This window comes from Eurypyga helias, unplaced genomic scaffold (genome assembly GCF_000690775.1).
Source record: "Eurypyga helias isolate BGI_N326 unplaced genomic scaffold, ASM69077v1 scaffold4719, whole genome shotgun sequence".
In the NCBI taxonomy this organism is placed as follows: domain Eukaryota; kingdom Metazoa; phylum Chordata; class Aves; order Eurypygiformes; family Eurypygidae; genus Eurypyga; species Eurypyga helias.
Genome location: NW_010271284.1, coordinates 1 through 72,089, shown reverse-complemented (window position 1 = coordinate 72,089; position 72,089 = coordinate 1). Strand labels below are relative to the sequence as shown.

Genomic DNA, 72,089 nt, shown 5'->3' with positions numbered 1-72,089 from the left:
GCAGTGGGTGACATGCCCTGTCATCCTGACTCCCTGCACTACTGCATGCATCCCTCGTGTACTCCCCAAGCAGCATAAATACAATCTGCTGAGGAAGATCTGCTCCTTCCCCGCTCCCGCCCAGGCTTCTTGAGCTCAGCAGTGCCCAACACAGCAGGCTCAAGCTGCATGGGGGCTGCAGGACATCCAGACTGGCTGTGGCTGGTCATGACAGGCAGCTAAAGAAGGTGCTGCCCTACATCACTCTCCAAAGACGCTTTCTTATGCTGGGAGCAAATGTTCTGGAGATGGCAGCCTCCACAGCACTCATCGCTGAGCAACCACAAGCACTGCCTGCGAAGCTGGAGGCACATAAGTGCAATTCCCCCTCTCAGGCACCCGGCGCTTGCTGGTTTCATAAGTCAGAAGCAGGAGCCAGTGATACATCTCTTTCTCAGAGTGCTCAGAGAGGAAGAGCCCTGAGCACCTGAAAGGATATGGATTGCCCTGCCTGCTGCCTGCCAGACTGCAGAGCCACCCATCACACACGTTTAGGAGGTTCCAGAGTGGACAGCACAGATTTCTCTTTCTATAGGGCTGAAAAGGTTCGGGACATAGGAACAGCTGGCATGAAGAAAGCCAGGGCAATACGGGGAGAAGTGACAAGACTGTTATCTCCAGGCAGGATCTCTCTCCCCTGCACTTTGCAAAACATACATGTGGGTTTATTTGCCTTGCTTCATCAATATTTTCCAGAAAACGGGTTTGTTTGAGAACACTCTTGAAACAGTGCTGAAGGAGTGACCTCCAAAAAGTACATTTCCTAAGGCATTTCCCTGCATATGTATTTTCAGACACACACATTCGCTTGTACAATCCTTCCTGAGAAAAAAGCAGCAAAAGCTGAGAAAGGCTGCTAGAAAAGCCAGGGACTCTGTTTCAAAACTCAATGAGCTGACAAAAACAACTCCTGCCAGTGCTGGTGAGCTCTTGCTCGCTTGCAGCAAGGGTCTGGGGGCTCCTGGGTGGCCGTGCTGGGGGCACTGCCTCAGGCTCAGCAGTGCACACGCAGCTCACCTCCCCAACCAACTTACTGCTCTGCCGCTGCAGCACTGCCACCGACCACAAACGGGATTTCTTCCCTGTCCGTCTTCCCCAGAACGAGATGGTGCTTCTCCATGTTTATGACACACTGTAGAGAATAAATGTCTTCAGGTGAGAAGGAAAACTGCAGTTCACAGTGATCCCAGCTCCCCCCGCATGGTTGAAAGCCCTGATGGAAAACGCCTACCTTCAGAGATTTCAGTGTCTGCAGCCCAAAGGAGAAGGGCTTCTCACTGTCTTCTGAAAAACAGGACATTCAGATTTATACCTTCAAAATGTTCCCTCATGCTTTTTGTCAGTGACTCCACCCTTCCTTCATGGCTGCTTTCCTAAATAAAACCCTGTTTCTGAAGGGCCTGAGTTGCTCCGGAGGGGAATGTGATCACAGGAGGGCAGGCGGATGTGCCTGCAGGGAGACACAGCGGTCGCTCCATCAGCACAGCGGAGTGCGAGCCTGGGCAGCACAGCTTGAACACATACTCCCTCCCTCCATCACAAGGGCCAAATGGGATTTCAGCTGCAGAAAAGCAGTATTTCTATTTTAAGTTTAATGTGTTTCTGAAGCTTCATTTTTCCCCCTGGGGTAAGAGAGAGCTGAGCCCCAGCCCACACCCGGAAGGCCAGAGGAGCACAGACACACTCACCCACGATGAAGGCAGTGCATTCCACGGGGATCGCTCCCACCGTGAGGGCAAGACACTCGATCTGGCCGATTGCCCTCGCCTTGTACGGCAATGAAACCATCTCATCTTCACCAGGGAGTGCTTTGAGATGCTCCTTTAACCTGCACATTGAAAACACTTCTGACATCAAACAGCAATGGTTCGGCTGCTCTGGCAAGGAGCAAATGGCATTTGGAGGGTACTTACACCTGAAGGGCTCTTAGCTTGCTTGTATTACCACACCGTTATTGGAAAACTGCTTTCTTGGTAGGTTCCTGTGATGCTCTGTGCAAAGCCAGCAGCCTACACTCACATCAGACCACTGCCCACCCCACAGCGCAGCCCTGGGGCCATGTCAGCCCTTGCCCCAAGCAAAGCTCCCTCCTGGATTTTGCTTTTCACCTGAGGAATCTTTTTTCCTATGTTTCCTTAAGATCTGGGGAAGCTGCTGATCTAAAATTGCTTGTAATTCAGTGTGGGTGCGAGGAAGGGGTACTCCACTCCAGCTTCCACCAGTGGAGCCGCCAACACCGTGTCCCCATGCTTTGCCACCGGGACAGTGCACCCGATCCACGCTCGCTAGCAGGTGCTGCTGTTGGGCTTAGTCAGAGGAAATGGGGACAGATCAATCACATTCAGCCCCAGAAAAGGAAAAAAGGGTGCCAGGGATATTTCAGGTTCAGTGATTTCTTCTATCTATGCCCCATAAACTAGTCTGACAACACTGATTAATTATTTAGCCTCACTTTCTCTGTTACACTGAACGAGAATCTAATGGAAAGGCAGTTTGAGGCAGTGCTCTCCCTGAGATATAAGCCATATGGCTTTTTGGCTGTTTGAGGTACCTTTGTGCTGAGCTGCAGAAGTGCCTGTGTGTCTGTTTGTCCATCCCTCCTAGGGGGGACCAGCCCCCCTCAGAGGCAGAGGCCCTGGGCCTGAGGTGGGGATTGCCCACACCATTTAGCACCAGTAAAAAGACCAGGAGGGTAGCAGAGAGAAGGAGCTGGTTCCACTCTGACGCTTCCTTTAGGGACTGGCCTTGAAAAGCAGTGGGAACATATCAAGAAGTTTAGGAGTTGCTTGGCCCTGAGCTGGCTTTACTCTGGGCCAAGACAGGTTGGAGTGGCTTTTCTGGGTGCAGTCAGCTCCAGTGGCTTCTCTATGCACTCAAGGGAAGACATGTGGTCTTTGGCTGTGGTCTGTTTTTCCCCCACTTGTCCCTACTGCAGGGCACAGGCTGCGGTGCTGGAGCCCGGACCTGAACAGAGCCGAGATACATCTGGAGAAAGCTCCTCACTCTGGCACCTGCTGACCCAGACAATTTTGCTAGGCATGACCAAGGGCTGCAGAGAGGCTGAAGGAAGGATACAGGGCACAACCACCTTCAAGGAAGAGCTTCATCACAGCTGAGACTGACCCAAGGACGGACCGATAGCCCGTGGGCAATGCACGGCTGAAAGCCGGGCAGGAAACCAGACAGAGGTGAAGAGAACCACTGAGGCAGTGACACATCTCACAGTAGGGTTTGAAAGTGGAAAGTCCCCAGCAGTGTGCAGCACCAGAGCTGCTCACTAACAGCTGCACCTACACCTCTGCAGGGCAATTCTTACACCGCGGCACCTGCGAGCAAACCCCACCACTTTCCTCAGAGGTGAGGGGGAGAGACTCTCATCAGATCTGTTGTCATCTCAACCCTTTGTGCCCTATGCTGGGTGCCAAAAAAGGACTGTCGTGGTTTAACCCCAGCCAGCAACCAAGCACCACGCAGCCACTCACTCACCTCCGCCCTGCCCCCAGAGGAATGGGGGAGGGAATGGAGGAAAAGGTAAGAAAATTCATGGGTTGAGATGAGAACAATTTAATAATTGAAAATAAATGAAATAAAATAATGATACTAGTAATACTAACAACACCAGAAATGCTAATATTACTACTAATAATATGTAACGGAAATAATACTAATGCTACTGCTACTAATAACATATAATTAAAATAATGGAAAAGAAAACAAATTGTACAACTGCTCACCACCAGCTGATGCTCAGCCAGTCCCTGAGCAGGAGAGCCAAAGCCAGAGAGACCAAGAGCCAGGGTGAGAGTGTGAGAGACCCGCAGCCCACTCCCCTCAACTTATATACCAAGCATGACATTTTGTGGTGTTAAATATCCCTTTGGTCAGCTGTCCTGGCTGTGTCCCCTCCCAATTTCTTGTAGAGAGGAAGCTGGGAACACGCGTGCAGTATGAGACATGGAAAAAGTCCTTGGCTTGATATAAACATTACTGAGCACCAACTGGAAACATCAGTATGTTATCAGTATTCTTCCCAGCACAACCAACACATAGCCTCATACTAGTTACGTGAGGAAAATGAACTCCATCCCAACTAACACCAGCACAGATGCAAAAAGATTTTTCCAAAAGAAGGGAGGCACACACATGCTGCTTTTAGGTGCTGAACCCCCAGGGACCTCAGCAGCAGGGCCTGTCCCCAGAGCCGCTGAGCCTCAGCCGCAGGCAGCAGCACCCCACCAAACACACTGCAGGGTCCCTCCTGCCCTGGCAGGAACAGCAGCACAATTGCCTAGCACACCTCTTCCCTGCTGCTTTCCAGGGCTGGATTTAAACAACACTCGTGTTTTATCATTGCCACACGTGCTGGGCTGCTTTGAAGTAAAACATGCTGGAGCAGTGCCTGTTGTCACCCAGGACCCACAACAGTGACAGCAGGGCGAGCGAGGCGTCAAAGCCCTGGTATTCTTAACCTGCTTGAGAGCAGGAACTGGCTCTACCCTATTTCTTATACGCTCTTTGAAGGGTGGGAGCGCTGAAGCAGAGTGGTGATGTAGAAACTACACAGGACACACGAGTAACGCAGGGAGCAGATGAACAGTCACAGTGCATCACTGTGCAACTCGGACGTGCTGAGCAGCCAAGTACAGCATCTTGCAAGATGAGACCCCTCCGACTGCAGTTACCATCCCTAAGCTAGGCTGAGCAGCGTCACAGTTGGTGACAAGTCTGTAGTAAGTGCAGCCACCTTCCAGCCACTGAACACTGTTGTAAAGAGAAGTAATTACTGTCTGGACAGAAAACAGGTACCATTCATTCACGGCCATGCCATTGTGCCAGGGGGCAACTGCAGGGTTTTTTTTTTGTGTGTAATCACTGCAAGTCAGCAATAAAAAGTAACGTCTCCATGGGAATAAAGTGCCAAAATCTCCTTGATATTGTGATGTATCAAAAAGGGGGCCTACAAGGAAGCTGGGAGGGGACGTTTTGCAAGGGCCTGTAGTGACAGGACAAGGGGTAATGGGTTTAAATTGAAAGTGGGGAGGTTTAGATTAGATATCAGGAAGAAATTCTTCACGGAGAGGGTGGTGAGGCACTGGCAGAGGTTGCCCAGAGAAGCTGTGGATGCCCCATCCCTGGAAGTGTTCAAGGCCAGGCTGGATGAGGCGTGGAGCAACCTGGTCTAGTGGAAGGTGTCCCTGCCCATGTCAGGGGGGTTGGAACTGGATCGTCTTTAAGGTCCCTTCCAACCCCAACCATTCTGTGATTCTGTGATCCTCGGAGATCAGCAGGAGTTTTGCTGCAAATGGCTGGCAGACAGCTCTCTAACACTATGTAAATACATTTCCTTCCCCTTCAACCAGGAGAAATTTGTTAATGGGAGTAGCATCAGACACCAAATTTTGAGCACATGCATGTACACAACTGCTTTACGCCCGGTGCTGGGGCCAGGCGGGAGCATGCCCAGCAGCCAGGTCTCTGCCTCGCAGTGGGGACCTGCAGGGCTGGGACAGGCTGACCCAGCCCCACGCCTGCCCTGGGACACAGAAGGCCAGGGAGGGTTTCAGCTATTTCACGAGGCACTGAATGACAGGCAGGCAGGCAGCAAAAAACACAAATGCCTCCAACCCTCTGAAGGGATTTACCTGGGGGTGAAAAGGTTGGTACAAGTGGCTTTCTGTTTGAGCTCCCTGCAAGGACATTTAAGAATAAGCCAGAATTTGGCTGTAAAACGAGGCTCAGGGCCTTGCCCAGGCACAGCACAAATCACTCACAGAATGGCCATCGCTGGTGCGAGCGAAGCCCCAGCCCCTGGAGCACTGCCTGTGCTGCCAGATGCCACGAGTTCCCACAAAACAAAAATCCAGCTGGATATTTACCCTAGCCTCTCCAGGCAGGCGGACGACATGAGGTTGTGCTGTGAGCCGGTGTCCACCACGGCCTTCAGCTCCTTCCCGGCACACTGCAAGAGCAAGCAGAGGCAGGAGAGGATGAGTAGCATGCAGGATGTGCACAGGGCATCTGAGGTCTCTGCTCTTCACACAACGGTCCCTGCCGAAATGCCAACATCTCACACCAGCCCATCCCCACTCCGCCACATGCCCACAGGGTACCACCACGTCTACCACAGGCACCTGGGAGCTGGCTCTTGAGATGGTTTTGAATAAGGTGGTGCTACTAAACCACATCGTGTTGGGTCCTGAGCCCTTCCTGGCAGCGTTCACCCCTGCAGAGAGCAGAAGGGCACCCCCAGGTAGGAAGGGGTACTGTGGACAGTGGGAAATACAAGAGCATGGGGGTAAGGAGGAGAACCATGGAATTATTCTCAGGGAAAGAAAAGAGGGATGGCACTTGAGGAAAACAAATAGGGTTGAGCACAGGGATTCACCACAGATAATTACTCCTTAGCATTTCAGCATGCTGCCCCCAGCCTGGCCAGCCCCCCGCCCTGGGAAGAGATCCACATCAGACCAGTTTTCTCTGTGACACCCAGGTGGGCATCTGTGCCACAATCCTGAGCTGCAGAGGGAGAGCATCCCCACCCCTGTGACAGCTGGGTGCTACCCTAATTGGGAAACGTGGAGAACAAGAGCACAGCTTGAGGCTGTCAGAAATAAAACGTGGGGGAAAAACCCCCAGAAGGCTGGGGAGGGACTATTACCTGGCAGCTCACCACTATGAGCTCCTCATCCTCTGTTTTCCCCAAGCTGCTCTGTTTGGTTTGATTCAGCTTGTTGGTCTGTGCTGAGATATCACTCTTTGGAGGCCAGCTGCCTCGGCTGCTTCGTAATCTTGATAAATTTGTCTCCATCAGGCGCTTCTGTAGGATATTATGTGGTTGCTTTAAGAAAAAACACACACAGAAGAGCAGGGTGAAGTCAGAAAAAAGCCACAGTGACCTGCATGGCCAGCCCACTCGTGGTGCCCACAAGCCAGCGCTGCTGTCACAGGAAGGATGCCCTGAAGTCTCACTCTCCCTGATGCCCAGACTACACATGCTCTTCCTAGCATACATCTACTTGCCCTCCTGCCAGCTCTGGATTACCTGGCCTTGACTAAAGATAACTACTTTGTATTGGCAAGGGAATAATCCTTTCAAAATATTAACCAGAATCTGGAGAGATGCCTTTCTGTGTCTGAACTCAAGTTCAAGATTTGATTTCATACAGGAAACAAGTCAGGCTTTTTCAAGCTGGAGTTTCAGCTGTAATTGCCTTCATCTGTGGATAAAGCTATCAGGAATTCCGCATTGATGTGAAAATTTAAGAGGTAACAAATTACCTTTCCAATTACACACACCACCTAAGTATGAAAAAGGCGTATGGGCTTACTGAATGAGCACAGATGCTTTCATTGAACTGTGGCACTGCTGGCATAGGAAATACTTGTGTCCAGCTTCTACCTGTGGCAATGGTCTCTGCACGAACGGACCCACAATTTAAGAAGCTGATTTGGGTGTCTGTGTGCTAGCTCTTACAGGTGCGAGTGAAGGCAAAACTGCAAGAGAGCTACAGATGGTGCCTGTTGTCAGACCTGGCCTGGCCTTTAGGTCAGAATTTGGTCTAAAATTGCTGTGCGTCTCTCTTCCCTCCACATTTGTATTTAGCTGCTAAGGGTGAGTAAACAGGACCGACCCTGGGTACCACGCTGCAGGAAGGAAAGGAGAGGAGGGGAGGAGGTAAGACCATCTGAGGTAGGTAGGGTGGCAGGTGGGCATTCTTCCTGCACTTTGTACGGAGGCTTCTTGCTTTCTCTGTCATTTCCAGTTGCTCTGCGAGAAGCATGTTGCCTCTCAAAATCCCCTCCAACTGCTTTCCCAAAAGCCTTTTTATGTTTAATGTTCATCACGGATGAATGCACATACTCTGCTGGAGGTGAAATGACTCTGCTTGATTATCTGCTCATTTCTCTGCCCGGCTAATCTCTCCCCCCATTACTGCCCTTTCCTTCTGATTTTAATTTGTCCACAGTGAGACCTTCTTACTGGCTTATTCCTGAATTTTTACATTCGTATTAAATGTGCTTGTGTGTCTGCAGAGACATCTAAACCAAACCTCTTCATCCCAAGGGAATTTCAGTGGGATCAGGATAGCATTGAAAACCTTGGGCCGCGGTTCCCCGAGCTGCCCAGCGCGCACCCTCACGCGCAGCGCCTCGTCTTTGAAATAATCTGTGCGGCATGTTAAATAACAGCACTTACAACAGGCTAATGCAACTTGGCATCATCCTAAAGTAACTGCAACCACGTTAGTGCTTCAGATCCTGCTGTAGGCGTACACGGGCGGTTAAACTGGACCTGACTGATGAGATCGAGGAGACGCAGCCGATGCCAGTGTTCGCTGGGACACATAATCACCTTTTCCCCCACTGTCCACTGCTACAACCACTGCAGGTTGCAGGTGCTGTGTCTGACCAGCACGCTAGAGAGCATGTCCTGTGTAAAAGCCGTAACGCAGACACCCTCCCAGCCACGAGAAGAGATCAGATCCAGCATTGTGCTGTCTCCTTCGCGCACAAAAACTGAGGAAGCTCCAGCAGTGCTCTGGTGACCACTGGCTTCCCAGTGAGACTGAACAGCAGAAACCGGTATCACTTAACTAGATTCAAGTCAGGAAGACTGGCTCCACTAGTAATGAACCCTGTGCTGATGGATGAGCAAATCAGTGTGGAAGCAGCAGCTGTGGGTGCAGAGTCAGCACTGTGATCACCTCCAAGGCTCCACATCTGAGGAAAACTGCAAGCCAGGGTTTGCTGACAGTGGATGGCATGTCTTTCTTACCCTTTATGTTTTCCAGCAACTCAAGCACACATCTGAAAAACTACTTATTCACATCATCTAAAAAAGCCAGATGAGGGGATAGGGGGCTGGAGAAGGTGATGGGTGAAGTTCCCAGCTGGCCAGAAGACAGCGTGTCGCACAGTGGTCACCTCCTCACACCCAGCCCCACCCAGCCAGGACAGAGAGAAATTTCTGAATGGCATCATCCTGGGCAGTTTGGGTGCTCTTCTGATCTGCTGGTCTCATACCTCTGAAAGAACAGGCTGGAGAAGAACAAGTCAGCAGCACACTCATTGCTATTTTAACTGTCATCTACTCTTGACTTAAACCTACATTTTTTTGACTACAAGTTCTCCTATGGATCATTAACCAGTTACGTATGTGGGTTTTCTGCGGCCCTGGTTTTATGAATCCTGTATGGGATCCATCACCAAAAGGAAAAAATCCAGCACTCGGCAAACACAAATTACCACCACAAAGAGGACTGTCTTTTGTTGACACTTGCTTTTCTGAAAGCTGCAGCAAATCCTGCCTTCAGGGGGACAAATGTTGCTTACGTTGTGCTCCAACACAGAAATAATCTAGCAAGAGGGGGCTGAAAAGGTTCCCTGCAGCACCCTCCTGTCTCAGGCTATTAATTAGTTTGCTTTAACTTGTATTTCCCCTGACTCTTGTGTGCAACAGAGTGAAGGACGTTAGTCACGGAGATGACTCAAGTGATGGATACATACTTGGTAAATAGATAATGTGCCAGGGGACATTTGCAAATGCACATTTTGCTGAAAAACTGCAAACAGGCCATGTCTGGGAGGGAGGAGAGAAGAGGAAATCGTCCCCGTGACAGCGATGGGGAAGGCAGCCGTGTTCTCCCTCCAGCATGGGCTACCCACACAGCCAGGGTGAGTGTATGAAGTAACCCAGATTATCTGGTACTGTTTTTCTATGCAACACACAAAACTGTTGAAAGTTTTATAAAATAATAAAATGTAACATACATATGTGAAAGTGCAAAAAAATAAGTTATTTGCTAGTATTGTTCAGCACAATATAAATACAAACCAGGATTGTTTTCATGATATCTCCCTTTCCACCCCTGAGACTTTGCAAAAGCCTATAATCCCCTAAAAAAGTCACAGTAGAAACCTAAAAGAAGTGAGTGGAGACACCAGCTATTGCTGAACCTATTTACTGCTGTTTGTCAAAACCACAAATAATTCTCTCCAGTTTCGTTCCTCTCTAATTTATAAGCAAGTGCATTGCTGCAGCTTGCAGCATCCATCTCCTTGGCAGGTTTCCCACTATTTTGGCTTCTAGATTTGGGGGTAACAAGATTCATCAACAACAGTTTCACTCAGGTGAAGATGAAAGTCAGGGAAGACGCCAGCTCCTCCCCTCCCCAAACCCGTCTCGGGAGGTTTGCCCTCTCTTCTGTACCTAGACATATTACAAAGGAGTTTTAACATGCCAACAGAGATCATCCCAGGAAATAACCAATTTCTCTCTTCTTCCCATCCTCCATCCAACTTCCCCTCTTCTACCCGCAGCCTGTGCTCGTGTGCCGTCAGCCCCTCTCGCGGGGATGAGGTGAGACAAGAGGTGCCCCCGTTCTCCCGCACCCCAGGTGCCGAGGCAGCGACCAGGTCTTTGACCAACACAGTGCACATAACATCGAAGTATTTTACATTTTGACTGAGACACAACCAACTTAGGGGAGTGCGCAGTGGGAAAGCGGGGAAAACCGAGTGCTCTGCAATTAACTGCAATGTTGCACCCGCTACAGGAACAGGGGATGGGGCCACGGGGCACTCAGAGCTGCACTGAGGACCCGGGCATCCAGGGGAGGCTTGGAGGGCTTTTTAGGAGGGAAAAGTGCTTTATTTTGTTGATTGTTACTATTTATAAGTTTGTTTCCCAGCTTGTAAGGTGATGTAGGACTGTTGCAGGCAGAACTCCTCCAAACCAGCACGGCGAGGGCGAAGTGTCAGGGCATGAGGAGGAGCTGCCAGCACACCCTGCCCGGGTCAGGCGGGAGGCCAGGGTTACGGTGTCGGGAAGCTCAAATCCCAGCTAGCAACCATCTCATGCCACTTTTCTGGGCTTTGGGGAGGAGGCCAATAGCAAGGCATCAAAACAAAACCATTTCTGCCCTGTATATCCAGCCCCATGTTGGTCAAACCCAATGTATTCTGTGCTAAGGTTTGGTATATACTATATATAGATTGCTATATACTGGGCAAACAAAGTAGAATACGTCAAGGGATCGAGGAGGTAGAATACTTCAATCCGACCCAGAATATTACACTGAAAAATATTGGGGGCTTACTATAGATAATTACAACAAGTATTTATCAAACCTGCCTATACGGGCATCACCAGGAGAGATGCTTCCAGAGCTGAGTAATGGCACACAAGCCAGGGTTATGCCAGCACACCGCCCTGGTGAGCTGCTGCACTGCGGCCAAAAGAAGGGGATTTCTCCCCAGAATCACAGTGCTCACTGCCAGCTGTCACCCTGACAGACAGGGTCTGTCCTCACGCCCTGTCCCCAGCTCTAGGGAGCTGTCAGCTCCTCTCTTCTGATGAGGCCGCTGGAAAACCCCCACGGAAACCCCTGCGTTAATAATGCCAGTCACGGCAAAAGCCCTTCCACCACGTCACCACAGCTGTCACGGAACGTGCTGCTTTGCTAGGAGGTGCACAGCTATTCACAAGAAAGACATGCAAATGCCCTGGGCAAAGATGCCCTGGGCTGCCTGACCACGCAGCTCAACCCCTCTGGACTTGGACCTCTTGGTTTGAGACTATGCCAAGGTGGGGGTCCCACATTTGAGAGGCTCTTGGTGCTTCTCCAGTCTCAGAGACACACGGTCTCCTGCTCCTTCTGGGGACAGCCCTTGTGACACCCAGGCAGCCACGGCACCGGGGAGACACGGTGGGTCCTTTTGCAGCGATGCTCGCTGCCGTCCCGGCCGTGTGAACGTGGGGGTGCTGCCAGCCTTCTTACTGCCACACAGCCCACTGCCACAGCTCTGAAATTCAAGGCATCTCCTCTGGATCTGCGGGAACGGGCCTGAGCATATGGCAGTGCTGTCACTTTGGGGACTCCCTATACGTCCCATGGGGCAGGAGGCTGTGGCCAAGGCGAGCCCTGGCCACATGTGTCCACTGTCCCATCACCACTCGCTGGGGCATGGGGACAAGTTGGTTTTGCAGTGGGGTTGCCCACACCAGCTCAGCTCTCACCCCATCCCTGGCCAGAGACCCACCGCAGCCAGGGTAGCTGGGGTGGGAAACATGCATCTACCACACTGCCCCACCTTTTTGTCCTTGGAGGGGATCAAGAGCTGTGGACCTCCCCAGGTCTTTGGCATACCCCTGAGAGACCCCCTCCACCATGCAGACCCCTCTCCCAGGGGCTGCGGGTGCAGCAGGGGCTGAGGGAGTGTGGGTGCAGCAGGGGTGATGCTGCAGCCACAGCTCAGCCGGCGCAGGTATAGGAGCAGGGAGGAAACCTCGGGTGATGTTCCTGTGACCAGTTCCATGACAAAGAGCTGCATGCTCTGCCCCTGGCACCGGGGCCAAACAGGGTCCTCGCTGCTGCGGGGACAAGGACTCGAGTGCTTGGTGCCCCTGGCTCCTGCTATCTGTTGCTTCTTTCATCTGGGCAGAGCAGAAACCCCTGTCATCAGGGTCACAGCCCTGCACACTGTGGGTCACTGAGCCATGATGTGTTATTGAGACTCTGCCGATAATAGTAACAGCAACACCATCACGCTCTGACAGGCACTTTGTAGCTCCCTGATGGAGAAGTGCTGTTCAATAGTGACCAGGAAAGCTCCTTCCGAGCCTTTTCCTGGGCAGGGGCTTCACTCCTTACAACTGCAAAGCACTTGGCAGCAATTATTTTGACATCCCATGTACACTGCAGAGAACAGCCAACTCATTCCACTTATGTCAGCCAGGCAGAGCCAAGCCTAACCCAGCTGAGCAGGAAGGCTGTGACAGAACAAAACTACCCCACTAAAAAGAAAAAGATTCATTTCTTTCAGTCAACCTGTATCAAGCATTAAAAAAAGCAAATACTGCATGTTACAGGGTGCAAAAATATTGCAACAATTGGGGAAAAAAAGTAAAGGAGCCTTTCCTTTGTAGGATGTATTTTCTAGATTTTGCTCCTTACATTAGAACTTCTGATATTCCATTTAAGTATAATTTCCTATTAGAGAAAGCTCAAACATTTGTGCACATTAATATTTAGAAAGGCTCTCCAGCCCCTGGACATGATAAAGAATATTGTATGTCAGCTACAGGATCACATGGATCATTGCATATGTACATATTTGAAATCTAGAATTATAGATCCTCATTTAAAAAAAACACATATATGCATAAGGCTTTATCAAAGTGGAGCCTTGGCAGTTTTATATTTTGAAGTACTAGTGACTGCACTTTACCTAATCTTTTATGATCATACGTTGTGCGTATATATGCATCACAGACAAACATGTATGTATATATGTCTGTATTATGAAGCCATTTTGATTTACTCTGCTTCAGAGAGGATTTTTGTACTGAAAGCAGCATCCCATTTTCATGTAAATGTAAAAAAAAAAAAAAGAGCTTTTAGATCTGAGTGCCAGGCATCTGAAAGCAGCTACTAGCAAAAAAGCAATCCTGCTGATAACTAGCATCATACTTCTACTCCCTTCCTTTTACATACAAAAGTCTCCTTTTTTTAAATAAATTTCCACAAGCGACCAACTTCTCCTAAGAGAAAATGGCATGAGGAAAAAAAATAGACACTGCCCTACCAGGTTCTTGTCTCCTTCCAGTTAACACAATAAAGCCTTACAGTATCTTTTGAAGTCCCCAGCTTCTTCAGCCCATCTAGAGGGAGGAGATCTGCAGAATCCTTGTGAATAAACTGAACCGCCTGCTTCATCCTCCTCTGCTGACGGAGAGATGCCGCTTCCCTTATCTCCACTTCTTTTCTACTCGGCTCCGTCAAGATACCCGAATAAAACATCTTCCCACCCGCGTACGGCTTGCTTCTCGAAGATGCGCTTCTCAGAGGGCTGGAGCTGGGGAGATGCTCTATCGCCCTCGCTTTATAAACCGGAGCTTGGTGACGTTTGGAGACCGGCAGGTACTCCAGCCAGCATCGCCGAGTAAAGGAGGGGTTGGGCACATCGTAATACATTGCACAAACAACAGCGGGTGAGCTCAGGCTCGGTCTAAGGGAATAAATCAGCACTGTTCCTCCTCACTGCCTCTCCTGAAAGCAAGATTAGCCGCAGGCATCCGGCTGCTCTCAAGGACCCCCAGCAGCCTCACTGGCAGAAAGAAGAGTGCCAGAGCATCAAAGGTGCCACAAAGAGCCCTGGATCCAGTGTACCTCCCAGCCAACCTCTGCAGGTACAGCTTTTTTTGGCCTAGGTAGGGTATCTCAAGTGTCACGGTGGGTGACGGCTGCACAGCACCTGTGCAGTCCCAGATGCTGCTGCCCCACAGGGCTGGGGTGATGCAGCCCCACATCAACTGTGTAACTGGCCATGTTGAGGTTTTCTACCTTATGCCCCGGGCCTGTGGGGTTAGGGCAGTTTTGGGGTACTACTAGCCTCACCAAAGCATTGAAGGCACCCATCAGCATCATCACTGTCTACTCAAGCCCCCAGGAAGGGTAAGGACTGCTATGAAAATTGTCCCAACCAAACTGGGGTAACCTGAATGTGGTTTTACACAGGGTTCCTGTACCCATCAAACACTCAGGAACAGCATGATTTGACTAGTCACTAGCATCCACATTACTGATTACTAATCTAAGTAAAACTGTGCAAAGCAACTATATTTTTGCAGCATTCTTGCTGGTTGTCTACTGACCCAGATGTCCCTGGAGTCAGTCTTGCTATAGTTACTTATCGCTGATGACAGATGATGCTGGAAGGGTTTCAAAGACACGTCAGAGGGGCTGAGATGTTGGTGTTATCTTGGTTGTCATGGGATATCCTTTATCCTTCATGGGCAGCCCTAGGCTTCCAAGAAGAAAAGTCCTTATTTCTGTGGCTGAGCTGTCCTTTAGTTTGTTTTACTTAAGCATGAAAAATACCAAAAGTCCACAGTAAAATTCCACCACCTCATTACATGACCTAATAACATGTGTATAAGATGACCTAATACACATTAGCGAAGCTAATACACTTTTTTACTACAAAGACTGATTGATATAACAGAGAAAGGGGTTTTCTTAACAGGACTCACAGCCTACATGGGTTTCTTTCACTACAACAGTGAGGTTTTAAGTCATACATCAATCTCTCACTAGAAATAAACCCTTCCTCCTCTGCCTCCCCATCCCCAGAAAGGCCCACACACTTTCAGCAGTGCAGCTCGGGCAGCAGGCACTCACCCGAATCTTCCACTTCCCACGTAATTTGCTGCAAGATTAGGTGAGAAAATGCAGCTCTGCTTCAGGAGAGAGAGTACAGATCCAGAAACACACACACCCCCATGGGTTTGGTTCTTGTTAAACAGACATCTTTGATGCGCTGGCTAAAGCAGAAGAAAAGCAGAGCTTAGCCCAGGATTTATGCAAAGCATGGCTTCCAGGGCACTCCTAACCTTAGGGAAGAGCTGGGCTGCTGACCCCACTTTGGCATCCCCCACCAACACAGCCTGGACACACTCTCTGCTCACCAAGATGCCCTCAGCCTTTGGCCATCTTCAGGAAAACACTCCTGTTTCTGTCAGGAAAGGGACACAGAAAGCCAAGGAGAAATACTTTGGAAGGAGACCCACAGTAATGTGGTGTTGAGAGGAAAAAGAGGACTTGCACTGAAAGCAGCCAGGGAAGGACATTCCCCTTGCAGCAACTGAGATGTATTAAAAACACCCCAACGAGAGCAATGAAAACGCCAAGCAGGCAGAGTTGCTTTGTCCCGCAGCACCACATTTTCTCTCTCCACCTGAACAGCATCTCCCTCCCCTGTGGTTACTGCAAAGCCCCGAGTGGGGAAGGGGCCAGGCAGGATCTGGCCCCCAGCAGCCGTGAGTTGCAGCTAGCCCTGCCCTCTCACCTCGACCCTCGCAACGGGGCCAGCCCCAGCAGCACAGAACCAACCATCTATTTCTTCATCTTGGTACGTTTCGAACATAAAGCTCAGCTGACACAAGGGCGCTGAAGGCCGGCAGCAGCCCCCCTGCAGCAGTGCCTGCGTCCCCAGCACCCCGCAGCCCCCACTCCTCACGTGGGGAGCGGTGCTGACGCCGAGCAGGGCTGATGCCAGCTGCTGAGGTGATGCCAAAGCGCCAACGCTCTGTGGGTAAACTTCTACACCTCAGCTCTGCAGCCACAGCCAGACTGTACCTGTTCAGCCCCTCCTCACATGACTTGGGAGAAAGGGAAAAAAAGTCAGATGAGAGTGCAGAATACAGTAAGACACAGATCCATTACATCAGAGCCTCACATAAAGGCCACTGCGTGTGTGCCAGCCTGAGCGTGGTGATCATGTCGCTGTGCAGAAGGATAACAGGGCTGACAGTCTGAAAGGGGATATAATTTTTTCTCCACGCGCTGACTCAGCTCATTACATGACAAGACCATTGTTCCACAACAGGGAAACGTGCCCAGGAGGATAAAAGTACCTTATTTTTCACCTTGGGAGCTATTTGGCACTTGTCCAGGTGATTAAATAAAGACATATGACTACCTCCACACTCTCCCAACAAGGAGTCGCCGAAGAAAGCAGAAGGACTGCCGCTGAAACCAGGATACAATTTTTAACAGAAAAGCTCCACAGAGGAGCAGCACTCTGCCTGGCATACGAGCAAATGCCCAGTCAGCTGCAGGCTCACGGCAAGGAGAGTAAAGCTGCAAGAGCAGGTGGATCACGAGAAGCCGCCCTCACACTACAGCTCCAAGGCTGCAGTCTGCATTTTAATTCAGCAAACCAGCATTTTGTCTGAGCCCTGCAATTGCACTTCTGCTGTATGTTATAAATTCACCTTGTGCCAACACATCAGAAGAAAATCTGCCCAGTGCTCGAGAGTAATACATGAAATAAAGGCCCTAATTCGCCTCTCAACTTCTAATCCTGGAAAGAGGGAAGTGGGAGGAGCAGTAAATCATTTGCTCAAATTCCTCAGGATCTGCACTGAAATAAGGGCTCAGTTTGGATACTTTGAACGCAGCTGTTAACCTCTGAGCTGGTCAGTTTGTTTGCAAGAGTACCCAGCAGTATCTCTCCCCCGGCCCCATGCGGGGTGTCTAAATAGATGCACGTTTCAGGAAAATTCCCAGAAAAACTCTCCACCTCACTGGAGACAGGTCTGTACGTGACCATGGCCCCTCACTCGAGAAAAGCCCTGAGGGACAAACCTACCATTCATTTTTGAGCAGCACACACATTTCTCCACACAGTGTAACGTCAAGGTCCGTGTCAAAAAGAGGCTTCTCAGGGCTGTGACTGAGGAAACCCCTCCAGGACAGGCTGGCTCTGCCCGAGAGAGCTGGGAGGCCAGTTGCTGCCGGCGGCAAACCCAGCAACGTTGGAAGCAGGCTCTGCCCTGCGCCCAGGGCATCTGTTGGGCCAGCAAAGCCAAGGACAGGGGTGCTTTGTCCGCAGTTTCCAAACCCACTGCTAAGAGAAAACAGAGGGAAATACTGCTCTGCCCGGCCTTCCCAACATGCCCTCTGCTTGTGATGGGGGAAGGCAGCGCCAAACAGCAGCACAAGCACCCTTGGAGGGAGGACATGCCACGCTCCGGAGCTAATCTGCCATCCCTCATGGAAGATGAAGCGACACAGGTCCTGCCCACAAACACAATTTGCTTTACATGTGATGTAAACTGACTAAGCTAAAGCCCAGCAATTTTATACCCCCATTTACAGCTGATTTATACTGTCTTAGTACCCGGTCATGCTTGCAGCTTAAGCAGTGTAAGGACAGAGCTGCAGAGTTTCGTTCACACCCCCATTTCATCTCCTCTCCCAATGAAAAGGAAAGAAGCAGCAGACAAAGAAGGAAGTGGGTCGGTCCTTCTTATTTCTTGCTTTTCTTTGATTTCTCATCTTTCCTTAAAAAGAAATGATTTGTTAGGGGTTGACATACCCTGAAGAGATGGAGAGATGCCCCAGAAAACTCAGAATAAAGGACAGAGTGGTATAATTTAACAGAAACAGAAGCAGCAGCAGACAAGAGTCCCAGAAAGAATAATTTACCCCACCGCAAAGAGAAAACTTCAGGGAAAGGCTTTTCCAGAGCAAGATTGTGAAGAACTCAAGAACATGAAACCACAATAATTGATATAGAAAAATAAGTTATTCTGTCCATCAGTGCAGGATATGTAAGGGTCAGCTTAGCATACACAGGCAAACCACTGGAATAATTCAGAGACTAGAAAACAGTCTTTTTCTGAAAAGGTTGGATAAAAAAAATCCAGAAGGGTTTAGTAAGCTTCTTAATCATCATTTGTAGCAGAACAACGACTACAGATAGAGCTGGAGAAACCCCTTAGTATGCAAAGGTAGAATCACGTTGAGATTCCCAAGATGCAGCCCATTTTGCATGGTAACTCCACACTCACCGTCTGTGTTTCTAGTGCTCACCAAAGAGAAGGGACCTCCACAGCTGGAGTACAGATCCCATCACGAGCATGAGCACTTCAAGGAGACAACTAATCCCAGGGCAGTTCTCCCTGCTTACCCAGGCTGCAGCCCCAACCTCCTTTCCCCCCGTGCGTTTGGTGCGGTGCATGAGCTGGTGGCAGCGGGCACAGAGCGGAGGCACTGATGAGGCTGGGAGAGGAAGCTGACACGGTGCAGTGTCTCGTAGGAAACTGAACTGAATTTATCTGTCTAGTTCACTTCACATGCAGAGACAACAGATGGATGATAGTTTCAGGAACAAAAAAACCTGCACATGTCAAACTGACATTAAAATGGCAAGTCTTGCAAGAGCTCCCTTGCTTTTAGTTTAAAGAGGCTGAAACACTTCTAAAATCACATAAAAGCACAGGAAGAGTTGGTCAGGGAAACAAATGGTACAATTCCTAGCATTTTCTACCCACGTACCCCAGTGCAGGCCAACTCCTGGACAGGAGCTATTTGTGGCTGATGGAGCACAAGAACAAGTTCTGCCTCTGGAGCTTGCAAAGCCGTGCTGGTAACTGCGCTGGGAAAACGAGCCGAGCCCCTTCCAGGTCCCACATGAGGCAGGGAAGAGGCTGGAGGTTCCATCTGCCGGCAAAGGGGCAAGCAGGGGGTTTGGGCCAGGGTGCCACGGGGAAAGGGAGAAGCTGGCTGGTGACTTGTCAAGCACTGGGGAAGGGATAAGAGGGCAGTACATACGCGGGCTGGTATGGGGGACAGAAAGCCTGACCCCCACATCACAGAACTGGCAGGAACAACCCCAGCCCTTAACAGAGGTAATGGTGGCTGCTGTGCATGGAACTGCATGCCTCCTGCTCGCAGCTGGGGAAAAGGGGGCTTACCATGCCCCCAGCACTGCTCGCTGGCTGGCTTCCTCTGAGAAAAGAGCCCAGCACAACCAAGAAGGAGTTGCTGCTACCCAATCTGCCGCACACACAAGCACAGACATGGCCACTGGGTCTTCCAGAGCTTTCCACGGAGCTGAAGACACCAGGTAACTTTCTTCTCAAGCAAAAAGACAAACTCTTATCTCTTTGTCTCCCAAAATGGCCCTTGCGTAGCTTTCTTCAGGAACTCCACCTGGGCAGGTGGGCAGGAAGCCGTATACACAGAGGGCAGGTGACGTTTCTCCTGGCAGGTATCACACCAGGCTCTGTTTATTTTGTGCAATAAGATGATTATTCCAGTATAAAACTTTCAAAATGATTAATTTTAAGAAACATTAATACATGCTAGTTCTCACCCTCCCACATGTATGCAAGCGTTGAACTGCAAATATTTATTTTGAAGTAAGCTACACATATATTTAAAGTGCCAACCATAACGACATCATTCAGACTTCCCAAACCTCGGGGGATTTCACCTCCCCTCCTGTCCTGCAAAAGGCAGCCTGTGTGCCGCTCCCTCTGCTCCTGGGGCATTCCACACCATAAATTTTACACTGAGGTCATTAAAGATATAGGAGGGGTCTTGTTGAGGCTAAAACCAGGCACGGCCGTGATTTTCTCACTCCCTTCCCGCTTCCCAGCAGCCTGGCAGGCAGAGGCGCAGGGGGAAGAGAGCTGCTCTTCTTTGCATCCCTCCTCTGGATCGTGCAGGGACTCCCGGCACCTAACAGGGAGCTCCCGAAGGGCACGGGGCTGGCGGGATGCTGGCTCTGGGGGGTAGGAGAGGGCAGGAGCAGAAGGCTCACAGCTGGCTTCTGCCATGAAAAAGGCTGTATTTGCAACCAAGCAACGTGGTTGGGATGCCCTGGCTCACCCCGGAGTTCTTGTGCAATGGCCAGATTCAGATCCTCTCCTCAGACCAGCTCACCAGGACCACACAGAGCTTGACGGCAACCTGTGAAAACCAGAGCGGCCGATGGTACCAAAGGGGCAAACCAGGCCAAAGAGCACCCTCCCTGCAAGGCTGCTGCTTCTGTTGGCTTCTGGGAACAGGTCACAACGAAGGGGTAATGGACTCCCCACCTCAAGGGAGCTGAGAGAGGCTTTCACTGTCAGAGAGCCATTAGCCATTGGACTAACGACCTCAAAGCAGAGCATCTAAGACACCAATAAACAGCCATCGCAAGAGCAAGAACAGCACCGAGATTGTTCCAAGCAAGATGTGCCATTGCTTTCTCCCCTCACACATTTTCCTTGCCCCATCAGCAATTTTCTCACTTTCTTCAGCCTAAGGGACAAAGGCTCTGCACAGCACCCATTACAAAGCCCCACTTACGCCAGCAGTTTTGTGTGGACACAAAGGAGTCCATTCTTGGTCTAAATACTCCAACAAAACAATCCATTCCTATCCACCAACGCACTTAAGTACCTGCTTAAATGCTTTGCTGAATGGGGATTACAAGCAGAGGGCTCTCTGGGCAAAACTCCTCCTTCCCAGCACGGTGAAAGGTCACTCCTTAGTACACAAAATAGCGGTATGCACACAAAATTGCATGGGATATTTGTTAGAGCAAAGGGACTGAAGCAAAGCTTTTTCAAGTGCTTAATGTATACATTGCTCTGGGAAACCTAGGAGTTCTGTGTTTGCTTTTAGATCTGTGCGGCTAATTAATCATAAGGCAGCTGGTCAAATTTTTCCTTGAGTCAACACCTCGAACATTAGTGGAGATGCAGTGGGGATACATGATGCCCAGAATGACATCCATGCCCAGCCACACTCATAGAAGTAGTTTACTAACCTGATCCTAACTTGGCAGAAAGAAGTTTTAAATATTTACCCATTGATTGCTGCAAACATGGAACAACAAAAGGTTGTCATTTTCTCCCTTGTACTTCCTTTTCAAACTCACAAATTACTCTCATAAACAACTGGCACCATGGGCAAGTGCCCGCAATGGGTCAGGAGAAGACCACATCGCATTCATTCTCCATCGGGCTCTAAAAAGTACCTTGCTTCCAGTCAGCCAAGGTGCTTACACCCAGGGTTATCTTCCCCTTAAACCCATGTCTTCATCAGAGTGAAACGCACGCTGGCTCCAGGATAAAGGGTGGTGTGCTGTGGAAGTGTGTGAGGCCAGTGGCTTTGCGTGACAAGATGAGAGCTGGCACTGAAGTGTCGAGGCACGGTGAAGCAAAGGTATTTGAAAGCTCCCTGCCACAGGGGGGAACTCTTAGTCCTGAAAGGAGTTATACAAACCCTTTAAAAGCTCTCTCTGCTTTTTCTCACTTTCTAGAGAACTTCCCTCTGCCCAAGTATAAATCTGCCGCAAAGGCATTTCTTATTCCAGACACTTCGGAGTGGTACGATTCCTGAATAGCAGTACTTTGGGAGAGGGAGGGGGAACTCCTCAGGCAAGCTCTGTGAAATTTCCCTCCCAAAGAACACAAATCTCAGAACATAACTTAAAACCAAGCAAAAAACAAACAAAAAAAGTTATCACTTTGCTTCTGGAACAGGACTGGTACAGGTCAGCCCTGAAACAGTAATGCCTTTTGCAAGGATCCTGTATGGCATACCCAGCTTACCAGGCGATGGTGACCACAATGACAGAGTATCTCCAGTGATGAAGTAATGAAGTGAGTTGAACAGAATCGGAATTTCCCAGCTCTTCTGCAAAAGCCCTGAGAACAGGTGCTTACTTCAACTCGTGCCAATGTGGGATTCATCGAGGAACAACATTCTTACTATACTTTTTAAAAGACTGATTGTGAACCCCTTCTGCCTCTACAAGTTAAAGGAGCATTCATAGAGGAATTTCATTTGACAAATATTTCCACCGTCTTATGGAGCTCTGATCTAAGACAGCTTTGCACTCCTCCTCAAGGAGAGGAAGAGGAGGCAGATTGTTTTGTGTAAGTTCTTTATCAATTGCTCTAGTTTCCCAACAGACCAATATTCAATTAACTCAGGAATTGAATGCTTTAAGTTAAAAAAAACAAAACCCCCAAATATTTTGGAACTTAAAGCATTCAAAACCCTGAGTTCATCAAATGTATCTAAATATCTTTATTTTAGAACTTTAAGATAAATAAAAATTTGAGTCTAAGATGTTTTACAGTATCCATTTAAGATAAAAATATGACTTACATCAACATTAGAGAGGAGGTCACCACAGTGTTAGTCAAACACAGGATCTCTCACCTCTGTGGCGCTCTTATGTTTATTTTATAAAGCCAAGACTCCCAACACTCTCAAGTGCTGCGCGTATAAGTGAGCTACCATTGTATCCCCCTCCCCACGGCGCACGCAAAACTGCAGCAACTCATAAACGGGTAAGATTTAGTGAGATGTTACTGGATACTCCGTGCTAATATTTGCTAATGCACAGAATCGTCAACAGTACTTCAATGTAACTCTCCTAACACAGAGGTTGTGTTTGCCATGTTGTGGTTTGGTTAAATATCTCCACCTTCAAGTCCAGGCAACTGAGAGATACTTCAGCTCGCGCTATGGCTGAAAAGGAAGCCAGCAGCCCCAGGAGAGCGGGAGCATGTGCGTTGTGGGTATGAGCGATGAGACACACGGTGCTATTGACTACCTGTGCTTTGAGGTGTTTCTGCCCTGCCTTGGGTATAACTTACCACAAGATCATCCATCCAACCGCTGGCACAAGTCAAGCTGTGATCAAGCTGAGCAACCTCCCCTGCAGTGATGGGGGAAATCAGTACTTGATTACACACACTTTTATTTCCAAAGACAAATGTTCAGAGTCCATTATTGGCATCCATAAGAACTGAGTCACGAGAGGGATGGGGTCAGGCAGAATGCCAGAATCACTCACTGTTCTCAGAAGTAAATAACAGCAACTGAATTTACGCATTCACAGCCCATTCCCTCCAGCTTCCCTTGAGGTTTATTCTGTCTGGAAATCAACAACTTGCAACTTGCCCCTTTCCTCACTAGCAATTTGGAAAGAAAACAATGGTTGGGTTTCAGTCCAGAAGAGGGTCTCCTCCCACTGCCATCTGAAAAGGCAGCAATATCTGGCCCAGCGACATGTTCTAGGCCTCATATTAGGATTTTGTAAAAACAAAATAATGCGAAAGATAAGGTCATTTACAAAATCACACCCTCTTCTTCAAAAAGATTGATCAGTGGCAGTGGTTGGGAACAAGCGCCGCTAAACAAAGAAAATTTGAATTGTGTATTTTGGCTGACAGTGCCAATGCCCTCAGACAGGCTGCCTGGAGTTCCTGTTAGAGCTACCCATAAGAGCATTTCACTCCTTGGCCCATGTGTCTCGCATTGACAGGGAAATACTCCTGTAGATTCCATCAAAGCAGCTGAAGCCAGCCCAAGACAGCAAGATGCTTCCCCTTGGCACACTCACACATCTGTGCAGGAAGACAGAAGCACACCATGAGCTGTTGTGCTAACGAAGCCCCCAGATTTCAGCAGACTGACTGTTTTAGGTGTCCTCCTACAGAATACCTAACCTAAACCTCATCACTGTTTGTCAGCGTGAGTTTTAACAGCATTTTTTTCTTTCTTAGAGCCACACGCTGCCCTCTCGTGGGGTGTTACCCCACTGCCTTGGCACGGACAGCACACACAGGGCAGGTAACGGGGCTGCCATCTGCCAACACTCTCGGGAAGAGCAGCGTCATGTAGGCCATCACAACCTCATTGTAACAGCTCCCACATCCTCAAAAATCCCCTTATTAGAGTCCCTCACCAGAACACCAGGCAAGAATGGACCTTGAGAGGTGTTTGAGGGAGGCACAGGGCTCTTACATGAAGGTGTGCCAGAGCATGTGCCCACAGCATCCCTAAGCAGATTCTCCATTACTGCATGTGGAAATACATCCTGCTAGGACAGAGCTATGGGCCTTTGCTTTCCACACCAAGAGCAAGTGGTCATCGGACATGTGTCCTCTACAGAGCTGGGACAGGTATCCGTCGGGGATGGGCACACCACTGCGTCCATCCCACACCACAGGCACCGGCTGCTGTGGGCCTTTCTGGGCTAGTGGAGGAAGACAGCAATGTTTGCAGGGTTGAGCGTTCCGTTCCTAGAGCTGAGCTTCCTTATTCCACTGAATGAAGGTGCTGTTCTCAGCATGGATGAGCCTTTTCAGGGTTTTATTTTTGTAAGTTTGCTGAGAGAATTAGCACCTACGGGAGCTGGGGCGCAATAGTTATGCTGTGTAATCCAGACAGGCCCCCTGAGCACCTTTCTGCCAGTCCTGTTTTTCATAACTTGTACGTCTCAGCTTTTCCACACAACCCCTCACACCAGCACTCCATCAGTAACAGCAAACTGGGGGCCACCCAAATTCATGAGCAGGGCTGTGTCACAGACAGGCTTCTCTGCTGGACACAGAGATGCTGAATTCCCAGTTTTCTGAAGTGCTTTCTTAATAACCACATTAAATCCCCCCAAAATCATGAACCCTTCTCTTACCCATATCTGCTATCCATTTTCTGGCTGGGTTTTACTCCAGGCAGCACCTCCAGAAGCCAGCTGAGCTGGCATTTTGCACCAGGTCTTCCAACTGGTGACAGGACACGTGCAGCGCCAGAGCCTGGGCAGAGAGTGGGTGTGTGGCAGATGCCAGTCTTAACACCAGGACAAGCAACTCCTAACCACCGGCTCTAAATCCAGGGCAAACTCTGTGGCTCCCTGCTGCACCACACCAGCAGCACATAGTGCTCAGCTAAAGGACTTTTGGTAGCTCCCAATGCAAATGTGAGGTGTGTTTGAAGCCTCGCGCTCTTTCACTTAACACTAACTCCTTCCTGCTGTTTTTGGGGCATGTGGATGAACACAGAAAACTGCACCTAACAAATGTCCAGCCCCACAGGTCCTACAGCAGCACCCATGAGCTGCCAGCACACCAACGCTCCTCAGCTTAATACTGACCAGCACCGAGTGCCCCATGCTGTCCTTGCTCTGCGCTGCCTGCTCCCTGCCCTACGCGCCGATTCACGCATCTCTCAGGCTCGGAGACGTCCTGTTCCTGTATTTGCCCAGGCACACATTTGTCTATGCCCGCAGCTGGCATACACACCCCACAGCATGCACAGGGCCCCTGGGGAGCCCTTCCAGACCAACCAGCCCTGCCCACGCTCACACCGGGCCCCCTGGGTCACCCCAAGGATCCCAGGGCATCAGGAACCTGGAAGGGCTGTGGGAAGCAAAGCCTCTCATTGTGGCACTACCCTAAAGGGGTGAGGGGAGGCCTGGATGGTCACATGAGGAACAAGAGGCAGCGCCTACAGCGAGCGCTGCACCCACCAGGTACCAGCACTCACCCTGCCCCGCATCCCAATCGTCCCAGGTGTGTATCCTGGGACAGCCATTGCATGCAGAGCTATCTTCTCCTCCAATACATACATACACAGACCTACACCCACGTGTGTTTAACATACCTCTGTATTCCCCCATCTCCTGAACTTCTTTCCAGGTAGAGACTCTGGCCAACTCACATCAAGGCTCCTGTCCATACCTAGTTAGTTTGTTCCATTTCTCCTAGCACAGCAAGCAGGAAAGACTGAACAAAACACACGTTCAGGCTACCACTGCTCGATTACATTCAGACACCAAAGATGAAGCTTTCTCTAAACCTCATCAAGCATCCACTTGCTCTGTACCAATTTTTTTCATGGATGTTTGTAGTGTTCTTGGTGTAACATGAAACACTTGAACTAAGAACTATTAAACAACAAATTGCATCTCAAGTGACCACTCCAGAATACTTCAGCTTCCAATTCAACTACTTCTCTCCTTAAACCTATGAACCCCTAATTTCCTGATCCCCAGAACCATCACAGATGGGAAATTTCATGGCACATGATTAATATCCACGTTTGTAAATCTACATTGCCTACCGAATAAACTTCCCAGTGAAAAAAGCAGGCTTTGGTTGCATTAGATCAAGGTTAGCAGCTAGACAGTGAGGGAGTTTCCTGAATGAATTCTGTATTTATAGACACATTCAAGAAGGAAAAATATTTCAAGGTCACCTTTTCTGATCTATTTTTTCCATTGTGTACTAAAATGATTTTACTTCAAAATATTCTATTACTGTTCAAAATTTGTTTAATCAGAGCAACAGCTGCACTAACATATATTTAAAGTTTTTTTTTTTAATGCTTAAAGTGGTTTAATAAAGTAGTTTAAAAGAGCAACACATAGAAAGTCATACATAATTTGCACTGACTTGTAGAGAAACTAGACAAACTTCCTTCTGAGAGTGGAATCTGTGCATTGAATACTCAAACTCCTTTGTTACCCCCACCAGTGCTGTATTTGCATCACTGCTCACAGGTGTATATGTTGTGGAAAGCACAGCTCCACAACAGAGTGGAAATCTGCCTATAAGCAAAAGAATTGTTCAAACTAAATGGGCAGTTGCAAGATGTGTGATAGAACAGGTTGGTTCCAGGGATGCCTAGGAACAAAATCATACCAGCCCTGAATTTGGCTCAAGTTCTTTAAGAAGTACTTGTGTGTCTCCTCTAGCAGCAGCCTTGCACAGCAAAGTTTGAATGGAACAGGATTTAAAGGAAGACAGGAACTTTATGTATATTTTAGTTGTGACAGGTTTTACATTCAGCATTTATTGTATTTACAGGATGTCATCTCCATGCATGATAGAAAAAGCATTTGCATTTAATTTTATTTAATTCAAAAATATTTGCAGACTGCTATCCTTGTATTCTGTTCCCAAAGTTTATCTTAATACCATTCCTTCCTTCTTACCTGCATCAGACCTCTTCCAATTCCTTGGATTTAAATAAGCTTCAAGTCTTGCTCTCTATATTCTGCTATTACTTATTTCTGTTATGTAAACACTCAAAGGTCCCAGTCAGAATTTCAACTCCCATCGTGCTGTGAGTTCACAAAATAGTTCACATCGACATTCCCTATCCTGGAGGGTATCTGAGCACTCACGTGTCCATCACTGCGATCTAGTAGTGGTAGCATTCAGAGCCAGGAGGAATATTTGAATAACACAGTCTTCTGCTGTGGTTAGCCTGTCATCATCATACTTTTCCATGACCTCTATATTCCTGTATATCATTTACTTTGCTGTCTTTTCCATATAAACCAATGTCAGCTTCCTACAGCTGAGTTACACAGTTTATCTTCCACAACTGCACCAAATGGACCTGGAGGGCTACATTCAGTTTAATATGAACCAGTCCTTTTCACTGTGATCAAAGGAAACTGAGTGTCAAACAAACAACTGAATTAAGGAGAAGAAATCGGTATTACTGTCATAGAAGTTTGATAGACTGACTACAACTAATAATCTCAATGTAGTATCACAGAAACAAATGCCAAAAGACAGTATTCAAAGTGATTACAGATCAACTCACTTATAATTTCCTACAACCCCATTGTATTTCTTAATTCTAAGAAATTAAGTCAATGGATTTAATTAAAAGCTCTGAAGAAACTGTGGTAGTAATTTTAAAAATATTGTGGGAACTTGTCTTAACACAGGGTTTCACCTTGCTGGTTTGTTTTGGTTTATTAATTCTTTTTAAATTTAAAACCAAAGGGGCTTGGGGGTTCTTTACTTATATTTTTAGAAAAAAAATCATATTGATCTAAAATGCAATAAATACTTCGGAGTTACTTTAAGTAGTTTATTGTGTCTTCATACAGCTAATTACAATAGGCCAATTGACTCCAGCTCATCATATAGGAGACATTTTTAGCATAATTATTAGAATTAATACCATGATAGTTCTGGCATTACACTAGCCAGAAATATGTGCACCCCTAAATATATAAAGAATTTTACCTTGGTGTGTATAGATGCAGGCTAATAATATGTTACCTGAAACAGAATGCTATGGTAAGCAGATGTTCGTAGGCTAAAGTCTAGCTGATGTGCAATACCTAGCTACATAACCCCTAATTTTGTCACACAACTACTCTTTAGCACAGCAAAGACAACTGAAAATACTACCCAAGGTTTTCATGCAACTAAAAGTTCACTGGTTTATTTCTCTTATTAAGAGTAACAGTCTGAAACGTTTCACATTCATTTACAATCATGAAAAAGAATCTTCTGCTTATCTCATGTAGGTGACATTAAGTCATCCAGTTAATGCTAATTATTATTTCAAAAGTTAAATCCTGCTTTATAAGGTTAAACGTCATTTTGAGTCATTTGTTGCCAAAAAATAACATCAGTCTACAACCACACAGAAAGTAGAAATTGAAATTTCTACAGAGCCATTACCATTGCTATGAAGATACAATGCCAAGTGTTACAAGATGCTGCAAGTTATCACTTCTCCCAATATTTAAGATGGCAAAAATTCTCTCTTCACTTTTTACTGCATACACAGGATCTACAGTAAAAGGGGAGATTTTGATTCATAACATCAGATCAAGAATAACAGAAGTGCTTCTGAATTTATTTTTTTCTGTAGAAAACAGACAGGGCTGTGGAGCAAAAAGAATTTTTCTTCAAGGGCGGGCAGATTTTTCTCCCCAGCCTCAGACCATACACCACACTGACTCACTCCTCTTCCCACACACAGCAGTGAAAATGGCCTGTGCACACCAGCGCAACAGAAACAAAGCTGGGATCCACCGCACAGACTGAAGGCGATACGCTGGTCCCACAGCAGCCGTGCAGAGCTGGAACAGTGTGCCTACGAGATGAGGTGGAGTGCAACGAACCCAGAGCTCAAGTCAGTAACTCGCACACAGGGCAGAAAAGCCCAATTTCAACAATTAAAAATATCCGGATGTTTCACACCTTTTGTTTTCTTGACCCCTTGTTGAAACCAATCACTCTGACTTGTCTGTCACTCAGCAACACAGAGCAGAAATGCTCAGATCTGTAGCCTTCTTGGGAGCAGATACAGCAGAACTGGCTTGTTCCCGCTGGCAGAGAGCGCACAGACCACAGCAAAGCCACCCTGCCAGGCTGGCCCGGGAGCTGGCACACCACGGTCCCCTCCTGCCAGTGCCCCACAGCAGGCCTCTAACTCAGCCATGCACTCAGGGCAGAACTGCAGCACCTCACCCGTTTCAAAGGGCTCCACTGCCACACAGAGATGGTTGGTGGGTCACGGCGACCCTGTTCAGCATGGAGCACGCCAGCCCGGAACGCAGAATGGGATCCTGCCCCTCTGTTCTAAGTCACCCCCTGCCTCCCTCCCTCCCGCCAAGCCTGTTTGCTCCCTTTGCTGCAGGCCTGGCGGCCCCTTCCCGGAACGGACGCTCACCACCCTGCCACAGGAACCCACAAGCAGCTCTTGAGCTGGAGCGGGAGCCCCAGCACAGCCAGCAAGGGGACAGTCCTCCCTCTTGGCAGCCACACAAGCAATTTCCCTCCTCCACTCAGACCACGGCAAGAGGAACACAACACCACATCACCCCGTCCCAAGAGGCTCAGCTCCCCTGCTGCTGCCTCAGACCACTGCCCCCTCCCGTCACACCACGGCCACGCCGTGTCCTTAGCACGTGACAGGCTGCACTGCCTCACGTGCCACGGCAGCCCTGTTCTGCGGCACAAGTTCGACACGAGACTGCATTTGGTAGCACTCGTTTGCTCCTAGCAGTGCAGGGAAGAGGTTCAGACCCTGGCTCGTGATGAGAGTTTCACCTGTCGCACTATGGACGTGTTACGATTCGCATACAACAGTTAAATACCACATACCAATGCAGTGAAACCCAGGGAGATCAGACTCCACACCCTAGGAAAGGCAGCGTTCCCCCCTGGCTACACTGCAACGTGTCAGTACCTTTCCTACGGGGCACAGGGAAGTCTGGCACCCCCTGCACCCACCACTCAGCACTGCCAGCGACCAACAGGTCGAGTCCACCTCCAAATGAGCGGGACTGCAGCCAGTCCCTTCAAGGCAGAATGCCCAGAAGGGACACTGCACCAAGGGAATGGTTTGCATGCCCAGAGGAGAGTGCTGTGATGTAATGTAAGTGTGGACAGAAGAGCACCGAGACAATAAATACATTTTGATGGACATCATTGTTGCTACAGGCCCTTTCAGAACAGCCTTCTCTCACATAAGAAACACAACCCGAGGAAAAGGACACAGTTTGGGAATCTTGAACAGCATTTTACCATAGACCACTTTCACAGCCACAGTCTGGTTGAAGAATATCTTTGTAAATGTACTCTCCAGCAAGACAGGGAAAGCACCCCTTCTCTGCTCAGGGTCATCGCCAGGTGCTCAGACAAGGTAAGGAATATAAGGAGTGAGGCTCAGCTCATATAAGAACATTAAACAGGTTTAAACAGTGATGTACAAGAGTATGATCTATGCAAAACCTGCATTTAAAATGGGGCTTGTGTGTTCAGCTGCAAGTACTCAGAGAACAGGGTTTTATACTGATCAGAAGAGCCGATGCCTCATGCTGTCCCAGGCCTATGCACAGGGAGAGCGCACTGGGATTTAGCACAGAATCTGTGCTGTTGTAACATTCGCAGTCAGCCAAAATGGAAGCGTCCAATGGGTCAGGATCTGTTTTCCATTACTATGGTGCCCTAGTTTTATTGTAGTATCATTCCATTTAAACGAATACGTCATTAGCATGAACACAGCGTGCTCCAGAGGCAGAGCATTCAAGCTAACATTCAACCCTTTGCTTATTCCTCCATATGCATCTTACAACATATAGTTCAGAAGAAAATTACACCTTGTGCAATTCCTGGACTCACTGGTTTGGATTAAAACTATTTCAATCTTAGCTCCGAGTTTCCTGCGTAGCGAAAGTTAAAAGAGACATCAGTCTTGTTCTCACTTTCAGTGAGAACAAACATGAACCCAGCTTTGTTGAGGTAACATGCATTAAGGGCAGTCCAGAGTTCACCCCAAACCACACTACTTACAGCCTGTCTGTCCTCATTAGAGTTACTGATGAAGCAACAGGGCAGAGCTCCACAAACTTCTGCTTGACACCACTGAGTTACAGAAGTTATGGGCAGTCTCTGATTCAGAGACCATTGAAGTATCCTTGGTACCCAAAAGGTATTCTCTGGAAAGGAATCAAAATTCTGTTCACCAAAATATTTATATTAGCTAAGAAAGCCAAACTCTGCCAAGAACGGAGCTGGCAAGCTTCCCTGGAGTTTCTCTGCCAGTGTGTAAAACACAGAAATCAGCCCCACCTACCACAGCCCCTCTGTGCATGCCCAGGGCTGGTTGGTTTTTTAAGTACAGTGCCAGCTATTTGTAAGGCCTCAAAAATCTGGAAACTTTAGAGCGCAGCAGCCGAATGAAGGATCTTGGAAACATCTCTCTTGACTCCTGGGCTGTGTACTTGAAGTAGTTCTGTGGATGTGCCAACACATCAAACAATGCTTTTATCAGTTTCTTGTCCTAGAAAAAAGCAAGCAGATTTTACTGTCATTCCACAGAGGAGTTTGGGTCAGTATTACCAAAGCTTAATGACTAACTCATAAAATATTATGAGCATTTTACTTTTTAAGTACCAATGTTTCAGGGGCTCAGAAACTAATGGAGCAAGGCTGACATTCAGACCCCAGGGAACTCACTGGATTTTCACATTTATCATTAGTAGCACCAGGATTTCTCCCCTCCTTATACTTCCAAGAACAACAAAACCCACAAGAGAAACAAACACTGGATCTAATATCCAGCAAAAGACAGGTTTGCTTGGGATGACATCACAACTTGCCCATGCAACTGTCTCCTAACCAAGGTCAGAGAAGTGAAATCCTCAAAGAGATTTTTTTCACCCAGGGAAGAAAAGTCCTTGATAATCTACAGGCTGCAAACAGCAACACCAAGTGCTTCTCCAAGAGATTAAATCCCATGTCCCTTGGTTTGCTCCACTGGTTTCTTCCAGCACAATCTATGTGAAGCTCAAGGGTCTATCATCACCACAGACTCCCTTGTAGGTATGATCCCCCTGGACAAAGGGTCTCATATCCACTGCTCTGCACAACTGGGATGTGCTGATTCACCTCACTTCCCCGAAGCAGCATGTGTCCAGTGCACCAGGGAGCAGATCTGATGCAGAGCAGGAGGTAACCTTGCTGGCAAAAAACAGTGTCATTTTCAACCAAAACCAACATATTTAGTGGGAGGAATATACCTTAAGTATTTCTTGATGATTTTCAGATGCATAAAGTCTACCATCACGAACAATGTCTTCTATTAGTTCTTGATAATCCTCTGTGGGGAATGCAGAAGAGAGTCATTTGCAGGTTCACTTCACTTATGCACTCAACACCTCCCCTGGTTACACATGCAATGGTTACACATTCTACCCCCAAAACCAACAGTGGTACTTGGCCCTCATATTAGCAGTCAGAAAATATTCCAAATACTGTTCTGTAAAGAAACTACAAATACTGTTTACTCTGAAAACAGTGTACTCTGCTGAGCTGCTCAGCACCAATCTGTCAAAAGCAAAAGAAATCATAACGCATCTAGGACTGTAGCGCATACGGTAACCAAGTAGCCTGCTTCAAACCAACTGCACTGCAGAAACTTATCTGCAATTACCCACAACTTGTTCCTGACTTCTTTCTACAGTAAAGAAAAACAAGGTTTAAGAGGAAGTTTCCTCTTAAAAGGCAAACTTCCTGTTCAATCAAAACTTGAAATGCTCCAGAATGAGAGGACTCCCCCAAAAAAATTAATTATCCGCTGTTATGAAACTCTGCAGACCACAGCGAGGACAACTCCTTCACATTTAATCCAGTGTGAACAGAAACATGCCATATCATTTTCACATCACTTATGCTGAAGGGCAAAGCCTCAGTTCCAGTTTCACTCCTGGTGACTCTGACAAGGATAGAGGGAATCTCTTGCCCCTCAAGCTTCTTTTTAATACAGATATTTTGCTTTCTGGTACTAGATTACAGATGGTAGCAGCAACACAGTAAGTTAGACACACCTGGGTTCTGCCCAGTTACTAACTGGGGGCACTCTGCTGCCACGTGAAGCAACCCAGAACTGGGAAGGCAGAAAAACGCATAAAACAGATTGTGGCTCTGAGCTCTGTGTTTTGCAGGTCAGACCCCAGAATCCTAGCTCTGTGTTTAGGTCTGTAGAACACTGGAAGTATGGTGGCACTTAGGACAGCAGTGCAATGCAGAACTCCTTAAACCAGCTTTAAATGAAAACAGCTACTGGAAGTAGTCTCATAGTGACAATGTTGAGAGTCCGGGGTTACTCTGCTGCTTAACAGGGTCAAGGAGCCCACAAGGATTTCTGCACTGCTGCAGCTGTGCTAGTCCACATAAGCTCAGCTGCTCACATCCACTTACCATCATACGTTACATAAGGAACTTGGAATCCTTTGGCACTATTCCCTTCATTTGACTTGAACTGGATCCACAACTTCTTAGACCTAGAAGTGAAAGCTATAGGGCGTTCGTAGGTTTGACAGGTTTCATACGTGGTCACTGAGTTGGAAGAAGCTTTCAAAGAAAACACACAGTAGGCAGTTATCTGACAATGCCTCATACTGCTGAATAATTAGAAAATAGATTAAACTACCATGACAAGAAATGTTTGCTGGTGTTACAAAAACTCCTCAAAATGTGGCAGGCCACCAGTGGATGGTAGGCCATCAACAGGAAAATTCTTGGTCAACGAATATTTTCCTGTTTCCTAAAAAGCAGTCTCTCTTTTGAAGGATGTGCCTATACTAGAAATTGCAGCCATTTAGTCACACACAGGCACCTCAGGGACTAGCAAGCATCTCTTCTTTCCTAATCCAGGCTACAATTGCTTAGCATAATTCATGACTAGGTATCTCGAACTATCTACCCATAGCCTTGCACCCTTGTTTCATCTGAACCTATGGAGCAGCATTACCCAACAGGATTTCTCTATTTATCATTTAAAGAAATTTCTACTCTTAGAATCACAGAATGGTTTGGGTTGGAAGGGACCTTAAAGATCATCTAGTTCCAACCCCCCTGCCATGGGCAGGGACACCTTCCACTAGACCAGGTTGCTCAAAGCCTCATCCAGCCTGGCCTTGGACACTTCGAGGGATGGGGCATCCACAGCTTCTCTGGGCAACCTGTGCCAGTGCCTCACCACCCTCTCTGCGAAGAATTTCTTCCTGATATCTAATCTAAGCCTCCCCACTTTCAATTTACACCCATTACCCCTTGTCCTATCACTACAGGCTCTTGTAAAAAGTCCTCTTGAGGCCAGCCAGGCTACATTTAGTTTATGTAAACAACAATGCACGTGAGAGACTTGTGTTGGATACTGAGATAGACACCATATGCCTCAGCAGAGATTTCTGACTTACAGCTTTTTCGCATCACCAGGTAATCTCCACACTCATCTTCTATCGGTAGAAATATTTCTGGAACCACAATCAGAATACGGCGCTTGGGCGGTGGGTTAATATTCCAAGTACACTCAGTATTTGCAGGATAGTCCCCAGGATAGTTGGGTGATTCAATATATCCAGTGTAATCTCCCAGTTCACCTCCACACTGCCTATCTGAAAAAGCAACACAGTCTGCAGGAGTAGGCAAAATGCAGTCACCCTACAGCTCGTCGATGTCAGAAACAGTACGTGGGTGACAGACACACAAACTTTTCTGTTTGCATCTGATGCAGGTACAGTTGTCTTTGCCAGCCTCACTTCACACTGCTGCCTGCTTCTGCCTCTGTGTTTCAATCCATGTTGGAACATACCAATACACACTAGTCCCTGTTAACACAGCAGGCACGATCGGCAAAGCCACATCCCAGTCGCAGGGCAGTTGTAAGAGGACACAAAAATGGTGAAGCAAGGATGCTCCACTTGCTTGTACAGACAGACTGTTCCCATAGAAGTATCAGCTGAAGTCTAATGGGAGCCTGGAGTGCTCCACTCGGGCATCCTGCCTGCAGCAGCACAGACATGGCACGCCTTTCCTCTGCACAAATCAGCATGCTGGCAGTAAGACAGGGTGCCCCCAGTGCAGGAGTCCGTGCCCCCCAACTCTGTGTGGGCACAAGGGTCTGGACACCACAGCACTATAACAGGGATGTGTGGGTGTGACATGCCCAGGGAACGGATTCTTTAAGCGAGACACATGCAGCTCCCAGAAACATATTTCTATGTATGTATGCGCATCTGTGTGTATATGTCTCCAGAGGTTCTTTGGAGGAGTCACCTCAGTTGTCTATTTTAACTCTTTAATTTACCCCCAGCTTCCCACACTATGGCTACCATAATCTAGAACAGTCTCTCTTTGGAATAGCCTGTGTCAAAGGTTGTTATTAAGAAGAAATGGTTACTAGAGCTATTAAGTTTTGTGAGCCAACTTCCACTCCTTTTAATAGAGGGAAAGAAATCAGGGTGCCGAGAACACAAACTGTCTGCAGTGTTATGGGAGAAAAGATTTAACAGCAAGACCCGGAGTGACCCAGCACCAACTGGCAAGACAAAATGATCACTTACCTTCACCAGAACGATGGAACCAGCCTGCAGAAATGGTCTCTTATGGACCTCAGCCATGTGGGATGAACTGCAGGCAGGCAGCAAAAGAGGAGCAACACCTTCTCTCCAAGCTTCCTGAAGCAAAGCTACATGGTGCCCTTAGGGCCACTCTGAATATTAATGGACCAGTCTTTTCATTTGTAACAGATCATCAAAACCATCTTGCTGTACTTACTTTTGCACTGTGTTATATTTGTTGACCCATCAAAATCAGTAGTGGTATTTCCAGGGCATGAAATGCAGTAATTCTGTCCAAACTCAGGCTGATATGTCCCAACCATGCAGCGAATACACCGATGAGTTGTGGTATTATAAAAATGGCCAGGAGAACACTGAACTGGACAGTAATTATAGCATGGTTAAAAAAGTGGCACTAGCACATTAGAACATGAATTAGCACATAGAACTATGTATTTTCATAGGACTCGTTATCATTTCAAAAACTGAAATGTCATATTAGTAAACTATGAGGGTAAATAACTATAATCTGTTCAGCTACCTCTGCTTTATCAGGTCACTTTGTGCAAGTTCAAAAATCCCCATTGTAACACTATAGAGCAGTTCTGTGTGGAAGCAGTAATAAAAGGTATGGGGGAGTGAGTCTAACCACCATCATTTTGTAAGCAGGACACTGAGCAGAACAGTGTGTTACCAAGTGATCTAGCCACTGACATTTGACATGGAGGATGAACTGTATGTGGGAATAATAAGTAAACCTTTCTTTCTTGCCAGCTTATGCCAAACAGCATGTGCCCTGCTGCTGCAATCTAGTATACCCCTGTGATCACCTGACCACAAGCAGAGGTGAAAGACTGGCTCTCTACAAGAGGTACATTGCATCGATATTAGTGACTGGTATATTGTCACCACCTCTCAGGATCGCACACTGTCTTGAAACAACAGGCCAGGACCCAGGGTACAGCCACCTCCATCAGATTTGCTGCTGCTTTATCTCATCATGTCACACAAAACATCAGGTTAGCTAGACATATAAGGAATAGCCCTCACCAGGCATCACCAAAGACAGACCATCACTCTTTCACAAACAGAATAGATTTTATAAAAAATTTAGATACGAGATAGACATACAAAGGGGAAAAATCCTTTCTAGCACACATGCAACTTTTTTCCCTAGTTCCCTGCATGCAGACAGGAAGATTTTCTTCTCTCATTGAAATCTGAGAATATTGGACCCCAAACACCTCTGCTTACATCTCTAATATGCTTCTTTTAATTTGATTTTGCTCAGCTATTTTGTATCTGCACCTACGCCCATCACCATCTGTACTGAAACCTGGCAGAAAGCAGTCAAGAGGACCAGCCATATACTTTCTCTGCTCTTAACTCCATCATCACCTTGCTTCTTTTTGCTTACCCTTTTAACCTGTGGGACTAGAAGCAAATTAAAACCTATTCCTATTCCTTTTACCTAATCTGTCAAGTTTATCTCTCCCAGTTCAACAACAAAATAATTTACTACCTTGCCTTTCAAATGTAGTTTTCTGTGCTGCACAGTCCCTTTTTTCTATTCCTTTTAAGCTCTGCTTACTCCCAAGTGCTGAGCTTTGTAAGCTAGCTCAGTCTGGAGTCCTTCCTGCATACTCCACCCCCCAATCTAAATGTTTCAGACACAAGTTCCAAATAGTTCTTGCATCTGTGATTTCATGTCTCGTGTGGCCTCTTCCACATGCAAATTCCTGAGCTCTTCATTCCAGTTAATACAAAAAATTCCTTTAATCTCCACTCTAATTTGAGAGCTGAACCTCATTTATAGACCTGTTTTTGTTTATGTTAAAGAAAACTGAAATCCATTCCTCTTATCTTGATCCAAGGTTTTTAACATAGTTTTTTTACTGCCTTAACTTTGCAAAATTAAGTATGAAGCTACAGCATTTGTGGATTCATTGATTTCTTCACTGAAGAAATCTATTAGCTGTCACATTATTACCAGTAATATCAATTCTTCAACCATACTGCAAAATTCTTCTATTATGTTGCAATTCTCAGTAGTAAACATATCTTAACTGACACTAGAGAATCTCTTAATCCAAACAACTACCAAATGTTTGCATCAGGACCTTATTTCTATGCCTTATTTCTACTTTGCTGCAGTAGATTTTTCTGTTAACACTTCTCAGTCAAGTGATTTTGATACAAGTGATGTTCTTTTGTCCGTGCTTTTAAGACACTGAACAAACCATTATACTGATTAACAATTCATCTCTCTCCATGGACACATTTTTTCAGCATTTTCAAAGGCAACTTCATAGCTGTCTTTCAGCTTTCTGTATGTTAGATAACTAAGATGCTAACAAAATTCCTTAATTTTTAAAGATATGATCCCCACGTGATTTTCATTCCTGTGAGAAAAACCTTGGGAGCAGGTCAGCCCCACTGTGCCCAAGTTTAGAGGGTTGTCTGAGGTACTGCAGGGTCAAGCTGAATGCTAGTTTTTAAAGTATATCCCAAAGCATCCAAGCCAGTTTTTCATTATGAATATAAAATAAACTATTTTCTTACTTATCCTCCAGGACTTCAATTCTCTCCTTCACATTTTCATGTTGCTGCTGTGCTCAAACCCAATGTCACTAAAGGCATACTGGTCTTGATTTTTTTCTTGAGACTTTTTTCCTCCCTGCTGTTCCTTTATGACTTTTCACAGATCAGCGACCAACTTCCATTATCTCCCAACCCCTTCTCAAGTCTTGCATAAGAATCAGTTATAAAAAGAATTGAGGCTTTATTGAGTTTCCTTGTGGCCAGGCCAGCCACCTATGAGACCCCTTGAAAGGAGAATGACCCTTCTTTGAACGCACCACTTGTAGCACCAGCAGTTACTTTTGCCTCAGAGCAATGCAGTTCATAAAATAAATCTTGACCTTACCTTTGGTCTCACAGTCCTGAAACAAGGATGCACTGCTATGCCTTGTTGTCAGACCTCCTCCGCAGGGAAAGCAGGACACTCTCCCAGCTTCAGGCTGGTATGTTCCAAGGGGACATGGCAAACAGGGCTTGAAGCCATCAGGAGAATATTCACCTGGTGAGCACTGATCTAGAAGAGGAAGAACAAACTTGCTTCAACCTGCACGTTATAGGTGCAGGTATGTTAGTGAGCCTGCACAGGTCCTGAAACCCCACATGAAACTGCTCTCCTCTTTACTTGGGAGGCAGGAGCCAGGGTTTCTGAATGGAATGCTAGTGACAGGCAGAACTTAATACATCCAACGTACCCTGTAAAACTGAAAACAGATACTGGTAACCTCTGGTGCTGGTGAGCTCTTCTGTGAGTTGGAATGGATGTCACGCTTTGTTGCAAAGCTACACTGGACACTAGGCCTGTCCAGTACTCTCTGTTCATCTGTACAGTGCAATTACATAGTGATTATCTCCTCTTTCTAGATAAAGAACTCTTGGACTCCACCCAAAAGAAATAATTTAGTCCTGAACCTAAGATGCCAAAAATATAATTCCAATTTCTACAAGTATTTTAATCTTAATATTATTGAATATTCATATTTCATAACCATTGGTGTTACTGAATTGTGTGAAAACATTGAGCACAACAAGTATTTGTGCAAATTCACTAAACTAAACATTATGTGTGCCTCAAAGATTTTTAAAGCAGAAATACTCTTGTCATTCTTCTGATGCTGGATCTTAGATACTTATTATGTGTACACTGGAATGCTCTGTTCTGTAGGGTACCTAGATAGCACTACCTCAATATGACTCACTTTACTTAAACACACACCACAGTATTATCTAACAAGCCCAGCAATATTTGAAAAACACTGATTTTCAATTTTTTCACAAAAGTAGTGGCTTCAGTGCCAGTATTTAATAATCACACTGCTCTGGAAAGGCACAAAATACTGTTGCAGTTGTTCAGCTGTGTTGAAAAATTCTGTCCTTTTAAAGACCTGTTACGATAATAAACTGTTAGTTTTGGTTTATAGCTCAAATAAATCACTCTGTGAATAGCTGTTTTGTTAGGAAGTTAAATTGGCCTTGGCTTCATTTCAGGATATATGACAAACAACAAGCAGAGCATTAACTACCGGTCATGATCAATGATGAAAAATTTGTTTATGGATGATACACTGAGTGGAATAGTGAATGTTCCTCCTTAGCTTAAAAATAAAATACAGCGGTTTAAGCAATGCTCTGTAGCTTATCAATGAAAGCTAGTGAGGAAATCTTAGCTCTCGGTTCTAACTTTTTCCACCACACATCACTTCTGCTCTCATAAGGACACACATTCATCTGCTTCCACACTTTTCAAGCCTTTCTTCATTTTATAAACATTCCTACAGAACACTCATCTCTGTACTCTTGTGCAACTCAACAAACACGAATGAATTAAGGCTTTCATTGCAGCACTCCTAATAAGGTAAGGAAAAAGCACTATTTACAATTCCAAGACAAGGGAAGACAATCAAGGTTAGTAAAGGTAATTTTGAGAAGTGGCTACTGACTTCAGAAACCCAGAAAAAAAAAGTACAGACCAGAGAAAATCTCCTTCCCTCAAAAAACTCTATGGCTCTGAAAAATCAGTACTCTGAGTGGCCTCAATAGAGGCTATCTATCCTCTGCTATCTCCCCATAACATGTCTTTTCCCTTCATTTTAATCCTGTCAAGTTTGGAGTTACTTGGGGTTTTTTTGCATTGGGGCTGTGTATGTCTGTTTTGAACAGAATACTACTTTACACTGACACATGTAAAGCCATACAAATTCAACTTTAAAACTGTACTTCAAGGATCCTGAACTAGCTCAGAGTCCAGCACAACCGTAGGTCGGCTAACAGAGCTCAAAGGCAACCTGCCCCAGGCAAGAACCAAACCCACCGTTTCTGTGGAAATGTTACATTTGAGACGTTATCCCATCAGATCTGCCTTGACAATTTTATCATCTGCACCTTTGCCTTGAAATGGCATGTTGTAAAATTGCAGAGCTCCCTCTGAAATTAAACTGAGTTAATCTAAATCTTTGAGGACATTTCAGCAAAGTACCTAATTTTTGAAAAATTGCATTAAGGAAGAGAACTTAAAAAGATGTCCTCAGACATCACCGAGATCCTCAACACACGGACATCCCACAATGGAACTCTGACAGCAAGAAAAAGATGTAGCAGAAGCAGCAGCTGGTGTGTTTCTCTGCCTTCCCTCCACATTGAGACACACCGTGAGCTCCACCTAATTTTCAGTTTCCATGATTCTGAGAACTGGGGCAAGAATCACAAGTTATTTGTCCTTCCTTTTCCTGTTTTCTTAGGGCATAAACCACAACATTCTCATTCCCTATGATAGTACACTCCCACACGTCAGCTAACTAGCAACAAGAAAAAAATACCAGGTTACTGACATTTTGCTTCTGTGGGTTCAAAGCCAAAGCAGGTGGTCAGCAGCCAGACTACTAGCTGAAGTGCAAGGTGACACCACAGCTATTGGTGCTGACCACCTGTCAGCACTTCTGCAATTTGGCAGTTTCTGCGTAATGAAAAAAGGCTGACATTTTGTTACACCTTTGCTCGTGTTAATCCAAGGTCCATTCAGCTGCATGGGAGCTGCTTCAGGCCCCATTTCCCTCCCGACTTCCCCTCGCAGCAGCTGCCCACAGGCAGCCCCACGGCAGGTCTGTAGGATGGTAGGCTACGCCTGTGCAGTGCCCACAGAAGCAGCACAGGGCTGAGACAGTGAAAGGCAGGAACTGTGTAAAATCAACCTGGGCCAAACCAAAATTATTCTATTTGATCTAAACCAATCGATTCAAGTATTTCATTTTGACTTTCCTAAAAGGTGGCAACAAGAAGAAAAAAAGTAAAAAACCAAGTCCAACTAGCTACCACCACTGTAAGTGTGGAGTGTGCACACTGGAGTGTGCAAAACCAGCTGAAAAGAGCTGTGTATAGTGTGGTGGTTATAGCTGAGAACTAGCTGGGAGAGAGAAAAGGATCAAGTGGGAGGACAGAGGCCAGGCTTACCCAACATGGACATAGAGCCATGTAATGACTACCCGGCTCCTTCAGTACGAACTAGTACTTCAAAATAAGAATATTTGTTTGGGCAACGGCAGATGGCTGGAGACAACCCAGGCTGACAGAGAAGTCCAGCTAGATGAGCAATGGGCTTGTTCTGTGGGTCCATGCAGTTTATGTTCACAGAGACCATCACCGTTGTAAGAAGGGGCTGGCCACTCTGCTCAGAAATCACTGCACATCATTACGACAGCCCCAGCGTGTGGTGGCCCTTCCAGGACAGAGCAGGCGAGGGGAGCAATGCTTTTGCAATGGGGGTCACTGGTCTATGAAGCAGCATATGTGGTGCTGCCTCAAAGAACTGGAGAGACTAGGCCTAGATGGATAGGCCTATGAGGGTACTCCACACACATTCTATCTGATGTTACCACATCCAAAAATGAGCCTTATTCTCACGGGTGTTAACCACCCATGCTCATTTTGGAATCACTAAGACTTGAAAAAAGCAAGCAACTTTGGACTATGTTTATGAAGTATGTAAAATACAAAGACTGGGAAAACTCTTTAAATATTTCACTGCCTAGAAGAATGCATAACCTTGTCTTTCCCTCACTATGACTTCTGAGACTTCTTGGGCCACGATGATGCTCAGAGGGCTGGAGCACCTCTCTTATGATAAAAAGCTGAGATAACTGCACTTGTTCAGCCTGGAGAAAAGAAGACTCTGGGAAGACCTTATTTCAGCTTCCAGTACCTGAAGGGGCCTACACGGAAGCTGGGAGGGGACCTTTTACAAGGGCCTGTAGTGACAGGACAAGGGGTAATGGGTTTAAATTGAAAGTGGGTAGGTTTAGATTAGATATCAGGAAGAAGTTCTTCATGGAGAGGGTGGTGAAGCACTGGAACAGGTTGCCCAGAGAAACTGTGGATGCCCCATCCCTGGAAGTGTTCAAGGCCAGGCTGGATGAGGCTTTGAGCAACCTGGTCTAGTGGAAGGGGTCCCTGCCCATGGCAGGGGGGGGGGGACTAAATGATCTTTAAGGTCCCTTCCAACCCCAACGATTCTATGATTCTATGACTTGCACCAAATATTTCAAGCCTTAATAGATCTTATGTGCATATGAGAAAAGAGACTAATACATACAGATGCAGATTTAGCTATTTACACGTTAACAAAATGCTCATTATCCATTGCAAACATTCCAATTACTCCAAGTGATGCCCAAGCTTTTATGCCTCAGTTTCTTCATATATTAGAGACTACATCAAACCAAGCTTTTCAAAGTGGTACAGTGTCCAGACATTTTGATCCAGAAACACATTTGCTGTAAATTGCTCCCAGATCCTTCCCATCTTCCACCTAAAGATGTTCTAAACACAGGCCGCCCATCTAGCCTTTCCTCATTAGCCCTGCAAAGAGCAGGGGTAATGAGGAAAGCCTGTTCAGAAACTCACAGCACTCACCAGGGCCAAATTTAGCAACAAACAAACTTGGTGTTAGGTTCAATTATAGGAACATTAATTATAAGAACATCATTTCAACACAGAAATGATCCCATGGAAATTCATAGGACTGTGCATGAAATCAGGATGATACAAATGAACCCTCAAAAAAAAACCCCACCAAACCCCAAAATAAAAACAAAAAAACAACCAAACAAGAACTGCCTCTAAGTTCAAACTTATCCTGTCATTTGTTTAACTGAAACTGAAAAAGTTTGAGCTTCATTTCACAAAACTAGAAACCGCGTGGCCCTTCCTGACAGATGGGAAATACCCAGCCAAAACAAGATCTGAAGATTTGCAAATAATGACATTAAATCAGAATTCCACTGGCTGGCTTTGCTCTTTTTTTGGAAACCTGATTGTTTTTCTCCAAATGAACAAAAGAACCAATTGCCTCCAGTAGACTTCATTTCTGAAGCCACTGTCTTTGTCTTCAATGCCCATTAAAAACCCGGTCTTGAATCTCATGCAGCTGTTCTAGAGAGAGAAAGAGAAAAAACACCCGTGATAGCTTTTCTTATGCAAAAACAAGAAGAAAAGAAGGGGGGAGGGGCCCACAGGGAACCAGGATTAACAGTTACAAAGACATTTAAAGGCTCTTCCCCTCTTTTCAACACATTAGCCTTTGAGCATTTGCTCCTACAGACAAATGCTGTAGTATCTCAGTGGCTGAGAAGGTGAACCTCATAAAGGAGGTCATGATCCACCAATTCACCATTTTCCTAAAGAATGATGCCTTGACTTTATAAGGAAAATTACCAACAGACACAAATCAATTCTAAAGCGGCATCCTTTAAGTTATTGTGTCTTAGTGGTTCACTCATTTAGGTCACATGAGATGGTCACACATCCTGAGGATTCGTCTTAAATCTCTGATTGTCAGAGCAAGCAGGTTGGCAGAAAGAGCACTCTTTCTCCCATTTGATAATCCATTTCTTCTTGTCAGATTTTTATAAAATTGTAAAAAAATGCAACATACAGTTCTCTTGTGTAACACAACTACTAAGTGTTAACAACTGCAGAGGCAGCAGCATTTTCCTTTTCTCTTTAAATCTCTCTCTCATACTTTTATAATGCCAGTATCATACCACATCTAAACTTCGAAATGCGGTTCCTCATTCTGTGTGAAATGTTAATATTTTATTTGTATCCTCTAAACTAAGGGGACAAAACTGCTGAATGCTGAGCAATGAAATGCATCAACACCTCCCACACGAAATAAAGCTGCTCAACATGTACATCAGAGCAGTGCTTATACCAGCGCTGCTCAGGCTTGCTGTTCGCAGGAGTGACAGGTCTTTGGATGAACCCACTTGAGACTACCAAGCAGCAAGAGCATGCTCACATGTCCTTTTACCCAGCAATTTCAGGGAATGGTACTTTTCATTGCCTCCTTTCATCTCTTAAAGTATTGGTGTATCCAACACAAAAAATACCAAATGGAACAGCCAAGGTGTACTTTCAGCTCCATGGGATGTGATCAAGGTATGGCAGAGTTTTATGTAACGGAAAAAGCAGCTAAATTGCTTGTTTCTCCTTCAGTGAAAAGTGCCTGGGGGAAAAAGGGTTACAGTAGATACCAACTTCTCATTCAATATGGAGGTTTTTGGTAAATCAATTTCTGATATGGAATTTCTAGTTTTTAAACAGTTGGTCTTTGGCTGATAAATCTGTCTAAAGCCTAGCTCATACTGGAGAACGAATACTTGTAGCCAGGTTAGAGAAGTAAACTGCATTCTCCTCGGGACAAACCATCCCCCCTTGAAGAAGCACATAGCATTTCCAGCATCCTCAGATAGTTCATCCAGTCTTGAAGCACTGTCATTCAAATACACGTTCTCGCAAGATTCACTTCAGTGTGGAAAGATCCCACTCTGCTATGAGAATCCAGTTCTCTGGGAAGGCTGATGAAGGTGTATGCATTTCCTGTGATACACATTAGCAAAGACCTACTGCTGATTGTTCCTTGGAAGCCAATCACAGGACTTCATGGAAATAATCAACGTGAGCCAATGCTAAGTATGCTTACTCATGGATACAGAGCTCGCACGTAACAGGTAGACAAATGCCACACTTGAACCTCTGAAGCATCAGAAAATCCCAAATAACCGTATGTTAAACAGCAAGCTTGAAAGAAAATACACTACCCTTTGGAATCAGCAGTGAATTCCCTTTTACCATCACAGCTACTTAAGAACAGCAGACATACACATGCAACCATTCAGCATATTAAGAATGATGAAATGTGTTGGAAATGACATCTAATCTTCTCCTGGAGCCTTTCTGGAGCTTTTGTTCTGTGCTACGCCCCACTGCGGACAGAGAGTAAGACTTAAGACAGGAAGGTCAGAAAAAGCACTGTCTCACCAAGAGTGTGAAACCAAGCAAAGTGTGCATCGCGCTGCGATTGCAGGCCAGGTAGGCAAGGAAAACTGTCAGAGCAGGGGCTGGACTTGATCTCTCTCACACTGCTCAGAAGTCATCTACCACAGGAAGAGGGCCAGTATAACACTGAATCAATAAAACCATATCTAACATAGCCATTTTCCAGGTATTTTGTTTTAAAAAACGTACTGGAAAACAATTAACTGAAACCCGCACTTCACTCACTATCTGCAGCACAGAAGACCTGTGAGTCTCTAGCCTCACTGTGTTTCCTCACTGCTTCCTGCTCCTCTGGTCAGACTGACCAAAATTCCTTTGGCAAAGTTCTTCACCTGTCCAGAGACCACCCCCACTACCTGCACTGAATCCACCTGCTGACCTGGCATCTCTTGCTACGGAGTCACTTTATCCCCAGAATTATTAGCATGCCTAGATAAGCAGGGCCTCAATCCTGTCCAGAAGTTCTCAGCAGCTCTGCAAAACAACTGGATCAAAACAAAACAACCCTCCCCTGGTGCCACACACACCCCTGAGCTAACTTCCTCTTTTTCCACACTGTTCCCACTCCATTCTCTTCTTGGCCCACTTCTTAACTCCTTCTGACTGGCAGTCAAAGCAGCAGCAGCCACTGCTGCCCAGTGCTGCCTTCACCCTACACACTGGGACCATCAGCTTTCTTAAGGAAATGAGGCGTATGTAACAGCACTGACTCTGTGTGCACTGGTATGTCCCCGCAGCAACTGTTGAACTTTTCCAGCAATTTTACAAAGGACGCAGAGAGGTTTCACAGACATTAAGTTTCTGTATGTTTAATGTAAGTAAGTGGGGAACATGCAAGTGGAGGAGAGAGACCTTCTTAGCATCCATGCAAGTAAAAGGCTGTGGTGCAAGTTCCATCTCATAGAGTCATCGAATCATAGAATGGTTTGGGTTGGAAGGGACCTTAAAGATCATCTAGTTCCAACCCCCCTGCCATGGGCAGGGACACCTTCCACTAGACCAGGTTGCTCCTGCTTGATCACAGCAAATCTAGGCAAGGATATGGTCTGATTACTTCAGTTGAAGAAAGGAAGATTCATTTAGCAATAGCACCTTTTTAGGCACAACAAACTGAACCCTAAGGCACGAGACCCACAGGCAGTCACAGCTTACCAGTTCCACTGCTCACAGCACCACCCGTTAAGACGTCCAGAGCAAAGTGTGGCAATTCAGCAACAGAAGAGGCTTTACTTTTACAAGTTGTTCTTCAAAACATTTGTCTTCAAATGCTCAGTGCCTCTGTTTTAACCACAGGCACACTAATTGTTCTCACCATATTGAAGAGTTTTCAAGGCATTCTCCAAAAGCCTCCTTTCTCTCTGAACTAGCACAGAAATCTCAGGTAAGCTGTTCATTTGTAATGAGAAATTTAACTGGTTCTGCACCTACCAAAAAAAACCCAATTCTTTGTTGATCCAGTTCATAACTGTAACTCACACTGCCTTCTCTGCCTACAGTATTTTTAGCTTACTCATTGCTGGTTTTTCCAGATGAAATCACAAATGGCTTGAAAGCATACTGTGCTCTCTACAATGGACAGAGCTTTTCAAAGCCTTCCTCCAGCATCCAACCCAACAGCTTGAACACATCCATGTAAACTCATCTTGGTGAGCTTTCCAAAGTTTTTCAAACTTCTTACAATGTTACAAAAAATACCCCACAACCACTACCTTACAGCTTTTTCTGACAGAATTCTTGAGTAATTCCTTAGTGTGCTTGTTTGCACAGATGTTTTAAACAACACCAATTCATTTTTCTATTCTGTAAGTACAAGTTTTTCCAGAGTCAGCAAAACTAGATTGAAAAATCTACTTTGAGGCTGAATGGGCTGCTGCTGGAAGACGTGCTAATTCAATCTGACAAGCATTTTAAAGGCTTGCTGATTCACAAAACCACCTACATGCTGCCTACCCTATGCAGCCTGAATGAGCCGTCATGGTTGTTAGGCCCCTGCTAAGATAACATCTGACCCCTCTCCTTAACTTTTGTGCTTTGGAAGCATTTATTATGGGCTGCATTATGGTGGTGCTCTCCAGTGCCATGATAATTAAGATTTTTCTCAGTACTGGCCTATAAAACCCTATTCTCCATGAATTTGTAACTCTGTCATGAAGATTCTCAGGGACTCAGAGCTTAATCAGCAAAGAGAATGTGACTGTATCAAATTTTGCTCAGCCTTCTCTTTGGAACCAGGGAGAGATGAAATGTTCCCAATTCTAGAAACATAGTGTTACACTAGATATTAAACATAATCTTAAAAATAACACTGGTGATGTCAAGGTCATTGGTGCCTGATGTTACTCTCACGTTGCCTGCCTTTGAGTTTATAGCTGATGCACTGCCTACAGTAACAAAGTGCAGTGCACTGAGCCTTTATTCTGCTCTGTAGCACAGCAACTGCCAACAACACATACACAGAGGGGCACATCTCAGTAGCACAAACAGTAACCCCTACTTCTGCACACACAGCCCTCCTCTCTACTGGAGAAGCATCCCGCGATCCCCCCAAGCTCACCAGACCTGAACCCAACAGTAAAACACACATGATGGTTTGTTCCTAATTTACATTTACTCACCACATCTGTTACCCACATGCAGCTGTCCTACACCACAAGACTGCTGTGGCTCTGATAGCTTGAGAGACTTCCTGGCCACTTCGTGGTCCATGCCAGAGACGCGAACGCGGAACTGGTCCCTGCTCACTGTCTTCCGTAAGGTTCGAATGGTTTTACGGAACCTCTTTTCGGTCTTTTTCCGAGCACAGCGCACATCACACGTGTCTGAAAAGTATCAGGAGTGAAAGCTGCTATAAGTGACCATTCACAAAAGACCAACCAATACAAATCACTGAGAAGGCAACTTCTATGAACGCATCTGAAATCCTTAAGGACACCACCAGCAGGCTAGAAGAAAATTAGTCAGACCACAAGACTTTAATCTCTGGGCAACTCTTTGATCTTCGAAACTATCTCCATTCCTCACTCTTTTTTAAGCAGTAAAATTAATTTTCAAAACAGGAGATACTTTTTATTACCATTTTGCACACAGGTAGAAGTGAAGAATACAGAAATTAAGGAGCAAACAGCAAGAAGCGTCAAACCGCACCTTGGATTATTTTCCAACCAACCTGTAACCTCCTTTCGGCTCGTTTCCAGCTCAAAGTCCACAGTGATAAAAATGTCTTTAGTCGCTGTCAGTCTACTGAGGGCTCCATGAACTTTCTTGGCAGAGCTGCATGTTAGGTTTACATAGTGGAAGCGCTCCATTACTGAATTATGTCTTTCTGTATGAACAAAATTAAAGGAAGCAAAAGCTTGGCCGGCTACGTTATTGAACATCCACCAGTGATCGGTGCGTGTGTTGTCATGAAGAGTTAAAGGGGAACAAATGATTGACTCCACAACCCAGTAAACAAACAGTTTGGCCAGTTTCTCAGCTGGTGCACCCTCATGTAGAATCATGGCTCCAGTGCACCCACAGAAGTACTGTCAAGCTGAGGCTCTGGCCCTAGACAGTGTGCGAGGCACGATTCACTGCCAGGATGTGACCTTGGCTGCAGTGCTCAGCCCCCCTCGCCTGGGCCTTGGTAGCAGGCCCTAATGAACTGCTGTTGCACTGTGCAAAGCACCTAAACCATGGCACTGCCTGCACCAGGCAGCCTACTTGGGAGAAAAAACATTGCACTCATATGAAGCACGTAAAACACGTGTTAGTTTATACTGGTGTTTAAATTAAGTAGTGGCTGCATACACAGGACATTTGGAGACCATTTTCACGGTCTGTGAGGAAATAAGATTTAGTTAAAGGAAACACCCGGAATAAGCTTTGGTTCTGGAGCGTAACACTCTTCACTGAGCATCTAGTATAGTTTCTCACTGTCACCCTTCTAAGGACAAACTGAAATGCTGATTCATCATATTGTTCAGTGACCTCTTCCCCCAGCTCCTTTTTTTTTTTCTTTTTTTGAAATGTACTCCTCCTCCTTTTCTGCTGACTTTATCAATTCCTAGGCTATACTTTCTGCCTTGGAACAGATGGAAGAGCTGACCTCACTGTGTCCATCTGGGGCTGATGAAGTATAAAAGGAAGATGAGAAATGAGGAATAACCCTTTGGCAAGAAGACTCAGCACAAAAGGCTGGGAGGTTCTTCACTGTGGCATCAGACAGTAAGGAACAGGTGAGGAAGGAAAGAAAGGAAAGAAGGCATAGAAAGGAAAGGAAGAAATCAAAAGAGCAAAAAGTATGGTTAATTTTACTGAGAAGTTATTGGCAGTGCTATAAACAAAAAAGGAGGATGGCTTTCCTAGCAAGAGCCTAGGGTTGTCACAGGAAAGTCCTGTGATCTGAAATACCTACTGCAACTATCATGACTGGGAAAGAGGGATACATGAGGTCAGTGAAGGGCAGCAAGTTTGCAATCCTCTATGCTTTGCTTATGGTGCACTTCCTATCAGGAAAACAATTAATAACTCCTGAGCTGTGGCTCTAACCTGCTTACCTGCATTTTTATATTCATACCTGGTATCATCTGTTCCAGACCTTCTTGAAACATCTCAGTCTTTTTCAAACTACATTTTCCTTCATTTAATTTAAAGGTTACACTTATCTTGATGGCTGAAGTATCTTCAGGAAGAAACAATGACATGTTATTTTAGAAAAGAAATAGAAAATTTAGATAACCCTAATGTGACATCATAATGATGACATAAAAAAAAAGCTGATGTGAAGTTCAAAAGCAGTCATGACAGAAAACCTAAAGAGATTCCAACTTCCTCCTCTAGTGAAGCTGGTTCACAACTGGAATTGAAACAAAGTGTGATAGATTTTATTAAAAAAAAAAAAGAAAAAAGAAAGAAAAAAGAAAAAAATAATGACATCAAATCCAGATCTGTTGTGGGGTAAATAAATAAAGGTTAGCTGAAATTGAAGGAGATACTGCCAACCAATTCAGAAGATAATTTATGTCTATATAAAACAGCACCTCTTACATGTTTAGCTTTAAAGGCTTTCTAAACTTTACTGTCCAGCAGCTCAACCTAAACATACAGTATGCTGCCAACACTGTCCAGTTCAGATGTCTAAAAAGAGGCATGACACTCCAGGCCTAGCTGTTTATTTCACTACTGATTTTTTTCTCTTTTCTTATTTTCAAGTCTTAGTTTGATTGATGATGAAGAAGCAGTACAATGGGAATTTCCTGCTGTAATCATGAACTGCAATCACAAGGAAGAAAAAAACAGAGGAAAAGAAGGAATGCAGAGAAGATAGAAAGTTAACAGAAACATCCTTATTTCACAGTTAAGTATTAAGAGAAATCAGTCAAATCATGCAACAGTAAATCTAGTGGTTACCCAGCCAGCTGGATGCATTTGTATTCTGCTGCTTTTTCTTAAGCTGAGATGACCTGCCACAGGTGAGGGTGTAGGCATCTTGTGTTCCTAACAGACAGATCATACAGACAGACAGTAAAGACACAGGCACTGTGCACAGAGAGAAGACTCCTGTAGTACAAAAGACATTTTTAATATGTTGACTGGCAGCAGCATCTTCACCTTTTTTAACAATGTCGTTCATAAAATACTCCACATTGGAGCTTGTCTCTTCTTAAGCTATTTAAAGGGTTCAGGAAGAAAATGCAACATCTCTCCCATGAGCACCGGCCAAGTCTGCGTGCTGTGTCCTGTGGGGTGGAGGGGCTGCGCGGGCAAAATCTCAGACCCCACGCAGGGCTGGAATGCCTTCACCCCATTCAGCAGCGGCTCTCAGGGCCAATTAAGGAATGGCCCAAGGAGCACAGAGAATTCTGCCCTGTCCTCCCCAGCATCAAAAAGACAGTTGCCATGAGAGGGGAATCTAAGGGTAGAGTGATTATAAAAGACAAGGAAAGGGGGGCATTCTTGGGACACTGGCAGGGACCTAGACCTTTATCTATAGTGAAAGAGGAAAGGTCCCTGTTGATAGTCTACCTCTTGGGGCTTCCGTGAGGGTTAGGAGGTTTGCTACTCTTAACACTCTCTACAGAATCATATGTATGGTTTTGTTGTTTTCGACTTACCAGAAAATACCTGGACGTCCGAAGAGCAGCTTAAGAAGCATCTATCGCTCCCACCACTCTTAATGCAGTGCAGCAATACCTTGGGTGACACATTATCAGGCAAGGGACCCTTTACCTCTAAATAGGATAAAACAAATACTCACAAGGAGAAGCAAAATATCTACATACACTCTACTAATAAATCAGCACGCAGCTGCTTTTGTACCTGGTACGTGAGAGCACCCATGCAATTAATATGCTGTTTAGACAGAAAATCAAAGCAAAATAAAATCACTGAGGATCACACAACAGAAGTAATTTCCTTTCAGGTAAAGCTATCATTATCAAACCTTCTCATGCAGGGAAACAAAAGTAAATAGAAGAATGAGCTAGATAAAAGCACAGGAAAGAAAGCATCAAAATGCCTCAAAGTATCTCCTGTTTTTTGGTGTTTTTTTTTTTTTTTTGCTTTTAACCAGCTTCAACATCAGTACCATGAAACCTGACTGAAAAGTGGAATAACAGGAACAATAACTCATACCACTTAGCTGCAGAGATTAAGATTTTCAGATTTTACTACAACCACATGGCCATCAGACACATCAGCAATAGAAATGTGTTTACCAAGCACCTTACCAACACAATCCTTTTTATTCCAGTGTAATTTGTAGTTAGAGTGACACAGGCATTCGTAGTCTCCCAGAGTGTTCACACACAGCTGCTGGCAACCACCATTGTTGACGCTACATTCATTAATATCTACGGAGGAAAGGTTAAAAATACTTTTACAAAGTTACTCTTGACGAAGTTCTCTAACTCCAGTAGGTAAGCATCTACACAGATACTACTTTGTTGGGTTTGGAAAAGATTTTAGGAATGTTATCTGGACACCCACCTTGAAATAGTTTTGTTTTCAGGGAAGTCCCTTGATAAATATTAAAATTGATTGAATGTTGTCATAGGAGAGATGTTAGGTATCTCCTTAACACAAGGAAAAGGAAACCAAATCAAGTCTGCATTGCACTGTGTCTGGTTAATTAATATTTCTAATTTGGAATAAAGACAGATGACACGGACAGGATTCGTACTGATCAATCCTCCAAAGTGCTCAGGAACACTGAGCACATACAACTGCTATGGAACACAATTTGACTCCATGTGGGCCAATATCACCACTGGATCACCACTGTCCCTTTTGGCCAGTTATCCAATTTTGGGGGCTTGTCCCACCCAGTAAATGCCAGCAGGAGGAGAAACTACTGACACCACAACATACTGCCTCTGGTGCCAACTTGCTAGCTGGTACCATTCACCAGTGGTGTATCCCAGGGGTCAATACCATTTATCCTCCTCATTAAACCTCGATGGTGGGACAGGAGTTCACCCTCAGCGAGTTCGCAGATGATACAAAACTGGGAGGAGTGGCTGAGACACACCAGATGGTTGTGCCGCTATTCAGAGGGACCTTGAGTGGCTGGAAAAGTGGGCTGACAGGAATCTCATGAATTTCAGCAAAGGGAAATGCAAAGTTCTGTGTCTCTGCTTCTTAGATCTACCCTGATGACTGCTTCACTTGTCTCCAGTAGCCTTATGACAATTTTTTCTACATAAACGTAGAAAGCTGCCATCAAGAAATCTCTTGTGAGTCCCAGAAAGTTTGTGCAACTGAGGGTACCCATTTCTACATACGCTTTACGTACACTTGTATGACAATACAAGTTCATGTCACTGCTCTCCTCAACCATTTGTTCCCCACCTCTAGATAGGTAATAATTTGGTAGAAAATGCTGTGAAAAAGATTATAAAACTGAGCTGGTTTCAGGGGGAAAACATGCTACTACCACAACTGAGACAGCAGGGGTAGGAATGAGCAGCAGAGGAATAATGGAAAAGAAGGGAACACCTTGCATTGGTACTTCTGTCTAAGATACCACAAAATCGGCCCAAATCTGTGGTTTTCATTAACCTTTTGTTAGGATGCTGTGTGCACTTGTTGACTTTTTCCATGTAGGTCAGAAGGTGTACACTCAGTAGCCCTACCAGCTTTGACACAGCCTGAGATTTCCAGTAGATTAAGGATTTACTATGCTACAAGGATTAACATCATCAGCACAGGAGTATGATATGAAGGGGACATTTAGCAGCCAACAGAAAAACTTCCCTTTCCCTTGTTGATGGCCAAAAGAAATGGAATTAACACAGGAATTAATGAGAAAAAAGACTTCTTTTGGCAACTAGAACACATGAACAGTGTTATTCCCCATTCAGACAGGTTCCCCTGTTCATCAGGACAAAACAGAGTGATGCTGTAGCCCTGTAATTATCTTTGCAGAGTTCAAGAGTGCTCATTCTGCCTCAGAAATAAATAGGTCTTACTCAAATTAAGTAAGCATATGGACTCAGTAAGGTCTTGCCTAGAGCTTATATAAACAGATTTAATTCCATTTATTGTGCAGTTATTCATGTTTGCTCATCTTAATTCTGGAAATTGTCACAGAAATATTCACACCTGACACACTGGGCTTCTGTGAACGTCTTTCTATTTCCTTGAACTTTTCTTGTAGGAAAGAAGTAAAACATTTAAGAGCATTAATCTTGGCCAATGCAAACCAGGGGTACTACATCAGCTAAATTCCAATCCACATCACATAAGGATCTGACATATGCACAGTGGCAACCTAAAAAACTGTAATTTTAAGTCATTCAGAGCTTCTTGTTCTTTAAGTTCTGTTTCACTGACTTTTCACTGAAGTCAATGCAACTTTTGTATGTGAAAAATCTATCAAATTACGGCTTTCATATCTAGGTGCAAGACACGTCAGTTTGTTCTAATAGCCACAGGTGCTTTCTGGATGCAGGGTGGGAAGGGAAAATCATTTGAGGAAAGACAGAAATGAGCAGGATCAATTTCTGCTTTCGCTGTGTCTCTTTATAATGGCAAAAAGCAAAATTTACTCTATATGCCTACTGCATATGCTTGGGCTTGTGTCTCGCACAGACAGTAATTAGATCTGTGGCAACAGCACGGCCTGCAGTGTCTTCTTACGACTCACCTCCACAATGTGTGAAGCCATAGAGCGCATATCCTTTGTTACAAGTACATTCAAATGAGCCTGGATGATTGATGCACGTGTGGTCGCACGTCCGTTCAAATGAGCATTCATCAATGTCTGCAAGTTTTAAAGGGACATGTCAGCATCTTTCAGCCTGACAAGGGAGCACTGATGAGCTAACAAAGTTGGACAGAGAGATGTGCAGATTCATGTAAATGAAGCAAATTCTTTTAATGAAAATAATGTAACATAATGAAATGACAACTTTTAAGAAATCAATTAGCTTGCCAAACAAGCGTTTTCTTAGCAAACACAAAAACCGCTGCTACATTTTTAACCATGATGTTTAAAATAAATTATTTCTCTTCCATGAGAGGAAAAAAAACGCTGACAACACTCCTATTTCTTTAGGAAAGTCCACATAAGGTCTGCAGAAATAGATTTACAAAACAAAGTACTGTCCTTGTTTTTTCTCTCATAAATGAAAGCAAAGACCACATTTTTAACACCATGCCTGATTTAAGTCTGCTGAAAATCACACTGTTCTCCGAGACACACCTGAAGACAGATGATGAAAATAATTTGGTGAATTTTTCCATGGATCCATTATACTGTATATTTTGACTTCAATGTCTGTCTCTAAAAGCTGCCAAGATATCTGTTTTCTCCAGTCAAAGTTTTCTTTGGCATTACAACAATTTTGCACACATCTTTCTTGTAAAGTACAGTATAATAGCCTAACCACAATCTCAGTGAATTGAATGATAAAATGGTAAAATTCTCATAACTTTCTGAGGCCCTGAATGTTTATTAGACCATCAAAAGTACCTAAAACATCTGGGCTAGTACGTTACACATGCCCTGTAAGACTGTTGGAAGGTACTAAAAAGTTCACATCACCATCATTGACACACTACATAGGGTTTTTTTTAAATAATATTTGTTTATTAATGTATTTTAAAGACTTCCATCTTCCTTTTGTCCCCATCACTTCTGTTACTTTCTCCCAGATAGTTTCAAAAGTGTTATCTTGAAGTACGCCAAAGCCCCAAAAAACCCCTATCTTGAAAATCTCATGGTTTTATATTAAGCTTCTTCCATATAAATACTTAGCTTTCTTTGTCTGATTTTAAAAGGATAAGAATGCACCAAAATTCCAGGTGAAAATTATTTTTTGTCATTAGTTGAGCTTTCTGAAATTAATCATTAATGTCAGCTGGTTGTCCAGGAAATGGAATTATTTACCTCCCTGATTGGCTTTACATTGTTTCATACTGTAGCTTTTCCAAAACCACAGACAATGTTGATCTTTACATTTTTATGTGTTTAAGAAGCTTAAACAGAATTGCTGACTCTGTATGTATAAATCATTATACAGACAAGCAAATTTGCTTTGTATGTCTCACAGGAGAAATCCATGTTATCCTAAAAATCAAACAGTTCTATGATGTTTTAGGGAATTGTGACTCCAGTCTGTCTACAGGCCTATGATTTTATAGGTCAAATGTTGTATCTTTTTTCTTTTAAATAATGAACTCATGGCATATGAATGTCCCATTAAGAAAAAATTATTTCACTCAATGAACTAGTCAGGCAGATCTAGTCAGTGAACGAGTCAGTAAGATGGACAGAGACATATTGTCTGTTTCTCCCTGTAAACGATTTTAAGATAGGAGAGGGGGAAGCATTATCCTCATGAAGAGCTTTTTCATATGATGCTATCTCTGTCACTTCCAGATAATAGTTCACTGTGCCATTAAACATACCTCCTACAACAGTATGAAGCCAACTGTATTAACTCAACAGCTGTTTCAGAAAGAAAAAAACAAAGCTAAGGCATGGAAATTACTCTGGAGTCCATTATCACTTCATCATTGTAGAAGATGTCCAAGCCATGCTGATTTTTTCTACTGCTATTGCTTCCCCAGTGCACATACCTTGACAGGACTTCTCATCTGTTAATAATTTAAACCCTTTTCTGCAGCTGCAATCAAAACTGCCAACAGTGTTTTTACAGAAATGATCGCATCCTCCATTATTGGACTGGCACTCATCAATATCTGTAACAAAAAAATGCTTCAGCAAATAAACACAGTACATTCAACATACTTCCACCGCCAGATCCAGAAGACAGCCACGTCCAACCGGTTGGAGAATCCCAGAAACAAAATCTACTGAGACTACTACAAATTTTAAGGAAGATCAGATCCAGCTCTTAGGAATGATCTGGCCTGTTCACGCCGTGACAGAGTTACTTGCTTTCATTTAACATACTGCTGTCAGTTACACTTGGGTACATCTAGTCACAAAAAGACCATTTCGCTAAGTCCTGTTTGGAAACACTGCCCTAAACGCTCTCTAATATGCTTTAGCTTTTTAAGCATCCTCTCCATTTCCTCTTCCTAAGCCCTGCAGAGATCTCAGACGGAGCAGACTGCCTGAACTACTCTGTCCTTTTCATGCCAGCATCAGGAGGAGTTCTTTATCTAACGTGAATTGACTCAGGCATGGGGATTCCATCGGTCTTGCCTAGCAGAATAGTCTTAACATCTAATGACCAGAAAATGTATTCTAATATACAACCTAAATGCCCCTTTGCTCCTTTCCAGTACTCTAATCATCTGCTTGGACCAGCATAAGTGATTCTAGTCACACTTCCCTGCTTGCACACTGACATTTACTTACAGACTGCTCTAGTACCCAGCTGGCTGTAGGTAAACCCGCAGACTGTGGGACTGTAGGCCTGTAAGAACCTACAGGCCTACCTCTCCCAGCACTGACCTCTACTGTACCACAGACCTGCATTAGCTCCTACCGACCCTTCTCTGTGAACAACGAGGCTACCTTGGCAGGAGGGGTGGAAGTGATGAGGGGGAGTGCAGAGCAGCAGAGATTCTCTGCACATGATGCACCTGCTGCAATGGAAGCCGCACGTCTGCCCCTGGCTGCAGTCCTTTCTTATGTCGGATTGCATACTGGCTTTCCTCTGGACACTAGGTTACCTTTGGAGATAAATACCTTACAGCAAGGTGTTGGCATGTATGTGTCCATGAGTTTAAAAGAAAAAAAAATCACCTTTACATGTCTTCCCATCAAACTGGAGTGTGAATCCAACAGGACAGCTGCAGTGAACTCCGGTCGATGTATCTTTACACGTACGATCACAGCCACCGTTATTTACTGCACACGTTTCTAGCCAACAAGATAGAGCTGGTTTGCTCAAGGATATTACAATGGTAACAAGAAACATTATGTGATACAAGGCACAGTTCCAATCACACTGCTATTCAACCACATTTAGTCTAGTATACATGAGCAACTAGTAAATGCATGTGTTGGCAAAGTCCCTGCCTCAGCTATGTCCAGTTTCTCTACCGAGACTGCAAACTAACATACTGTCTCTTGACACTCTCATCCTCAAACACAAATCCCCGTTCCTTGATGATGAGTCTGCTCCTGTCAGTCTGTCTCCTTATGCCCATGCTTAACCCTGACTGACCCTCTGACACTTCCCACCAATGCTCAGACACCTGGTTAAACTCTGCACTACTAAACCCGTTTGCTCCCAGTCACAGTGGATTGCATACACACTGAGCATTCCTTCAGGCTTGCAACCCAGCTGCCATCTCAGCCTAACGTTCCTCTAACCTCCCCCTAGGCAGACCATGTCTAAACCTCACCAAATCTTTCTAGCGAACACCCCCACAACACAGTTCTTCACATCCAACTAAGCAGAAATAACTCGCTCTTCGGCATTCATCCTCTCGTATTCAGTCTCAGCACCTTTTCACTGACTGGAAAAATGCAATTTTATCCATCAGATATTTATGCAGAGAGCTGCAAAGATCATTTTCCATGTCTGCTTTTTGAAACCCTCTCTTTCTAGCTCTGTCTCCTGGTTTTCTGCAGCATCAAGTATACACTACTTATTCTCAAGTTTGAGACCTTCATTGGTTTATTCCCTCCCAGTTTCTCATCTCGTATCCAATACTGGGAAGCTGTGAAGATAGAGTGCCTCCTCTTTCTTCCTCCTTCCACAGAAATGGTTTTGCTTTTCGTATTTTTTTTTTTTTAATGAGGCTGTTCATTTAGATGTCTAAATATGGATTCGGGAGCTCAGAGTTAGCCCCACAGTTTGGAGGGTTTCTTCCTCAGCCTCCATGCTCCAAGACACTTCTGTAGCAAATGACAAAAAATCTAGTAAATCACCTGCCCTGAGACCACAGTGATTGTTTCTCATGACAGGGACGTCCCAGTAGTGACAGGCCCTCAGAGGCTGGCATTCTGTGCCAGATGGAAACATTTCTACGAAGCATAAGATGGCCTTGTATCCTAACACATCCTTCTAGGTGCAATCCATCTCTGGGCCCAATTCTCTTCCATGCAGAAGTATACTTTCAAATGAAGAGAAGCAGGGAAAACACTGCTTCCTCCACAATCACTTGGATAAAACTGTAGCACAGAAGGGATTGTAGTGCATTCCCATGATGAATCAGAACCATGGAAACATACACTACTTCAAGGGCAAGTTTCTGACACCTCTACTGACAGTCACAAACAATGTTTCTTATACATTATGGAATAATATTATTTCCTTAAAAGGGACTGGAGCATCTTTGGCAGAATTCATCCCAGAGCTATGACAGTTACAATAAAAACCCCCAATTCTTCAATCTAAAAGGTTTCAGAAAACAGCTAAATTATATTGGATAAGCACTTTTACCCATAAGCAACCGTCGCTTCACCCTCTTGTCCACATCAGATCCTGCTGTAGTGTTTCCCTCAGAAATTTCCACAGCAGCCTCTTCCCGCTCTGTAAGGAACATGAAAAAAAAGCAAATGAGTAAAAGTGCCCTGACCAGAAGCTTTTTCTGATACCCAACACGTACACACACGAACAGCTGCATCGCTCACTGAATTGTCAGAGACAGTCGGGACTGATGAGGCAGAAATAAAATTTAAAAAAAAATAAAGTAATAATGAAAACCATTAAGACCTTTCAGTCAAAACCATGAGAATACTTTGTTTTTGTTCCTTCCTTACAACCCCGTTTGCTTCAGTATTCTTAACAAAACAGAAGATGTGCTACGGATGTGGTGAACAGCAACAAGATGAAAGAAGTAATTGAACTGTCATGAACTGCTCTGTTAAGACACACTATCATCATCTATCATGAACTAATACAAGGACCAGCCAGTTACGTCTGAGCATTTGATTTCAATCAACAGACAGCAAACTCTTCCAGAGACCGGAAGAGTTTATAAATCTTAAAGTGCTTTCTTTACTGGGTAACTGCCTTGCAAAAATTGTCCTTTAATTGAATTCAGAGTTTGGGTTTTATCAGACATACTGCTTGGTTACACTCTCTGGCTCGTGCTGTAGAAGAAACTGAGCTTAAAATATCCTAGGGGGAATGGAATCTTCTTTGGTTAGTGACAGGCTTTGTGCTTCAAAGGGACCAGTGATAATTACAGACTGCAGTAGTATTAGGCAGCTACTTAGGTAGGGAAGCATAAGTTGCCTGGACCCAATCAACTCACTCATGCACCAGCAGGTTTCTCAGTTTTGGATTTGCTGACATTTTCTACCCATACTATTATGAGGAACATCTAGAGTTAGTCAACAACAGAAAACTACTTCCCTCCACTGTATACTGACCCAGGCAGGTTTTCCCATCCACATGCATGATGTACTTGGGGTGACATCCACAAATAGGCCCATTATCAGTATCATCACACGTGTGTTGGCAGCCACCATTTCCATGATTACAGGTTACTAGGAAGAAAACACAGGTTACATCTCAAGTACTTCCAGCATCTTTGAAAGACAGGGTGCAATTTTGTCTCCATCTGACCATCCAATACACTTTCCTAACATGCCCCTTTCCTGAAGAGCTCTGAGACTGAAACACTGCAGAGCTTAGTGAGCTGAACTTCCTATCATTATGAGCCACGGTGCAGCTCCCATACTACAGACACCGTAGCAAGCAACAGACTGGTGTGACAGCGTCCAGCAAAGCCACTGATTCTAGTTTAACTCAGATGCACGCCATTTAGGCGTGTCATCCCAGTTTAGCTATAACATACCAAATCCCATATCACTGCAAACAGAACAATATTGTTCACTTTGGGAAACCATAAGCATATGCAGAATGTTGCATACAAATGCAGCTCCTCTGGTTCTTGGACAGTTCAAATCCTGGTCGGCATTCACAGGCAACTCCTCCCTTGGGCGTTTCTCTGCAGATGTGGGCACAGCCATGATCTTTATTCATGCAGCTCATGCCTTCTGCAAAACAGGACAAGCGCAAGAGCATCCTCAGCATCTTTGCGTGCAGGCAACAGTCAGACAAAGTCAGTTCAATGCACACACAGACAACAGCCTGCTACTTCTGGGAAGACTCCACAGTGTTAGGGCAAGAAGTATAAGCTTACAGATGGGAAAGACGGAAAGTCTAATCCTGCAAAGTCAATGGCCCCAGAGTTTCTCCATCTGTGATCTTTTCTGTGCCCAAGTTCTTGGACTGCAATGTCAAAAACCAATATCCCTAGATTTGTACAGCATCTGCATTCTCATCCAGTGCTCTCACCTTATACCAGTGTTCATAACATCCCCACCCCCCATTTTCTTCTATAAAAATTGCAAGGTGGCTGATACCTGGCAAGATCAAAGCCTAAAGCAAAGTTCTTACTTCTCTGCTTACAGAGCAGTTTTTTCTGCACTGACAGTCACAAACATCACCCTTATTTCAATTACTGGCCTACAAAGCAAATTCCCAAAGTCAAAATCTACCTCAGCAGTGACCAAGTAGTGACCAGGCAGACAGGCAGGTTGTACTTGTGCTGTATGTCAATTCTCTTTTTTGTTAACCATTTTGTTTTCTTTTTTCCTGATTTTAATAAATAACTCCCAAAATAACCCAGCTGGGTTCTATATTTCCACACACCTCCCCAGATGGACAGAATGTAGTGCCAGTGCCTGCTTTAACCAAATGAAAAAGCAATGTGACACTAGTGACTTTCACCTTTTTAGTACACCTCCTAAAAACATCCTGTCATTTTTGTCTCTGACAGCTCCACACTGTTCATGCACCTGCACTCAATGACTGACAGACTGTCTTGTCTGAGCTTTGCAAGAAGTTAAAATCAATTAAACAGGGAGGAACTGGCAAGATGGTGGCCCAGTTTGTACACACACAACTTAAAACTACACAGCAGCTGGCCAGGTTATCAATGGGATCGTTAGACCAAAGAATAGGTTTTCTTCCAACAGTACACAACAGATTTTTGCTGAAGTCTTCCACAGTGCTACAAAACTGGGAGACAAGACAACCAAATGCTCTCCCCAGGCATACAGCGAACACACCCCGGCCATCAAATTCTCTGCCTTGGTGCATTTGGCTTTTATAAGAAATGTCACACCAAAATGCTCTTTCTCCTGAGTAAGAAGACTTCATTTGAGAAGACCAAGTGTAGCGTACTTCTGCTGCAAGGGCTTCTCCCACATTTCCTCAGTGAACTTCTACTGAGTTGAGCAGATGCACAATTAGTGAGAGAATGAAAAGGGTGACCGTGCTGCTAAAAAAGGGATTGTGTGAACAATTCCACACCCTATATATTTTTTTTAAACTTACACAGCCCTTTTTGCAGCCTTACTACTAAATGAAACGAACCCACTGTATTGGCAAGCAGAGGTCAGCTTGTCACCATTATTCCGCTACGCTTCAATTAGATCCTTGCTCTGCACACGACTGTTCTCGCCCTCTGAAGCACAAGTTACCGTACCCTTTGTCTATCAAGACAACTTTAAGCAACAAAAGAATGGATATTTCCAAGCCTAGATTATTCTGCTCTACTGGCTTTTTGATTCCTTTCCCACAGCGAGGACTCTGCTGTAGTCTAACAAGACAATGACGCTTCGAGTCCTGCAGCACAGACACAGCCCAAGGAGCCCACATGAAAGCTGTCATCCATTATTGTGCTGTCAGTCAAGGAACAGGGCAACCTATGAGGCCACAAATTAGCCTCATTAACTCTTGTGTTTTTGTGACATTTCCGTTCTTAAGCACGCAATATGATTCGGTCTGTTAGCTCGCAGGCGTTGGAAAGCATTAAGAGAATTAGCAGCTTAGGTTCTGTTAACAAAGTTAGGGTTTTTGTCTCTATTGAGCTACCAAAGGGGAAACTGTTCAAGCCAGTACTTCGGTAAAGCTCACCAACATCAGACAAATGGTTTAAATGCTCCATTTGGGATTGCTCCGTTCTGAGTGAGCAGAATTCAATCAGGTCTCCACAGAGAGCTAACACTGCTCTTCCTAAACCACAGCACATTGTAATAACAAAGTACCCACTGTGGAACAAGGTACATGACCAAACCCACCAAAATACAGCTGACCCAAAAGACAGCATTTCACAGAAGATACATACATCCACAAATTCTAGCATTTCCAAAGAATATTGCTACTCAGCTCCATTTCCTAAGATGAAAGAAATGTCTGTAGAACCACAATCGCTGTGTGACTGTAAACCCCTTTGTGGACACAGTCTCCCAGGCCGCATTGTTCCAGAGCTGCTGCAATGTCAGACTGTGATAGAGAACCAAACCCCCCAAAAATTTTGGTCAAATCCCACCATACACTTCCCAGACACAACTTCCCCTGCAGGAGACCCTGCCCTACTGACACACAAGCATCCCAGGAGGGATGAGCCTCTTGATGGCCACCACACTCACAGCCAAGAGAGCTGCCCCAGAAGACCCCAAACTAGAGGAGTCCTTTCTGACGGCTGGACCTTCACAAAGTTACCCAGCAAACCTCAGTGAGATCTGAGCGCTCCTGTCACTGGCAAGGACTGTCACAGGCAAAAAAAGGTCACGATATTTCCCTGTCTGGTCATGTTAAATTAATTGTTTACATGTATGATCCGTGTTTGAATCTGTCCTTTTTTACACAGAAGATGGGACATCATCACTAATCTGCTAAGAACATTAATGCTCCATTTAGGGCACATTCAAGCAGACGCTGAATAGGACAGAGGGAAAGGATGCAATTGTACAAAGAACTACAAGAGATTCTCAGCAGCAGCCCTCTAACAGTCGAACGGCGAGGAGCATCAGCACAGCCAGCGAACAGGAACGCGTTAGTCTCTTCTCATGCTTTCTACACCCTTGTGTTAAGGCAATTTTTTCCAAAAAGCTTTCTAGTTATCACTGTTCTCTGCAGTCAGAAGGACTCTAAGAGCAACAGCTGAGACGGTCCCCTGTGTACAAGCTTTCAGTCCATACAGTGATCTCAAACGGGGCTTTCAAGTCCAATTCACTCCCAGTCATTCAGCCCAACAAGTAGATAGCTATGACTGTGAAATATCACAAGGGAGAGCAGCAAGATTTGTCATCCATAGCAATAGCAAGCACAAGATGTACTACATACTTACTCATGAAAAAAATATTTTTCTTCAAAGTTCTGTATTTTCTAATATGGAGCAAGTTAAACACAGAAACAAGCTACAAGCGCATGGCTGCCCTGCCATCCGCTGTAACAGCCTCCCACAGCAAATCTGTTCTCCCACATATAGAAGAGGAAGAGCTCATTCAGAGCAGACAGCCAAGAAAAAGAAAACAGGACTGTGCACAACTTCAAGACATCCGAGTTCCTGTGGTTTAAGCAGGGGCTAGACAGAACCATCAAGCCCCTCAGAGCACCCCTGTGCTTCAGAACAACAGCCACACCCAGTGAAAAATCACCTTTAATTAACAAACTCTAATAGCCACCAGACCTTGAGTCTCATGTCACAGTAGGTGACAGGGAGCCCAGAGGATAATTGCAGATGGACCTGGAAGGGCAGATGACTCTTCAGCTCCCGTATCACACTGGTCATCAGGAGGAATACAACAGCCCCAAGCCTCTCTATTTGTCTTATCTCAACTCCAGTTCACTCTTTTTCTGTGTATGTAAGGACCAGTATTGCAGACCACTAGCAAGGTCTCTCAAGCATTAATACATGCACTCTCCTAACTGGGCTGGGAGACCAAGAAGGAAATATTCCTTCATATTACAGACAAGAAGCTAAACTGAATAGGTGGTCTGGGCAGTAGGTACCAAATGCTGTTTAGATCAATGCTGTGAGGTCTCAAAAAAGATAACTAATCAGGTATATATGCTGAGAGATGCATACACAAGGGCAGAGCATAGAAGGCCCAGCAATGAGAAGAAAAGCAGAGAACAAAGCGAGAGGAAAGATAAAGCCAGGAGATGTGGCTTATAACAGACCTGCCCACCCAAGGGGAAAAAAAAAAAAACGTGGGGAATCCCGCAGAGTACTTCTTCACAGTAATAGGGTGGTGGGAGGGAAACAGACATGGCATGATAACGTGAAAAAACAGCTTTTCAAAAAAATAGAACAAGCACATCTGTATTTTGGTATGAAGAAAAAATATTTCAGGCAAAAACAGTAAGAGTTTTTTTCTCAAGACTGGCAGCCGTAAAAATATGTATAACTTAGTAGTTTTTTTAGGAAAAAAATGTAGCTTTTTTCCTCCCCTTGCTTTTCGTAAATTAAGTGGAAATTTGTTATTATGGAAAAAAGGCCTTCTTTGCCAAAAAGGTAAAAGAAATTAACTGCATCTTTAAAAATAACAGAACAGAGGTAGGATTCCAAATGTACGATTTAGAGAACAAATATGAATGACAGGAAATGCTGCTGCTGTCAGTTCAAGAGAGTAGAATGTACTCAAGTAGCAGCAAATAAGAACAGAGACTTGGAAGTTTTTCCTCCCTTGGCATCGGAGAAGACAAGGAGTTCAAGCAACTGATTTTCATCCTCAGATTCATCATACACAAACACACATCACTGCCAGCAAGGAAACATGATGGGAAATGCCTTTCCCCACCACTGCAGCCTTCCTGCTTGTCCCCACTCCTGGCTCAGCTCCTGCAGTGGCGAGCGGAGCAATGGCCTGAGAAATCACAATGCACCAGCAGACCCCCGCGAGACCTCGCCCAGAACCAGAGAAGCTGAGAATACAAATTCTTAATTCAAACAAAAGATCAATTCAGCTACGTCAGACGACAGCCGCCTCAGCGCACTCATCTGTGGATGGCCATATATGTCTACAAATGTTGATCTCTTCACTATGGGGATTTTTAAAGTGAGATTTGTTTATTCGTGCTCAGATTCCTCTTATAGTCATGCCAACGATAAGCTTTAGATTAAAGAAAGCTTTGCTTTTCCCTTTAAATTCTTCTTAGTGAGATATTCACTGTACAGTTCAATGGACAATTCCCTGATCTGAACAACCACTTTAAAGTATTCCCTAAGGGCATCCAAAATAATTTTGTTCAATCTCATGTCTAATTAGATATCCAAGGCTCTCTGATCTCTCCAAGGTCGCTTCATAAAGGTTTCATTCAAAACAAAGAACGTAATTTGAATACCTCTGGGGCTGACAAACAATAAATCTCTTAGCTGAAACCTAAACACTGTACAGGGAATCTCAAAGGTACCTGAAGGTAATGCAGGTACTGGCCCTGTCACCAAAGCCAATGGAAATAGAACTCACTGTCCTTCAATTTGTTGCCATCCCCTGGATCAGGACAGAATTTAGCAGCACAACAGAGAATAAAGCACATTGGGAGTACAGCAGTACAGCCTTTAACGAGCACAATACAGCAGACATACAGGTGGGATCAAAGGGGCAGAGGGATGTGAAGTGTCTTCAAAGTCACTTAGAAGATTTGCACACACTGCTCCTCTTAAAAGGAGACAGGACTTCAAGACCCTTCACAGCTTTCAAAAACTGAACCTAAAAATACTTTTGAAGCCGCTTTACAGAGATTTTGCAGTTAGCTTCTGTCGAAAGCTCCTGCTTGGTGCCTGGAGGTACCTTCTGAGCGGTGGATGCACGTATGCTGGTTATCGCTTAGAAAGAACCCTTCCTTACAGCGACATTCATAGCTCCCCACGGTGTTGACACAAACGTGCTGGCAACCACCGTTGTTGACCATGCATTCATCTGTATCTGAAAGAGAGGGAGAAAAGGACAGAAGGATTAGCTTTGCACCGACACCAACACACCCGTACTGGCAGCAGCCGCCAATACGCAGTACAGACAGACATCTACTTGGTGTGTCACCTCGCAGGCAGCTTAGACACCCCAGGCTAGCCTGTTGTGTTGTCACCCTTGGGAACGCAGATTTCTGCTGCTCTTCTTGCCTTGTTCACAGTTTGCTCTGTCAGCCACAGGGATCCCAAGGAATCCCGGCCGACTAGCAACTAAGGCAAGAGTAGCCTGGGTGCAGCCAGAAGCAGGGCTCCATACTCCACCTACATGAACGCACCCTGCCTCTCAGAGCAGCTGGACAGTACTACCACTCGGCAGCCCAGAACATTTACATTGAGGTTGAGCAACCATACGTGGGGTTGCCTCGCTCAGTGGGAAATAATTTTGGCTCCAAACCCATCCAAGATATAAAAGGTATTTTTCCAGAGAACTCTTCATTCTGAATCAAAGGCAGAACAAGCAAAATACAAACCTCAAAATAAGTTTCACTTAAAACCTATCCCCTGCTCCTTACTTCTCCTCTAGCTAGAATTCACACATCACATCTCTTCTGATGCTCAGCTTGATTTATTATCCTCCTCCCTCAACTCCAGGTCATCACCACTTACCATCAATGCTGCTGTTGTGCTACCTGACTGCAGACAAGGACAAGAGCAGAAGCTCTGGAAATAGCTTTGATGTTGGTTTTGCAGTATTCAGAGCTTCAACAATACCAGAGAATACAGAAAGGCCCTGCTTGCAAGGTAACCGAGAGAAACAGAGTAGATAAACTTCAGCTAAGCCTCTGAACAACAGGATGCTCATCCCAATCTCCAGTTCTTTGGAATTTTACCCCTTAATAAGTGCAGGTTTTTGTAACCACTACCAGCAAATCATTTTCCTACCCTAATTTTTAGGAATGTCAGTCTGACAAGGAAGTAAAAATGTTCAATCTCTTAAAAAAAAACCAGGACAAAAATGCTGCTGAGGCAAAACATTGATCTCATTTGCAAATTCATATGGAACACCATGTTTGCTCCCTGTTCTGTTCATTGTTCCTGGGCTAATAGCACAATGTTTTTAATTTAACACTGTAGCATTTCTGGCATAAAACAGCTGTTTTCTAAAAAAGGAGAAAAAGAGAGGCTTTTAGTAAGAAGCATAACAGCATTACAACAGATTTAATTTCTACTGAAGGCAATGAGTAAGCCAATTGGATGCAAAAGAATGTGACCTGCTGCAGCAAGAAGAGCGGCTGACATATCTCCATCACAGAGAAGCGGAGTATTTCAGAGTTGTACAGTGATGTGAATGTGCAAACAATCATGAACAAACAGCCACCATGAGCCTTTAGTACTACAGATTTGAACTCCGGCAGATGTTTCTGTCTTACAGATCTTGGATAGCTTACAAAAAAACTAATCTCTTTCCAACAAGTAATTGTCTATTTGGCTTAAACCCAGGCACACAGCAGAGATCTTCAAAAATAAGGGTGAGAGGAGGGCAACCCTGGCATGAACAAAGTAAATAAACAGATTAAGAGAAGATGTGATCCAATTTGCTACATACCAAAATATTTATTTAAAGTTTACATCTCAAAATTGGCAGATCAATGGTAAAAACTTCACTGTATGTCAATGGCATTTTATTTCTAAAAGCCTCCTATGCAATACTGAGCAGCTTTGCAGTAGCATAGCAGGTGGTAGATTTTGGCCTAAGTTATGTCTAGGTCTTACTGATCACAAACCAGTCAGCTGAAGTATGCTCTAGAGGGGCTACTGGATACAAAGAGAATACACCCTTAGGTGGCATTCTAAGAGGCAATGCATTTGTTCACATTCAGCCCTTCATGCTAACCTCAACCCACCTCTGCTGCCTGTTTACACAGGAGAAAAAACCAAGATGGGCTGCCTATTACTTTAAAGTATCAGATATTTTGCTTCCCTCCACTTTATTCAGTAAAATACTTGGAACTCAGTGACATCATTCTCTCCTCCACTGACACTGTAATAAAGTTAATATGGGCACGCACCAGGTTCCGGCAGGTGAAACCCAACACAATCTCACTGGAGACTCCAGAGCTTTTCTGATTTGTCCCAGCAGAAGATACACCCCAGGGATGGTCTGATCCCCCAGCTGACATGCCATACACGAGTGGGAAATACCCAGCCAAGCTAACTACAGTCTTAAAGAGCACGTTTCTCTGACCGGCATGGGCACGGAAGTCCACCCGGGCACATCCACACTCAGTGCAGCAGAAGAGAGCAACCGAGCCATCCCTGAAATGAGACACAAGGGGTAGCCGGTGTGGGTCCTGTCAGCAGGACAGCTTCATCAGCATAAGGCTCTCTCTCAGGGAAATAACAGCAGCCACACAACACACTCCCAACAGCCTGGCAGCTCATGCATTTCTGTACACTGCTGCACTGTGTGCTGAAGAACACTATCACAGTAAAACCAGGAGGTCTTGTTACCCATTTTTTTAAAGATTTTCACCTGCTGGCGCACAAAAAGAAAACTATCAAGGTCTTAAAGAAAAGAAAAAGAGCGTGAGTGTGTGGGAGTGTTACCAGGATTGAATACATTTCCAGAGTTGCATACTTTGCTTCAAACTAACCACCCAGGGAAACTCCAAGCATTTGGCTTAGTTCCTCTGTACGTCGATGGTCTCTATCATACGCAGCTACTCCACACTCCTAATTGCCCTTTCCTTACACCTGCATGTCAGGAAGTACTCAGAGAAGCCCACACATTATAGGTGTTTGAGAGACATTTCTAAGCCTGGAAAAACACCAGAGAACTGACCCTAAAGTAACTTTGGAACAGAAAAGACAATGATAGCACATGTTCTTGTACATAAACTCATTCAGGGTAATAATAGATATCACTTCACACATTTTAACCCAAAGCACTTAGCAGAAACGTAGCACAAGAAAGAGGAAGGAGCCACACTGGGATGGTGCATCAGTACCTACAACTCCTTAGTCGCACAGGTAACATTCCTCTCCAGCTGAGCTGATTCAGCCCAACAGACTGCCACGCATGTCCCACAGATGCAGCTGAAGAGTTAGGTTAGCAACCCACCCGCTACGTTCATGAACACACTTCTTACCCAGGCAGTTGTGGCCATCATGAGCCAACATAAAGCCATCATAGCAAGTACAGCGGTAATTTCCTGGAATGTTGAAACACTCGTGGACGCAGCCTCCGTTGAAGTCGTTATCACATTCATCAATGTCTAAGGAATAAAGCAAAAGTCAATATGATGGATGCTTACTTGAGTGTTACAGACAGAGAAGTGACTGCCTAAATGCGAGCAACAACTGCTGTCTAAAACCATCACTGTCTTGCAAACAGACTACGCTTAACATATTACTTGCTGAATGTTTCTGAAGAGTGACAAAATGCCCCGAGATTCCCATGTAGCTTTACCCTATCATTTTTAAGGCTGCTGGTTAATCAACAAACGAATTATTAGACCAAGTGGTATCACTAGGTGAAAAGCCATGCAATGTTTGCGGTTGGTTTTGTAAACAAGAAGTAAATCAGGTGAAGAAACGATTGCTATTTTGATTTAAAATCATCCCCTGTATTCCAAGCCATTATATTCAATGGCTTTGTCTCCTTAGAAATACCTCATGCTGACACAGGCAGAGCATAGCGCTTCCCTCACGTTACCTTCACATTTCTTCCCTTCGCCAGTGTAACCCACTTTGCACATGCACTTGTACAGCTTGGGGGTGTTCTGACAAATAGCATCTGGGTGGCAGTCGTCAAGGCCCAGGGCACATTCATCCACATCTGTGAAAGGACGAGATTCAGAGGGATGTCAGAAGGTGGAGAACAGGGCATGTCTCCTGTACGCGCCACTGGCGAGACGGCCTGTGGCTGAGCACCTGCTGTGCGTGCACGTGTGTCATACGTGTTCGTGAGTCAAGACAGAAACATGCAGAGACCGTATCTGAGCTTAAATGTGTATAGCACTCTACCTGCATATAGAAGGATTTGTATGCAATTCAGATCAGTTTGTGCTAAGCATTTGCACCCGCTTATAAATACATCCAAAATAACCCAAAATACTCTGTTATAGGCTCCCCGAGATTTAGCTGACGGTTTCACAGAGATTCATTACAGATTGTTCATCTTTCTGGTTACCAAAAAAAGTTACTGAAAGAGTTTTTGATAACATCTATAACATCACCCTTCAGGAAGCCTAATGATTTTTAAACTAGCCAGGGGAGTTTAGAGAAACGTACTTTCAAAGTCACCACCAACACATTAGAAGACAGACTTACCATTAAATAGATGTATAATTTATAAATAAAGCCATTTTTTTTAAATACAAGATCAGTGTCTGTTGACCAGCACTGCCAAATCACCTGGTCAGCCACCACAAAGCACAGCATACTGAAGCAAAATATCCAGGTGGAAACTTCAGAGCAGAAAAAATGAAGAGAAAGAGAAACACCAACAGGGGGAAGTCCTGGAGATGAAGAAATGTAGACAGAAGAGGAAGAAAAGTTACAGGCAGCAGAAGACATCAGCTGAAGGTTTTCATACAGCAGAGGAGAATTCCAACACAAACAGGAATATTTCCAGCAACTGGCTAAAAAGAACTGCAGAAGCAAGCACCCCACACGGGTACGAAGAGTGGCTCCTAAACATGAGGATGAATTGCAGGAATATCAGCCCAAGGTGACTATTTAAACAGTCAGCCGCTTTTTATACTGGGGATCACTTTCCAACAGGGAATTTCAGCCAGCACCTCTCCATTTACAATTATAGCATTCATCTCTTTTTTTTTCCCCCCCCCTCCCCAATCACAAATATGCCCGTAGGTGCAGCAGCAGTTGCCAACTGCAGCAAGTTATTCCCTCGGTTTTCACTCCTGATGGTGTTTGGCAGCGGGAAACCAGGCAAAGCGCCAGCGCCAGAGCAGCAGTGCTCTCCCGGCTCTCGGGGGTGCTCAGGGCAGCAGCGAGGGGTCCCCAGGTGCACCAGCTCCGACACGGGGAAGGGGGGAGCAGCCGGAGAGCGCGGCACAACCCGCTTCCTCACGGCGTGGAGAAGTCAAGCCACCAAGTGAATTGCGGGAGCAGGGCATGCAGGGAGGGGTGCAGGCAACTGCTGAGGGACCTCGAGCTAGCGAGATGCAGGCAGATGGGGCAGAAGGGGCAGGAGAAGGGGCAGAAGGGGCAGAAGGAGAAAGCATCGCCGGCGGCGGGGCCGGCCG

The 72,089-nt window shown here is 45.2% G+C and overlaps 2 protein-coding genes across 2 annotated transcripts; both read right to left on the bottom strand.

The window, feature by feature from the left end:
* Window positions 1-1,073: 1,073 nt before the first annotated feature.
* On the bottom strand, window positions 1,074-13,841 carry NRIP3 (nuclear receptor interacting protein 3; the record flags this gene model as incomplete). Its single annotated transcript, XM_010158748.1, has 6 exons — window positions 13,668-13,841; window positions 6,698-6,877; window positions 5,916-5,998; window positions 1,728-1,867; window positions 1,271-1,323; window positions 1,074-1,171 (listed from the first exon to the last, which is right to left on the bottom strand). Coding segments are annotated over exons 1-6 (728 nt in total), but the record flags the coding sequence as incomplete, so codon positions are not given.
* Window positions 13,842-31,065: 17,224 nt separating this feature from the next.
* SCUBE2 (signal peptide, CUB domain, EGF-like 2) lies at window positions 31,066-70,657 on the bottom strand (the record flags this gene model as incomplete). The annotated part of the gene is made up of 21 exons (XM_010158747.1): window positions 31,066-31,721; window positions 32,461-32,540; window positions 33,641-33,793; window positions 34,642-34,839; window positions 36,002-36,163; window positions 38,711-38,878; window positions 48,309-48,512; window positions 48,860-49,015; window positions 50,252-50,356; window positions 51,085-51,171; window positions 51,789-51,905; window positions 52,404-52,526; window positions 54,821-54,937; window positions 56,758-56,880; window positions 57,896-58,012; window positions 59,544-59,633; window positions 60,479-60,595; window positions 60,983-61,108; window positions 66,701-66,835; window positions 69,969-70,094; window positions 70,535-70,657. Coding segments are annotated over 21 exons (2,780 nt in total), but the record flags the coding sequence as incomplete, so codon positions are not given.
* Between the last annotated feature and the right edge of the window lie 1,432 nt (window positions 70,658-72,089).